This window comes from Haemaphysalis longicornis, unplaced genomic scaffold (genome assembly GCF_048455015.1).
Source record: "Haemaphysalis longicornis isolate Haplotype H1 unplaced genomic scaffold, Haemaphysalis longicornis Haplotype H1 scaffold_2, whole genome shotgun sequence".
In the NCBI taxonomy this organism is placed as follows: domain Eukaryota; kingdom Metazoa; phylum Arthropoda; class Arachnida; order Ixodida; family Ixodidae; genus Haemaphysalis; species Haemaphysalis longicornis.
Window position 1 is genome coordinate 51,737,337 of NW_027526295.1, and position 72,089 is coordinate 51,809,425.

The 72,089-nt window shown below is 49.1% G+C and overlaps 2 protein-coding genes across 5 annotated transcripts; one reads left to right on the forward strand and one right to left on the reverse strand.

Moving 5' to 3' along the window:
• Positions 1-5,250: 5,250 nt before the first annotated feature.
• LOC144170899 (uncharacterized) lies at positions 5,251-6,582 on the forward strand. The gene has a single exon (XM_077700913.1). The coding sequence runs from the start codon at positions 5,470-5,472 to the stop codon at positions 6,580-6,582; it is 1,113 nt and encodes a 370-aa protein (XP_077557039.1). The 5' UTR covers positions 5,251-5,469.
• A 12,782-nt stretch (positions 6,583-19,364) lies between these two features.
• LOC144168882 (uncharacterized) lies at positions 19,365-49,742 on the reverse strand. Of its 4 annotated transcripts, XM_077697875.1 has the most exons (10): positions 49,507-49,742; positions 49,269-49,445; positions 45,878-45,932; positions 44,766-44,896; positions 41,707-41,806; positions 40,545-40,618; positions 32,080-32,181; positions 28,163-31,460; positions 25,844-25,960; positions 19,365-20,179 (listed from the first exon to the last, which is right to left on the reverse strand). In XM_077697875.1, exon 8 carries the CDS (start codon positions 30,740-30,742, stop codon positions 29,801-29,803), a length of 942 nt encoding a protein of 313 aa, XP_077554001.1. In that variant the 5' UTR covers positions 30,743-31,460; positions 32,080-32,181; positions 40,545-40,618; positions 41,707-41,806; positions 44,766-44,896; positions 45,878-45,932; positions 49,269-49,445; positions 49,507-49,742; the 3' UTR covers positions 19,365-20,179; positions 25,844-25,960; positions 28,163-29,800. The 4 variants fall into 4 exon arrangements, 3 of the variants coding, with proteins under 3 accessions (XP_077554001.1, XP_077554003.1, XP_077554002.1); XM_077697876.1 differs by lacking the exon at positions 28,163-31,460 and having other exon boundaries at positions 19,370-20,179; XR_013322277.1 differs by lacking the exon at positions 28,163-31,460 and having other exon boundaries at positions 19,372-20,179; positions 44,766-44,873; positions 49,507-49,740.
• Between the last annotated feature and the right edge of the window lie 22,347 nt (positions 49,743-72,089).

The following is a 72,089-nucleotide window of genomic DNA, read 5'->3' on the forward strand; positions in this document are numbered from 1 at the left end:
GGTGAGTATCGGTAAGATGCAGCTGTCATACACTTTCTTCTTCAGCGACAATGGTAGGCTGCTATTCATTATCTGAGAATGCCTGCCATATGCACCCCACCCCATTCTTATCTTTTTAATTATCTCTGCCTCATGGTTGGGATCTGCGGTCACAACTTGGCCTAAGTGGATATATTCACTTACCACTTCCACGGCCTTGCCGCCTATCTCAAACTGCTGTGCTGTCTCGGGGTTATTGATCATTACTGTAGTTTTCTGCATATTAATTTTCAGGCCCACAGTTCTACTCTATTCGTCCAGTGCGGAAAGCATGCTTTGCAATTCGTCCCCCGAGTTACTTAGCAAGGCAATGTCATCAGCAAATCTGAGGTTACTGAGGTATTCTCCATTAACCCTTACTCCCACCTGTTCCCAATCTAACGTTCTGAATACTTCTTGTAAACATGCTGTGAATAACATTGGAGAGATTGTCTCCTTGTCTGACACCCTTCCCGATAGGTATTTTACTGCTCTCCTTATGGAGGATGATGGTAGCTGTGGACCCATTGTAGATATCCTCTAGTATTCTTACATAATGCTCATCTACCCCCTGGTTCCGTAATGCCTGAATGACTGCTAGGGTTTCGACTGAGTCAAATGCTTTCTCATAATCTATGAAGCCTATATATAGGAGTTCAGTATACTCAGCGCACTTCTCTATCACCTGATTGATCGTGTGAATATGGTTCATTGTTGAATAACCTTTGCAGAACCCTGCTTGTTCTTTAGGTTGACTGAAATCTAAGGTTGCAGAAATTCTGTTAGCGATTACCTTGGTAAGTACCTTGTAGACGACTGACAGTAAGCTGATCGGCCTGTAATTTTTCAAGTGCTTCATGTCGCCTTTCTTATGGATTAGGATGATGTTCGTGTTCTTCTAAGATTCCGGTACCATTGCGGTCATTAGGCATTGCGTATACAGGTTTGCCAGTTTTTCAAGTACAATTTCTCCGCCATCCTTCAAGAGGTCTGCTGTTATCTGATCCTCACCAGGTGCTTTGCCCCCTTTCATTTCTTTCAAAGCCTTCCTTACTTCTTCGGTCATTACTGGTGGGATGTCTATCTCCTCTGAGCTACTGTCTCGTTCGGCATTATCCTGGATGTCCCGGCTACTGTACAGATCCCTGTAGAACTCCTCGGCCACTGTGACTATTTTGTTCCTATTTGTGATGACATTGCCTTGCTTATCTTTAAGTGCATACATCTGATTTTTCCCCACGCCAAGAGGCGTATTCGATCCTATCCACATTATACTTCCGTATGTCAGCTGTCTTACGCTTATTGATTAACTTCGAAAGCTCCGCTAGTTTTATTCTGTCAGCTGGGGTGGAGATTATAATGCTTTGCCTTTTCCTAATTGGATCTTTCGTCTCCTGTGAAGGTTTACCAGTATCCTGTCTAGCCATAGTGCCCCCGACTTCTACTGCACACTCCGTGATAATGAGTGTAAGGTTGTCGCTGGCTTCCTGTGTCGTAGGCTCGGCTTCATCGTTTGGAGCTGAATATCGGTTCTGCAGCGCGATCCTGAATTCTTCTGCTTTATGTCTTACTGTTAGCTCATTTATCAGCTTCTTTCGTACTAGCTTGTTGCGGTCCCTCCTCAAATCTGGCCTAATTCGAGATCTTATCATACGGTGGTCACTGCACCTTGCCCTTCCGAGCACTTCCACATCCTGCACAACGCCAGGGTTATCGCATAATATCAAGTCTATTTCATTTTTCTGTTTCCCATTCGGGCTCCTCCAGGTCCACTTCCGACTCTCCCGTTTACAGAAGAAAGTATTCATTATGCGTAGGTTATTCCGTTCTGCAAGCTCAGCCAGTAGGTCCCCCCTGCTATTTCTACAGCTCAGACCATAGTTCCCAACTGCCTTGTCTCCAGCCTGATTCTTGCCTACTTTAGCATTGAAGTCCCCAATAACTACGGTATACGGTGTTTTTACTTTAGCCATTGCCGATTCCACATCTTCATAGAGGCGTTCCACTACTTGGTCGTCGTGGCTGGATGTGGGCGCGTAGCCCTGCACCACCTTGAGCTTGTACCTCTTATTGAGCCTAATTACAACACCTGCTGCCCTTTCGTTAATGCTATAGTATTCTTCTATGTTGCCAGCTATGCTTTTATTGATTAGAAATCCCACTCCCAGTTCTCTTCTGTCCTCTAGACCCCGGTAACATAGGACGTGCCCATTTTTCAGCACCGTAAATGCTTCGCCTGCCCTCCTAACCTCGCTAAGCCCTATTACATCCCATTTAATGTCCTCTAATTCCTCGAACAACACCTCTAGACTCGCTTCGCTAGATAAGGTTCGCGCGTTAAACATTCCCAGGTTCAGATTCCATTGGCGGCCTGTCCGGATCCAGGGATTCTTAGCACTCTCTGCTGCGTCACAGGTCTGACCGCCGCCGTGGTCAGTTGCTTCGCAGCCGCTGGGGACTGCGGGCCGAGGGTTAATTGGCGTATTCATGGGAGGTTGTGGCCGTTACTACACCAGGGTGGCCAATCCTGCTCTGGTGAGGGAGTGCATTACTGGCAATGGTCGCCGGGGTCAGGCCGCACCCCAAGCCCCTTTGTGCAATTCAATCAATACGCGGATTTTTTTTTAATCCGGTTGGAATTGTCCGGCTCCGGGATTCGAACCACGGTCCTTCTGCACGCGAGGCAGATGCTCTACCTCTACGCCATCGCTGCACCAGTCTTCCTCAGTCTTCGCCAAATGCCTACTTTTCTTCCAGGACAACTCGGGCAGCACCCGGTCAACGGTACGCTGTCGGTGCGGGTTGGAGAGTGAGTATGGCAATTTAACGAAGCCTGATTTCGTTGTCGAGCTTTCCGAGTACAGCACGCATACGGCGACGCCCGTCTTCGGGTCGCGAGACGGGCGGTAGCGACAGTGACAGCCGGTGTCGTGAGCAGAGTAGCTGCGAGGCGCACTGCACGGAATTAACGGAGTCTCGGTAGGGGGGCCGATTTCACGACGCCTGCGCGGCACCAGCCGAATATGATAATACGGACATTGAGCTGCGCTTAAGCTCAATCTATTTGTTCACGTTTTGCTACAGCGCGACACGAAACGTACACTTGAAAGCAACAAAACAAGTAGAACCGACCACAGAGATAAATTTGCAATTACCTGCCAGCAGCAGCACCTGCGCCGGGTATAGCCCCGTGTTTTCTGGCACTTCTTCGTCTTTCCAGAAAGTAGAATATACTTTGCCTCCGTCAAAATCGTTTTCGTCGGCAGGGTAGAAGTCCTTGATATCATCGACCGGAACTTCATACGGCTATTTTGCGTATTCGTTAAGAAAACGAACGAGCGCAAACATCATTGTCGTCGTGAAGCACGTCTTCAAATGAGTCACCACGCTCTGCGCTATGGCTGCAGCGCCAACTTGGATTGGATTGAACATGCCAGTTGGAATTAAAAATTACCAAAAAACAGTGGTACTAAATAAATTATTTTAATTTGCCGTAATTTCAGTCGAGCGCTGAAACGTTAAAGTTACATTTATAAAGTTTAGGCATGATTACGTACTATCAAAATTTATTATCATCAACGTTTGCGACGTCAGCATTGTCATAATGGCGCGTGCAAGTGTACTATTGTGTGGCCGCAGTTGACAACAGGGATATTGGTAGACTTCAGTCTGCTTCAGTGTTCAATTGCTGCAAGTTGGAAATGAAAAGATTGTTTTTACTTTTGTCGTGGTAGCTACCGTTGTGTCTTTGCAAGTGAAACAAGCCATTGGTTACAAGCGCGGCGCACAATGAACACAGACAGACACAAAACGCGTAAGCGCTATCTGGAACCCGACGCTTGTGATGAGCCCCTGCCAAGGTCAGCGTTATTTGAACTAAAGAAGACAGTAGCGGCTCATGCAAGCATAACCCATCAAGCTTCAAATGCCATTGCCAGCCCGGTGGCTAAAAGTCGCGGTGCGTCAGCGCCCGAAGATGGGAGCGACGAAGGTGCCGTACCGGCCGGCCATTCAGAATCAGCACCTCACTGCAATTTGCCTTCCTTACTAGAGGATGATGAATGGCCTGGCGATGATCTCAATGCCGAAAATGGTTCTGAGACCGCCGTGGGTGATCACAATGGGCAGCAATCCTCGACGGCCACTGACACATTCAACTGCTCTCCCTTTCAGTTAGAATTTGTGAAGCCTGTTGGAAATGGAACCTCCTTGTCGGTGGGAGACGTGCTTGTTCTTGCAATGGACCTCGCTATAAAGCATGGCTTGACCTGGGAAGCTATTGAAGACCTTTTAAAGTTCAGTAATGTGCTTTTGGGAAAACGTGTGCTACCGGAGAGCAAATATCTGTTCAGAAAGTTTTGTGGTGCTTCACCAGATGAGATGGAGTTCTATTTCTATTGCCCAGTCTGTGAAAGGCTGCTCGCAAAGAGTGGAGGAAGCTTGTCTTAGCATAACAAGGTGTCAGGCACATGTGGCCAGCAGCACAATGGCCGCCGGTTGATGGCAAATGGGAATTTTTTTGTTAGTCTCCCTCTGAAAAAGCAGCTGGCCAATCTCCTTGAAGACAGTACTGTGAGTGAGCAGCTCTTCAGGTCACTGAATGCTTCACAGCCACCCAGCAACACTGGCGTATCTGACATCATGGGTGGTGCATTTTACAAGCACCAACGTGAAAAGCTGAACTGCGAGAAACAGGACTTCACACTGACTGTGAATACAGACGGAAGCCCTATGTTCAAGTCGTCTAGCTACTCGATCTGGCCTGTACATTTGATGCTGAACGAGTTGCCACCGCACTTGCGCTGGAGCAACATTGTTTGTGCCCTACTTTGGTATGGCAGCAAGCACCCAAATATGACCCTACTGCTTCAGGCCTTTGCTGACAAAATGAAGGAGCTGTCAACCGAAGGAATATCGTGGTCTGCCAGTGGAAAACTGCTACATTCAGAAGTACGTCTGCACTGAACTATTACTTACGAGAATTCATTTATAGTAAGGAATTGCAGGAAAATAATTGCATTTGTTACTTCAAATTCGACTGTTAAAACTTTATGAAGGCATGCATGTAGTTAGAGTTCATCGTGATTGTAATGCGCATGAGGAAAGAAATCAAACCGAGCTGTTTGCAATTTTGCGGTAACAGTTTTTGTATCTGCTGCCAATTTACCATGACCTTTAATACATTATTTCAAGTTGATATGCTATATTCTTTTTGTAGGTCTACTGCATAACCAGTGTGGCAGATGCTCCAGCGAGGGCCTTCATGCAAATTGTCATGCAATATAATGGATATTATGGCTGTTCGTGGTGTCTGCACCCCAGAAAATACGTTGAAGGTACAGTCAGCACTGTCTTAAAATCATTGCAATGGATTGCTAAAGAAAGCACTTTTGTGCAGCTTGTGTCAAGTATCCAGTGGGAGAAGTGTTCGACGACAAAACAGAGGATGGTATGCTGGATGACATGAGGACTGCAGCAACTCTAAATCGCACTATCAGTGGTGTAAAAGGACCATCACCCCTGATTAACGTTGCTGGCTTCGACATAGTGTGGAGTTTCCGACCAGATTACATGCATAGCGTGCTTCTGGGTGTGTCTCGTCAGCTCACCGACATGTGGTTTTCGGATACTGGGACTGACTATTATATCGGGACCGCACTAGCAGAAGTGGACAGTCGCCTCCTCGGACAAAGGCCACAAGCAAGCTTCACCCGAACTCCAAGATCGCTGAAGCTTCTTAAATTCTGGAAGGCATCGGAGTGGGAGTCATGGTTGCTCTATTACTGCCTTCCATGCTTGGAAGACATCTTGCCCGTGCAGTTTTTCAGTCACTTTGCACTTTTGGTGTCAGCTGTATACTGCCTGCTGAAGAGCCACGTTTCTATGGAGGACAGCGACCAAAGCACAAAGGACATCGCAGAATTTGTCAATATGATGCAATATCATTATGGGGAGCCAGAAATGACATCAAATGTGCACACATTGCTGCACATGCCAAAGAGTGTGCTCTTGCATGGGCCACTATGGGCAATTTCGTGCTATGAGTTTGAGAACAACATGGGGAACTTGCTAAAGCTAGTTTCTTCGTCAAATGGGGTCCCCTTTCAAATTATTTCGCGCATCCTCATGATGAACAACTTTCAGAAGTTGCTGAGTAGAGCTTCAGAAGAAGTGAGAGAGTTGTGCCTCAACAGGGAGCCCCAGCACGTGGGAACCAAACTTCCTGGAAATCCTCAGACACCTTCTCAGGACCTCGTGAACTATGTTGAGGAAAATGTTGCAGGTGTGGAGCTAGTTCAAGAGTATGATCGGTTGTGTGTGGAAGGGTGTGTTGTGCACAGTGAACAATACAAGCCTGGTTTAAAGCGCGACTCGACTGCAGTGAAGGTGGGAGACAGTTATGCAAAAGTTGAGCATATTGTCAATGTTCTAAAGGTTGATGGGAGTTCAGAGGTGTTCATAGTTGAACCCACTCGTTCATTTCCCCCAACAGAACCTATGACGTCATACCAGCCTGCTCTGAGATTGGCGGAGGCCGACAAAAGCAAACGCAAATTAGGCTGAGCTTTATAAGCTTGCAGAACGAGCTATTTGTGCTTTAATTCAGGGCTCACTTTTTTTAAAGCAGTAAGAATGGTGGGACAAACGGACAAACAGTGGAAGTTACGAAAGCACATGTACACATAGAAGTACTGATGCATACTGCCGTTGGTACTGAGCACACTATGCTTGATTTACTGCACAGCACTGCGGGGCTTTGGGGTTGTCTCAGATGACACTGGCCGATTGACACAAGCACCGGTGTCTTACATGACAATATTTGTGGAGCGAGCACGAGGTTTCACGCAACAAGCCAGCTTTAAATACGGTAAAAAAAACCAAAGGCAGAAAACAGCTTACCACGTTATGGTGGCGCCATCTAGGTTCAGTAACGTAAACAAAAGGGTGAATACCTCAATGCCAAAGCTGCCGTACAGGGTGGAGACACCCTTTGAACGGCCCCGTACCACTGCAATTGGGTCAACGTGCTCAACACGTTGTTCTTTTCGTTTTCCATGAGACCCAGCAACGCGAAACAGGTAAGATGATTCAAACTTTGCCACTAAACCGCGTTGCGGCGACAATTTCAGTGCGGTTTTGATACAATGGCTTGCTTCGGTAGCGAGCGAGCAAAAATGGCGGCGCCAGCGTATACATCCCCACTGTACGGCATACGCGTGAATTAAGGGACCTTAGGCTGCAGAGCGGTTGGTTCCTGTGATGACATTGCAGACCACGAAAACATGATTTAGTGGGAAAATCAAAATTTTAACTTAAATTGATTAATTTCTCAGCGAATAAAGCATCATTTGTATCTGGACAAGCGCTGGGGGCACTATAAAACATGAAATCTTGCGAGTAAAAGAAACGTATTTTGTTTTTATGGCTCCTTTAAGGCCACCCCATCTCTCGTTTGTACATAGTCCTAATAATGTTTTTCACCACCACCATGGTGACTTGCGCGAAATGATACGGGCGCTGATACGTGAAGAAATGCATGGACAAGTTTACTGAGATTTTCTGATAAGCAGCGCGAGACAGCCGTTCCCAGCCTCCCAGAAATGATTAGAGAAGAAATGGCATCTACCACGCCTGCCGTGTCACCTCAATGTGACCCTAATGTGGGACCCGCGGATGCAGATGTTTGCATGCTGCCTCGACAGGTTGTTGCTCTCGCTGTTCCACACGTGACAATGCGAACACCCTCCAGAAAGTGCACATCACACAGCAGGGGCGTAGCCAGGGGGGACACACCGGGCCCATGCCCCCCCGAAATTTTTCATGTCAGCTTGGTGTGCAGCTGGCTGAAGTCGCCCGCAGGCGCGAAACCAGTTTTAAAAACATGCTCGTTCATGCACAGACCAAAACAAAGCCAACATCTGATCCGCGTGGCCGCTCCTTATCCTGCATATGTAAACAAATAGGCGCGTCGCCCGGCTCCGAAAAGGTCCTATTGCATTTCGCCCCAAATGCGCCGAACCGGGCAACCACCACGCTCCGACCGAGGAGTGCTGTTTCATCGTTTCCCGACAGTGAACACAGCGCATTCTTCGCTCAGTGCGCATCGCATCTACAGTTTTTATTCAAATGACTCAGATATCTCAAGCACATGGTCACGTACAACTCGTATTTCGCGTTTCCGTCACAGAGGCGCATATAACTCTTTCAGCTTAAAGGGATTAAATTCTCTTTTGTTTTTGCCAGCCCTACGGATCAAGAGGAATTCTATTTGTGGAAAATTAGAGCTATTGTATTGCACACTCCACCACATCCAGAAATAGCGTCTACAAACACAGAGAAAATTGTGTCGCCACTGTTCTCTTCACTCCGTGGTCTCACATTTGGATCTAAAAATCAGTAAGTAAAAGAGAAGGTTGCCGGCGCCCGCAGTGCTGCCGTGTTGTCATGTTAGCTTCTTGAGAAGGGGGGAAGCGGGGGCGGCTCTCCGGGGGGTGGTTGGCACGTACCAGCAGCCTTACATTAATCTTTAGCACTGCGAGATGTTTCCCGCTACTGCAGTCCGACCAAGTCCCCAAGTCCTCCATCTGTTTGAGGAAGGCATCCCTCTGGCGCCGCAGAACTTCCATACGAAGTGGTCCCTCTGCATCGTCTCGAACAGCAGCGTCGAGTCGAGCTCGCACTGCACTCCCTGGTCAACGCGCTGCACAGGCGGTGGAGTTGGCTCGGGGCTCGCGCCGGCGATGATGTGGCGCACGACCGCGGTCGCATCGACGTTCTCGTTGACGCCACTACCGTCGCTGACTGGTTTGGCACTTTGCTGCGCCAACGGCTCTGCTGCGCGCACGGCGCGACTTGAAGGCGTGGCGACCGTCCAGCAGTTGGTCCAGCGTCGCGGTCACCTCCGAGCCTTCGGCAAGTACGTCCCAGAAGTTCTCGAGGTCCTTGGGGGAGATTTTCTTGCGTACTTCCGACAACAGTGCCCTGGCCATGGCCCGCCACATGAGCCAGTGTCCGCAGCTGCGGCCGCGTCCGCTTTGGTCGATCTTCTTCACGATGGGAACCTTAGCAATTTCGCAGACTCTGCACTAGTAGAGCGAACAAGCGTTCTCACACAACTGCGCACATTCCCTATTTCTCCTCGAAAGCGATTGGGTGACGGGTTTTCTTTTTTTTCCCATTTTATTCTACATGGGGACGATGTCGGTGGTAGTTTAAGCTAGTTGAAACCGCTGAGCAATGCTAGCATGTTTATACAGCGCGTAATCAGTCTTTGCACTTGTACAGAAGTGGTTTTGTGCTGGTAAATCGCTTGCCTGTCGCCCTAGCAAAATGTTTTGATTTCATTGAATCACCGCCTTTGTGTTCTTATAACGTTAGAACAACAGGATAGCGACCATTCTTTAGCACTTTGCAGTTTCTATTACGTTCCGACAATAGAACAGTGATGATTCCTTTTCTCAATCTGAATTCGTCCCAAGCCAAACGCGATGCCACGGGACCTCGTGGTGCTCGCGGGAAGGAACACCACGACAGAAGGGTAGCTTATTTTTTTACACGGCACTGAACACACCGCAGCAGTGGCGTAGCAACACAATATAGTTATTACTGTAAACACTGCTGCGTTTCAGGATCTGGTATTCATCGACCTGCAACGAGCAAATTTGACATCGGTCTGGACAACTGCACCAAGGTTAACGACGTGACAAGATACCAGCTGCTGACCTCTCCATGGCGCCCTTCGCCAGACTCTCCATTCGTACCTCCACGAGACTGAAAGAAGACGCGGAAATTTCATCTGACGTGGCTCAACCACTATCGGTGGCTTAGTTATTGCACTTTTAAAGAGGTGGCATATTGCCGTATTTGCGTGCTTTTCTGTGGAATGGAAATTGGTAAAGAGCAACATGTTCAGACTGCAGCTCTTGTGGCAAGACCGTTCTCGGACTGGAAACACGCGCTGGAGACGTTCAACGCCCACAAGAATACAAAATATCATCGTGACTGTCAAGTGGCAGCTGATGATTTTTTTAAGACATTTTCAGGCAGCATTCCTTCAGTCACTGATTAGCTAGACCAAGCAAGACAATCACAAATCAATGAAAACAGGAGGAGGCTAGTGCCCAATGTCGAAACCGTTTTGTTTTGCGGGCGCCAAGGTTTGCCGCTTCGTAGCCATAAGGAGTGGGCTGTTGGACTTTAGCACCGTTCCCTATATGAACGAGGGAAATTTCAGGGCACTTTTGCGCATGCAAGTCGACTGCAGTGACATAGCGCTTAAGAACCACCTTATGACGTGTCCCGCCAACGCCTCTTATATCAGCCCCACCATTCAAATTTCTGCAGATCCTATTTCTGCATTTCAATGCTTCAGGCTGTTTTGCGGTATTGGCGGATGAAACAACTGACATTTCTGGCATCGAACAATTGACTACTTGCGCTAGATATCTAAACAAGGAACGCCACTGTATTAAGGAGGCTTTCCTAAGTCTTGTTCCAGTGCAAGACCAAACTGGCAGAGGCCTCGCTGAAGAAATCATAAAATTCCTCACTGAAACCGGTATCGACATGAAAAACCTCCATGGACAAGGATGCGATGGTGCCAGTTCAATGGCTGGGAGAATGAATGATGTACAAGCTGCCATGCATGAGAAGTACCCATTATAGCCTGTATGCACGACCTGCATTGACAGCAGCATGCAGGCAAGCTTCGCTGTGCACTCTGGGTAATCCGCCATTTCGAAGCAATAACTTGCAAGGGAAGCAGCGTAGCAGCCTGTTCGGCAGGTCAATAGTTGCAACGGTTTACTGCGCAGTTGTAGGCTGCAAAAGCTGTACCTACACTAAAGCCGATAAGGAGAAGGCAAAACCGAACAACCAGCACCTCAGCAACGCGTGATTTCTTAAAATTCCTAAGGTGCGCATTCATGAATGCGGCAAGACGAAACAGCTGTCAGAACGCCGGCACCGCGAGTGGATCGCCCCCCTCAGCAGGAATGGTGTCTCCGAAAACCCGGACAAGTACAAAGTGTGTTGCCGACACTTTTTATCAGATATGCAAGTCTCGCACCTATGTTACTATTTTAAAACGGTGCCCGTTACAGACATTGTAAAAGTGTTTTGGGCATCTCGGATGCCGGCCTTGCTTTCGGCAGAGTTTGAATGTTGTACCCTGTCTCGCAGGGCCACAGTCCGTTTCAACGAAAGGAGCATGCGGTGAATTGTATGCTTTAAAACCTGTTTCAGGTCATCCGTCAAGCCTATTTGACTGCAATCCAGACCGGGCACCACCAAAGCATTTAGACTACGATGACACGCACACAAATGAAGAGCGCTACAGCTTCGCAACGTCCGCTTTTCACCGCTGGTAAGGGCCAAACCCCTAAACCATCCGCTATTTATTTGGATTGTTCAGCACGTCTGAAAATGCCTAGTCTGTGCCATGTTTCTTTAAAGCAGTGACCAGTGCTGCTCCTCTTGTAGCAGCGACTAGCCCTGCTACCCCCGTGGCTGCAACCAATGCTGCTCTTGTTGCAGTGACTAGTGCGGCACCATCAGTGGCAGCTAGTCCTTGTCCTGAGATTTAACGGTGCAATAATTAGTGTAAAAAATGTGCCCTTCCAGAGATATGGTTACATGTGCATTTAAAAGAGATTTAGTTTTCTTTTTAACAGTGAGTGTTTTTAGTGACATTTTAGGGAAACAACTCCCATCGCTTCCCTCCTCTAATCTGTTGTTCTCTTCTGTTATAGATGCTGTCTGCCAGACGAACATGTCCAAAGAGGACATAAATGAACTTGAGGAGACCATTGCACAACTCCGGTTGCAGCTCAGCACATGTCAGAGTGCTGTTCATTCAGCAACATTCACGAAAGACAGCCTGCAGGATGATGATAGAAAGGTAGCCTTTTATACTGGCCTTCCAACATATTCGACGTTACTTTCTCTGTTTGAACTGTTGAAAGGTCCCATTTCTCATTCAGCGAAGCATTCCCTCACGCAGTTCCGAGATGATTCTCTTTTTGACGAGATTAAGGCTGGGATGTCAATTAAAAGACCTTGCTTACCGTTCCTGTGTGTCGCAGCCAACAGCATCACGCATTTGTGAAAGGTGGCTGATGGTGTTTTTCAACCGCATTGGCCCATTAGTACGCTGGCCAGACAAAGAGCAAGTGATGAAGACAATGCCAGTAGCTTTTGTTGACAACTTTGGTTTGAAGGTTCGGGTGATTCCTGACTGTTTTGAGATAAGCATAGACAGGCCGAACTCCTACCTTCCTCGAGCAGAGACATGGTCTCAGTATAAACACCATAATACCGTGAAATTTTTGCTGGGGATTAGTCCCCAGGGGGCAGAGATACGAGCAAGAATTTTGCCTTTGTCGATGGCGAAAAAGCCCTCTCCTACTTCAGCACACTCCTCATAACCACAACCAATTCATCAGATCGCCGTCAACTTTGCAGATACGGGTCAAGCTTAAAAGGGGCCTTGTTTAAACAGGTCCGGCCATTGCCCGATAATGTTCCATAATCCTGTTTAATAGGACCTGTTCGAGTATTTTTTTTTATATAGAAGCACGTGAAAAAACAGCTACCTTGTGTCAAGAGGATATTACCAGGGATGCATGCATCATCAGGATTTTGACGTGGACGTCAGAGGGTGCATGGTTGCACTGAAGCTGCTCCTCAGCAGTGCCTCAAAATTCAAGGCAACAATGAAACAATGCCAGACAATGTAAAAAAACACCCCAAGACCAACGGCGAAAGTATAAAGAACCAATAACCAAAAGCCAATGTTCTAGAGACCCTGTGACGGAGAACCCATGATCGCTGTGAAACCCAAAATGTACTGTGGAGTGCCTGTGAGGGTTGGGCCCAGACAGGTGAGCTGTTCACTCTCAGCCATGAAAGGAAGCTTTCTGGTGGGGAACTCTGCATTGTGAACTCAAGCAAAGACACATTGTTTTTGTACGTGTGCGAATAATACAGTTTTCCATTACATTGTCCCTTACTCTCATCTTGACCTCATTGCTTTAGTTCAGTTTTGAAATAGATAACATAAAGGTGCGGAAACCTGGAAGCAAAGACTGAAGTTGATGTTTGTAAGGGTCAAGATTAGAGATCAAAAAAGCGGCGGAGAAACAAAGTAAAGCGACACACTCGACAACAACAGAATGCCGTCATCATCAACGAGGCGGTGTCTTTGCAATGTGGTGGTTCAGAACAGCTAAGTGCTCTTTTACAGCAAATGGAAATCAACAATGCCTTCCATTGAAACATCAACAAAGTGATCGAAGACGTCCAGCCGGAGGGCGCCTTCAAGCAAGAGTACGATGAAACCATCCAGGACGATGACAGGTCTAACCAATCCGCTGGCCTTTTCAAGGAGAAGACGGTGGCAGTTCAGACGAGTGCCATTACTTCAGTCAGGGTTAAGTCATCCCATCCTCAGCCACCCGCCAAGCCTTGAAGACAGCGAGTGAAGCTACCCAAGCTGCGCTTGGAACGCTGCAACGGGGCGCTTTAGGTATGGCAAGCTTTCAGGAATGCTACCGAAAAGCAGTGCAAGGCAACAAAGGGCTCTCCAAGACAGAAAAGTTCCAGTATTTAAGATCCCTGCTTACAAACCAGCTATAACAGCAATAAAAGGGCTGTAGTGCAGACACTGGAGGAATGTCATGAAGATGCTGCAAGCAAAGATTTGGCGATAAGGAAAGAATTCAACAAGAGCATATGGCCAAACCGAGAGCTGTTCCCAGCATATCTTCGCAGAAAGACATATGTGGGCAATGCCACTTGTACTATCATGTGCAGACCTACACTGGTACTATCGGCATCAAATGAAACGCGAACACGAAAATATAAACCAGAACAAGCAAAATTGAAAAATACTGTTCATAGAGTTCATATAATGGCATGCTATTCGTATATTTGGAAATCCACTTTTCTCATTTTTGTTTTTATAACTAAGAAACGCGTCATTTTGGCTTGCATGGAAAGAAATCGTGCTATTTGTGCATTCAGGTTCATATTTTCATGTTCGCGTTTCATTTGACGCCAATAGTACACTTGAAGGACTCAAAATTAGAAAGTCATCACATCTGACAATGCTAAGAGACGTAATACTTTCGGAGCTGCCAAAATAAATGGCCGTGGACTTCCACAAAGGACTAAGGCAGCTCGACAGATTAATAGAAGGAAATGCGTGTGGACGATTTGCTGAATGACAGATGAATTCAATGATTTACAACCCATGCCTCTGAGGTCAACCCAGTTTTTTTTTTTCCAGGTTGTGATCAGATACACCACCCCAGGATTGTGGCTGCTTTCGCGTGTCCAGGCAGCCAGACAGTATCTGATAGTAGAACCTCAGCATTCACTTGCGATTACGACATGCCTTGTTTCTCTAAACTGGTGGTGAGTGGTTCACCGTTCTTCACGGCGGTATGTGTCTCACAACTGTACACACCTGCCTAAAGATTTTGAAAAAAAAAAACACTTTAACAGCCTTTGCAGCTCAACAGAGCCACTAATCAACTGATGAAGACTTCAACAAACAATCCCAAGAATAGATAGTTTTGCACATTAGTTCCTGAAGAACGTTCACTCACGCTCCCAAGAGACCCCAAAGCAGAAACCACAGGAAAAAGTAAGTGCACTGACCTTACATGTGGCATCAACAGAATCACGTCACACTTCATGTCGACACCACATCAACAGCTTGTTGGGTTCTGTGGTGTGGCTACCAGCCATGGAAGTGCTGACGCTGTCTTCTATTATGTGGCTGTGCGTCCTTCCCAAAAGGTGGAACTTCTGCAGATGAAATGCAGATTGAAGCACAGGCACACATGGCAGGCTGCTCTTGAAGAGGATCTTGTGCAGACGAATCAACTGTCCACAATGCAGAACAGGTCAGATCTTCTGATTTGGAACACAGAAGTCCAAGAGGAATGGAATGCTGACCCAGCAGGAATGCTCGCTTCAGTGTGCTTGAGCATTGCACGAGCTCAGCAGGTGTTTCATCGATCTAAGTGCTCGGCTGACTGCTGTTTGCACAGAATATGGTGCCAAACATACATTAACGTCTTCCTCACCCCTGCAATATAAAACCCACCCTCTGTCCTATCTAACCATTACTAGCAGGACGGTTAAGTGCACTAAAAACAGCACAAATGCAACTGCACTGACAGAATTTTGGGGGCACAAAGACCTTTCTGTTGTCCCACACAACCCTTTTATAAAGCTCCCAAGGAGAAATTGGAGCTCCTTCTTAACTAAAACAGATGCAGTAGTGATTATCAAGAGCATGTGTCCTGGCAAATTGCCGATGTAGTGTTTTCACATTCTTCATAATGTGTCCTTCAAGTGTCCTGGCCAATTCACGGCGCAGTTTCAACGGGCGGAATGAGGTGTTCCAACTCCATGTCTAGAGCTCGGCCTTCCCTTACAAGATTCTAGATGAAATCGATGCCTTTTGGCTTCGCTGTCGCTGAGACACAATTCAACGCCAGGGCTAGCATGGCGGAAGCCCGCCATCTCAAGCACAAAGCTTCACCATGAGCTCCGTGGTGTGGCCTGGCAAATCCCAGCCGACGTTCTTGTCACAGGGGGGAGTGTGGGGCAGAATCGCGGGGCACTGCTCTTGACGATAATGCGGCCACACAGGAACCACGAGCGCATACTGCGGGCCCACTTGTGTGTGCTCTGCTCCGGCCCCAAGACCGGCACTACGGCGGAAAACACCGGGCCCCATAAACGCTGCCGTCTGCCGTGTTCACTGAAGGCAAAAAGGCTTCAGGAAACCCATGGCTGCAATGTTGAATTGGCTGGGACCATCCTGGCATGAGCAAGATGTAGCAGTTTGTAGTCCGCGATCTGTGAAAGCGGTTGGGTGAGCTGTGAAATAGTTCCGACTGCGTCCTTGGATGTTTTCGTTGATGCTCCTTGGCGTTTGTGCTACGAACGAAGTTCAACGCAGAGCTTTCGCGGCAAGGCTGTCAGCCCCTGCGGCACAGGAGCTTAGTAAGCCGCCAGCTTCTTCAAAGCCGCTACGAGAGCGACGACGGACTCGCCTGGGAGTTGAAAACGGCAGGGCTGTGGAGCGACATGTTTGCGGAGCAGGGAGATGCAGTCTTTCGAAAAAGCACCGCTGGGAGTTTTCGCTGCGGCAGGGGCATTGACGGCCTCGTATGCACACGTGGGTGTCAGTCTCCCTGTCGTTGTTCGTTTCCATGTGGGAGTGCTGCCGTTCTGATGCACAACGCCCAGCCGGTGATAAAAATCCAGAAATCTCGTCAAGCACGCCGCGATCGAGACGCCGTGGAGCTTGCAGTCGAGAGGAGTTAGACAACTTGGGGAAAAACTCGCTGTCACCGTTGAGACGCGTAGAGAAACGAGGGCTTTCGAAGGCAACTTTAACTGCAATGCATGAGATTCCGCACGCTGCTTTGTTTAGCGCACCACAACAACCACGAGGATAACGAAGCCTAGCCAGTCACATTACTAGCCCCATCTCCAGCCGTAGCCAAGTCGTAAAACCGAAACCCAACCGAGACGACACGGTACCGAGACGTAGCCTGCGCTCAAATCCGCACTGGCGGCAAAGTCAAAGTGCAATTTCACGTATGCTAGGCGCATTCTCCCTTTTTTTGTACCATAATCACTGTGCGCATGATCGAAATGGCACAAATATTGCAGCGAAGTTGCTAACAGCATCTCGGCCGAAATATTACACCATAATCACTGTGCGCATGATCGAAATGGCACAAATATTGCAGCGAATTTCTAATGGCATCTCGGCCGGAATATTTCGTGTACGCGCAGCCGGACGTGTGAGCGAAGAAATATATCGCGGCGATCATGTCGCCACGCGGGTCGAAATGCGGCACTCACGGAGGGCCATTCCTCGGGATACCCATTCTGCTGCTACGCCCCGCACCTTTGAAAACCGCTCGGCGTCGGCTTGGTGAGGCCCTCGTGAGGGCTAAGGCGAACTTTGCGCCGCCTATGGTGGGAAGTCCCTCGGTAATACGTGAACTGCGCTCGGCTCCCATAGTCAACCCCAAGCACAGGGCACTGCCCCGCATTTTCTCGTTCCCCTCTCCCCACCCCCCCACCCAACGTTTACGCCATAACTTACACATACCCAACAAGAACGTATTCAATTCATTTATACAACGAAAAGCGGCCTAGTACGAGCCATTTATCCGCGGCCTATGTCACAAACTGTGTCCGTATTTCACCTTTCTACAAGGGGCTTATCAAGCATTCCCACATTCAAGACCACACACGGACCGAACTTCCCTTGCCGACCACTACTGGCCTTTCTTCTCATTAAAGCTTGCCTCCACCACCACAACCATGAGCCTTTCAAAAGGTGCTATATTTCAAATGTGCAAAGTGTTGGTGAAGGAGGACCACTTTGTAATCGTTTCTACTGGTGCACACTGCTGGCTTTTCCCTTGCGAGGTGACATTCTTGCCAATGACGACCTCATAACGCGGCAGCTACAACCTAAAAATTGAAGTGCACACCACCTAATACAAATACGGGGCAGACAAGCGAAACAGCCCTGCCAATGCATCTACGAGTGGGGACTGTGACCCGCTCAAAAAGGAGAGGAGGGGTGCCGTTTGCGAGATGACCCATCACGGCCTTCCACAATTTGCAAGCCAGGGGCTGGTTACGTGGAATTGCCCCTAGAAGGGTTCTAATCCTCTGCCTAAAAGTAAAGACTGAACGGCACTCACGCGATGACCCCTTGCCGGCTCTAATTTGCAAGTGCGCTACCTACCAGTGGTGGAATGAGGTCAGCAAGGAGTAGGCAATGGTGGTCTCTGAATGTACAATTTTCCTACTGCATGAATACCTGCGACCCTGCAGTCCATCTGCACTTTACGGGTTTGGCAACAAGAAGGGTCGAGCTGGTGCTGATGTTGCTGCTGGTGCAGGTGGAGTGCCAGTTGTACTTCAGCACGGCAGATGCAGTGACAGCCTTGTCATCGTACTCTACCGTACAGTTCAACTCAATTTCCATTTCTGCATCTGACAAATTCACCTGTGCTCTATGTACGTTACAAGGAGCTCAATGAGAACCACTCATGAGAATACGAGTTTCGGCCTGCCAAAACGACAGTGTGCTTGTGTCCCAGAACCTGGCAGATAACAGCAAGCGGCCACAAAGAAGAAGAAAAAGACCTGCAACGTAGCTTCCATGTCCCTCATAAGCTTAGTGGCAAGCATTCAGCATTTATTTTGTACCTCGTAGAGAGCATGACGATGTACTAGCCCACAGGTGGAATGAGTGGCTGATGCGATGGTTTACTGGACAATGCCTGGACGTGCCCTTTGAAGCATCTGCTGTTATCAGCACATCACTATGGGGCCAGTGTTGCTGGTAAAGTAGGAGTGCTCCATTTCGATTGGTTCACCACAAGAACTGCCCTAGTCACCAGCGCCTCTCCTTAAAATTCTCTCTCCCCACTCTTGCACTGCCTCCAGGAAAAGTTCTGACAGCCGATTCGATCATTAGTAGTTCTGGCATTATTCAAAGCAGCAGCCTAACCATTGAAATAAAATAAAATCTTTTACACTATAAAGTTGAGAAAACCATTACTTGTTGTAATACAGTCCAGCCCACTAATAACGAACACATCGGGAAACAAAAATCAGTTTGTTGTGTTCGTTTTTCGCTATATCTGAACATAAAATATAAGAGTACAAACGGCATCGCGAAACGAAGATTTGTTCTTTACAGCGAAGATTTCATTAAAACCAGGTTCATTATAAGTGGGCAACACTGTATATCAAAAATATTTTGGTAGCACTCGTGAGTTAAAGGGACCCAGAAAAGCTTTGTGAAGGTGGCAATCAAATGCATTCAGGTGGTAGAACACATAACGGGGAATCTTTGAGCCAAGTGTGAGCCCCATACGTTGTACGGATAATTTGTAAATAATTTTTGAAGATAGCCTTTCTCAGCCGATGAGCCTTTTTCAGCCGATCATGGCTGACGCAACGGCGAGCCGCCCCCTGATTCGCCCAATCGCCGGCAACGTCACTGCCATTGGCTTCCGGCTGCTCTTCCTCCTTCCTGCACAATCCCGAGGCAAAGGTAACGACAGGCGGGTCCGCAGCGATTGACGCGTGCCTAGGGGCAGGAATGTAGCTACCGTAGAACGGAAGTCGAGCGTCGCGATGTCATATGACTATTCCCGGTGTTTCCAGCTGCTTTGAAAGCAGCAGAGAAAGAGGAGGAATCGATCGGCAAGGGGGGAGGGGTGCATTTAATTGCTTCTGGCGCAGCTAATACTGAATGTAGATCAATATTTCCAACGGCATTGCATCGCTATACTGGTGCAACGCGACAATACAGGCCTTTTGTTACTTTTACAAAAGGCTCTTCTGGGTCCCTTTAAGCTTCTACCTTAATTATACCTAGCCTGGGAACATCTAAGGAATTCATCGTACTAGCGAACATTAAGACAGGGACAAAGCTAAAGAAAAAACGAACCACACACTAGAACTTCAACTGAGTTTATGCCACATAAACAGAAAAACACCAATAAGTGCATGCTATTTGAAGGGGTTATCATAAAAACGCAGTGAAAACACAATCGCTCGTATCACAGGCCATTACAGCGCCGGCCCATATCACATGGCAGAAATTAAACACACACGTGCGGACAGCCTTCATCCATCGCCCGTGCTCAACCACCTTCTCCTCTCCAAAAAATTGAATTCCTTAGAGGATAGCGCCAAGGATGGAACTTTTAACCAGAACTGTACTCACTGAAATAACAGTAAAACTTGTCACACAGCTGTGTTGCCCCACAGTAAAGGACTAAGGATATTCAAGCCCTTTCATAATGCCACCAATTCTTAAAAATATAAGAAAATAAGAATGAAAAAAAAGAGAAAGAGGGTGAATTGGATGCAGGAGCAGTACAGAGCGAATTTATTGTACATCTCTCAGAATCACAGCACTCCACAACAATTGAGCCGACTGCACAGTGCGCAGCACAGCCGTCGTCCTCTACTGCCCAAACAGCAGCAGCAGTTCACAGTGCCGAGTCCGTGGGAACATGTCCACTGTTGGACAGGCAAAGAGGAGGCGGAACGGCCCTCCCACTTTCCCTGCCTGAGGAAAGGATGGCTGCACGACCTGCATGACACACACGAACGCATTGTATAACAAGCTGTCAAAAAATTCCTGCGGCATTGAAGTCTGCTTACGCATTTCGAAGGTGAGAGCCTGGTGATACTTACTAACAACTCTTCCTTTACTGCTAGTACATCGTATTTGGGTCTCTTTGTTTGCTTTCATTTCCTTGTCTTTTGGCGAAAATCGCAACTTTAACCAGGTTCTTTTCTCCTACCCACAAAACTTCACACTCAGGTATCATGCGGCAAACACTGCTGTATATTCATGCATATAACCCGCCCCTGCATATAATCCACACCCCCACTTTCAGCTTGCCGGAAAAAAAAAACCTTCCCGTATTGCCAGCACATTTGATTGAGGAAACGCTGCACCAAGGCTACTGCTCAAGCAACACATGACATACTGTGTAGACAGCAAAAGCGTATACTATTTACCAAGTAGAATACACTGACCGCAAGGCGAAAGTCACAATTCACTCATTGTCACAGCGCTCGCTAGAGCTATCGCTCGAGCCGCAGCCCTCACTGCTGTACACAAGGTCATCTTCGGTTCCATTCATGTTGTTTGTGGTGCAGCATTCTTTGAAGCTATGGAGGGGCTTCATGCACAACGCACGTTGCCATGAAGCTGCACTAAAGGAAAAACCCCCTGTATTATCCACACCCCTACTTTGCCACTGAAATTTTTGCATTTTTGGTGCAGCTTATACACATGAAAATACGGCATTATGCAGCTTTGCAGTTTTGATTCAGAGTTTTATGGAACAGGCACGTGATCTCCCCAAAGCTCTCGATTCCTCACCAGTAGCCCAAGTGAGACGAAGAAAGGACATGGAAGAACGACGACAACTTTTGTTCTACGGCTGACAACACGTGGTGATAGCAAAGCGGTAACACATGGGGCAGCTACTGCAGGGGCCAGCATTTAAATACCATCACACAACGTAGGTGTTTCTTTTATTTATTTATTCTTTACAGCGGCGGCCATTTTCTGGACCGGACAACAACGACAGAACGGCACGATTAAAGGCCAACTGCACTCAAAACTTCAACCGCTTGAAAATGTTACTTCGTATAGCCTGCCTAAAAATATTGCACGGTACAAAATATGACAGCTGAAATACGCGTATCCACGGCGCAAATGACCATCGAAAATTGGAGATTTTGAAACCGAAATCGCGAAGAGTGCAGCCATTACAGCCAGGCCTCCAGCTGGTCCAGGCGGCGAGCAAGAAGCTGCACGCGGCCGGCCAGCCGGAGCGAACCTGTGTGCAATGCTTCACTCTCCCTGCAGTCCTAGGGGAAGCACGCCCAGCGGAGCTCAACCGGTACTCTTGGCTGGCCGGAGGAAAAAGCACCCGGCCGGCCGCAATGTCCCTTCTTCTTCACGGCTGTTTGCACGATCTGCCGGCAGGTGCAACGTCGCCTGCGACGGAGCTGTTCTAAATGCTTCGAATTAATTAACCACACATTTAACGCGGCTACCAGTCATGTCCCAGTTGGTTTGGTGGTACGTACTGTGCGTTCAAAGTAAATTTGGCCCAGATGAAATTTGAGTGCAGTTGGCCTTTAAAACTCTTTCGTTACCGCGAAAAATTGACCGATTTTTAGGGGTCTAAGATGACATTTTTTCTGCGCTAAACATATTGGGTAGGCACATATTGCAGTGACATAAAATGCAGATGATTCAAGGTCCTTTCTAACGACACAAGTTTTAATAATTGTTTCATAAATGATGATTGCAAAAAAAATTATCAAATTCGAAATTTTCGTCCAGCCGTCGAAGAAAATACGCAAAAGGAAGTTGCATGTAGCAAACCACCAGTACTAGGAAAAATTTAGAATATAAATTTTGTAGGGAAACATTCGAAAAACCCATCCTAGAAAAAAAATTGATTTGCTCGCAACAATTTGCCGGATACCAAAGAAAATACTAGCACACGTGGTGCCCGTGCCGTGCGGTGACGCCCAACCTCTGTTTCAAATTTCACAATTTCGGATGCTTTTCTGCAAGAAATCTGGTGGTTTGACATTATTAAAGAGACCATTTAGTCCCCACATGACGTAAAAACACCTCGTCAATGATTGTGGCCAGAAGAAGATTCAAGGCAAGCAAGCGATGCGAGAAAATCCACTTGGAGTCGAAAGCGAAACACGGTGGCGGATGCTTGTTGACGCTCTGATCGTCACTTGTCTGTCAGAACTTTAATCTGCAGTTTAATATCACCTACTGACTCACCATGGTAGCCCTGCTTGCAGGAATAAGGTGCGATGCGCTAGAATCATGCCCAGCAAGCTTCTACCAAGTAGCTGTTGCGCTATGAAGACTTCAGCACTATGAGCCTCCTGATTGCAGCACCACCTAACATTTTTTAAAAGAAACAAGACCAAGCCTGTTGGAGACTTTGTGGAAATAGGCAGTTCTACTAAGCAGCAAAACTAGACCCCCGGAAATACCCTCGTATAGAAAGGAAACTGGGCGGTGAACAGCTGGCGGTGTTCAAGGCCGATTGGAAGCGCTCTCCTCGTCTGAACTGATATCCGACGTTTTAGTGTTATCTTTTGGCTTTCAGCTGAAGGGAAGGCGTGGGTGAAATGCAACCACAAGCGGCGTGCATTTTTCAAGGAACAGTAGCAGGCGACGGAGGCGTCATGGCAAATCGGCAGGAAGTTGTGTGAATATGAATTTTGCAATGCAAAAACAAAACCGAAACTGCTGGAAACTGGCTAAAAATGCCAGATCTGCTTGTTAGACACGCGAGGGACCTTTAGAAATAAGCTGTGGCAGAATAAAAATACCCTTTCTCCGAGCCAAAGATCACTAGCGAATAGCTCATGACATTTTCAGGGAATGGGAGAGCCCTCTCCAAATCCCTGTTTTCGCCCCCAAACTACATAGCGTCACGCACTGATCACCAATACAAAGAAATAAAAATGTGCATGGCCTGAGTCCGCCTATACTGTCCATGCTAATATGTAGATTCAGAGAAGACCTGGGCCATCAAACCAAGACAATAGAAACAAAAGCACAGTGGCTTTAGAAGAGAGAACAAAAAAAAAAGAAAAACCTCGGCTAGTTGGTGTAATGGCATAGCTCTTAAATTAAATACAGCTGGAAATGAGAGAGACGCAACTTTCACCCGTGTTCCATGCCGTTTGTTTAGTGCCACAGTTGTGAGCTATACAGTTTCGGTGGGATAGGACTGGATGAACAATTCGATGCCAGCAACATCACTACCCTTCAGGTAAAGGACTGACGGAACACAGTACTTTGCAATGATCTGATGGAGGGGACAGCTACCCAAGTACTACACCATGTTAGTACCAGTGCAAGGCTGGGATAGCCCTGGAAAGAATAAATTTTAGCGAATGCTGCACGTGCAGGTAAGCCTCAGAGTGCTCCCATAAAGTCTAGTATTCCAAGCTGATTCTTCAATAGGTGGTGGCTTCTTCTGACTAACTGCCCAAAATTAGTGCAACTTTACACTCATCTCTAGGACTTCATCACCTGTACTGAACAACTGCTTGCCAGTTCCTCTCGCAACACAACCACTTTGGATTTCACGACGTTTCTGCTACTAAGCTTCCCCCTGATGCTTCATGAAAAAACACTGCTGGGGTATTTGCAGGATATTTCCTATGTGTACACGAGTTCCTGTGCGCCTACAACTGCATCTTGAAAGGAGCAGGATACATATAGAACAGTCCATAAGATAAGTAAGATTGTGATCTAATGTCTTATTTTGCTATTGATGCTAGTGAGGAGTGGGAACATGATTCTGTGTCGCAAGTATAGCAATATGCTCTACATGGGGCTCCTTGTACCTTTCCCACGTGCACTGACCTTGCCTCTGCTTCCTTGCTTCTTGTCAAGAATCAGCGAGATGAACTGCACTCCCTTTTTTCTGTTCTTTTTTTGCAGGCTATCTGCAGATTCTCTCGGCAAGAGACTGTCACCAGCGAACGCATGTTTACTCTTGGAGAGTGGGAAAAAAAAGTGTGAACAAAACTTAAACAGGACACAGTGCAGTGCCCTGCTTATGTCTTGTCAAATTTTTTTTGTGCTGTTCGGAGGATTATTGACTTTAATTATTTATTATTCTTTAATTATTTACACCTTTCTTCTTTTTTGCAACACCCACACTCCTGGGCCCATTAAAAAAAAGAAGCAGGCCAAGGGCCGACAACATCAGGAGCCGCCACAGCATTGCTTGCAATTCTGCCACTGAGAAGGCTTTGTGGTGAAGCGTGCCTGAACGTGGAAATAGAAGATACTATGGCACAGCTAGAGCCACCAAATAAGGTTTATTCCGTCGCTATAGGCACAGCTGTTTGCCAGCTGAGAAGCTGCACAACACGCGGTGCAAACTGGAGGCAGATGTCAACACTGGGCACTTAATATAGACACCGGTGAGCCACGCCTGGCTGCAAAGCCTCCCACGTCTAGCTCAACAAGTCAGCAATGCCTGCCCATAAACTTCTGAAGGTTGGAGCCACCCTGAGGTGCCATAAAACACGCAGCAATAAAGTGATGACGGTGGCGAGAACATTTGATATTCCCGAAGTATGCTCCACCAAGCCGTCCCCCCCACTGTCCATAAGTAACAAACATGGTTCTCATTCACCATGACAGCTTAGCACCCCTACTCAAATCTTGGGGCCATCACAGGTTCCTCGGTCCTTTCTTCGTTTCAGCCACAATGACCCCCATCCCCATCCACTCTCTAATCCACGATCACGAAGCAACAACATTTCAGGGGAACCAGCCCAGCATTTTCAAGCAACTCGATAACGTGAGCCGTGTTTGAAGTGGTAGCACCCTGGCAACCCCCCGTGGCTGTATTGTGATGGAGGTGAACAACCTGCATCACACACCCTACTTTGTCAGCCACCGTCGGGGCATAGTGGGGCATGCTGTATCTGTGCAATGCTTCCTGATCACACACACATGCCCACACCAATGGCACTTCCCCCTCCCAAGTGTGTTCTTGCTCTGTCACCATGACAGGTGCCCTCTTTCCCTGAGTGTGGCACTTCACATGTTTCTGAACTCATTCAAGTCTGCTTCCTAGGTGCCTTCTGAGGCACCTAGACGCTTTTTTGCTCCATCAGCACACATTGGCAGCACGCATTCATTGTAGGCCTTGCTTGTCAGCGACAAGGACGGGCTCCACCCCACTCACAATCATCAGCACAAAAGGAAGAAGGGAAGGCACTATCAGTGGCCCTTGCCCAGCACTAAAAACACAAATGTCATGCAGTTTTCATCTCTCATTCACAAAGTGAGCCAGGAAGATCATATAACTCCCTAATCCGCGCTGCAGCGGCAGGCTTTTTGAAAGCATCCAACTCTGACGAATGGTGTGCAAGGAAACGTCAGGGCTTGTGGATTCCTGTCAAGCACAAGTAAGAAAAGAAGGGTGTGCATCTCCACATGACTGCAGCACCCACCTTCGCTGGCAAGCCGCAACGATGCAACGCTGTTACAGCTAATGCTCACAAGACCAGCCATGAAACACCTAATGTCAAGTTCTGAGGAAATTCTTACACCTGCTTATAAGGAGCTATCTAATTATTCAAGAGCTGTTTTCCAAAGGCTTTGCACAAGGCTTTGCGGAAGGCTCTGTCAGATATTGAAATACGAGCCATGTGGGGATACACTCACTCAGGCCCGCCTGGCCCGGGTTCACGATGACGCAGAGGTCGTTGGCAAGGAACTAGCCGCGCAACTTGGGAAGCAGCATCTCTGTCCGGCCAACCTGGTAGCGTGCGTTGCTGATGCCTGCGAAATACAGATGACACACATCAACACAAAACTGCAGAAACCACTGTTCTCCTCCAAGTGCAGGCACACATAAAAATTGAGTGCTTCTTGCGGTGCTCTTGACTGGCAGCATTTCTAACCTCCCTCATGGAAATGTCCGCCCAACAAGGGCACAAACTGCTATCAAGGTGGTGAGGAGTGGAGCTTTGTTGGTACTTGGTGTCAGTTAGGCGGGACAGGCACACCAGGCCAAACGCATCTTTCTTCCACGCACAAACAGCACTGAGTGCGACATTACACACTCAGTTGCAGGCTTGGCTGATTTGCATAAATCAGCAGTGCGCAAGCACAGCAGTGACCCACAACCAAATAAATCACTTGAAAAGAACAGGAAAAGATGCACTCCTCCAAGCACTGTCCACGTCTTCCTTTAGGTTCCCAAAATAGCCTGCCTTTTGTTTTCCTTAGAGACACCATGCTTTGCAGCAATCTTGGCAGCCTCCCTCAGTGATGGCTGCTCATGTCATGCACGTCGACATGATACCCGACAAGATGTGGACATGATTTTCAGAAGCTGTTGGACACAACTTTCGCATGTGGGAGCTTTGAAAATTTTGTTTGACAGCCCAGGAAATGACAAATGCAAGTAAGGATAAGGCCGGATTGGCCTGTGATTCCTTTTACACCTCAAGCATCGATCCCCGACAGACAGTGCGAACAGATGTTCCTGTGAACATAATCCCAGAGGGATAACATATCTGACCTGCCCATGGATATGCAATTCTGCTGCACACAAAGCAGGGCCACACTGATGCACCATGGCGCAATCCTCACTGCCATTTGTCAGAATCACAATAATGGCCACATAAACTGCAATAAGGACATCGCTGTAGGTGTGACTGGCGCCTTGGGCTTTTGTGTGCTTAAGCCTAACAGAAAAGACAACAACCCGTTGAGGGTTGGCCTGCTTGTGCGCTGGTAGCATGCGCTGGAAACCTTCTGCCCACCCCAGAAGGGGCAGAACACACACGCCCAGTAGAGCAAAGGCAGTCACTTGTGGGCCCGATTACCAAAAAAAAGTGTTGTACCAGGTCTGACTCCCTCGTAATCGAGGCCTGGCACTAAAATGTGCAGCGAAAGTCTATGCGCACGCTTGAAGGCACCGATTATGACAATAAAAATTAACTCCAAACATGACCCGAAAAGAATTTGGGCAATTTCACAATTTACAACATAAATGCAGCGCAAATCTAAGATTGTCGCATGGCTGGGGACGCAGGAGCGTGCGGGAGCACGAGTGGCCCAAGCCCGCAGGAAGAGACGATGTGCACGCCTGCTTGCCGAGCCGAGAAAGAACCCCATCCTTTATTGGGTGCAGAATGTACACACAAAGATTCAAGATAACAAGCGGCAGCCTAACAAATGGGCTGGAAGGTGGCGACCTCTTGATTAGAAAAGCTGGGAAAAAGCTGCACCACAGCTATTTCACTTGCTTAATTACAGACAGCCGCTCCTCATGCAAAAAGCTCTCCCATAGCTTCTGTTATATGAACCCCTTTAACACGGCCCAATGCCGATAACTCCACACACAGTACGTGTACTTCGCTGCAAATTTTCAGCACATTCTGATGCATGGCAGAGCTCATGATATATGTAGTAAGTCCTTTTGGTTCTGACATGCTCACAGTGTGTAACTGACTGTTCACTGCCAAGCACCGTAGTGGCTTCTGCAAAGGCTCATTTAGTGGAAACAATGCGATGTGTGCACAGCCATGATGCTGATCAAGTCCTGGTGTGTGCAAGGCCAGGCGAAAAGTGGACATGAATGGGAGGAAGGGCTGGCTTACTACACACAATGAACACAACAATGTGCAACTTCTCCTGAAAAAGAGGGAAGTTCTTAATCATGAAAGCAAACACCGTTGTGAGGAAGTAGCCGGAACTTTGCGTCTTTGAAGAACATTTTGTGCAAGTAGACGGCCAATCCCTATGGTGGGGCTATGTGCCACGAGGAGAAAGAGGAGGTGTGCTAGAGTATTCCGGCGAAGGGGGACGGTGTGTTCCGGATTGCTCGGCGGTGATCGTGAGCAAGAGGGCAGCCTTCGGACCGGACGCCGCTGTTCCAGTACCGGGTGCGCGACCGTGGTTCCCCTGCGACGGCCTAGAAGGCGACGGCCAGGGAACGACAGCAGGGAAGTTGGTCAACTGCAACAGTCTCACGTGTTGGATGAGCTGTTCGGGAGTGTGCAGATTGGCTGGAGCGTCTTCGGCGCGCCGGCGGAACTTCCTCGAACGTGGGCAGGTCGTGGGGCGCTGGTCCGTGCTGTCGTTCCCTGGCCGTCGCCTTCTAGGCCGTCGCAGGGGAACCACGGTCGCGCACCCGGTACTGGAACAGCGGCGTCCGGTCCGAAGGCTGCCCTCTTGCTCACGATCACCGCCGAGCAATCCGGAACACACCGTCCCCCTTCGCCGGAATACTCTAGCACACCTCCTCTTTCTCCTCGTGGCACATAGCCCCACCATAGGGATTGGCCGTCTACTTGCACAAAATGTTCTTCAAAGACGCAAAGTTCCGGCTACTTCCTCACATGTCTCCCCACTTTAGAAAGTTGTCGGCGAAGACGCACACTTTCACCCCCTCACTACTCCACCAAGAAGAAAAACGCACTGGTGGGAAAATAACACGCGCGGATGTTCACACTCTAGTGAGGAAATCGGCATTAACGTTGTCACTATGCCTAATGCTAGTGGATCAGTGTCCTAACAATAGTAGTAGGCACTCTCGCCGAAGCTCGGCTCCTACATTTTTGTCGAATGCGTCAGTCCGTAAGACAACGTTGTCGCACAAATAGGCGTCTTCCAAAAAGGCACTACACCAACTTCGTGATTTGGAGTTTTGCGCCGACAAACATTGAAAGATCTGACCAATGTCTTAATGTCGGCGTAGATATTCGGCCAGTAGAATTCGTGAAGAATTGTTTCCGTTGTCTTCCGAATGTCTTTGTTGCAGGGTCCGATATTGTTGTGAGCTATCTGGAGCACAGAGTCTCGGAATTGTTTTGGAATTACCAGTTGTTTGTACTGTTGACCCGATGTGAGCTGGCATCGTCGGTACAGCAAGCCGTCCTCTTTGACAAATAGGTAGGTGTTGCCCCTTCGAGATGTGATTTCCTTACCTTGCCCCTTAAAGCACCTTCGCAGAGTTCTATCTTCACATTGCTTTGCCATCATCTCCTCTCTTGTCACCTCAGCAAATGTGAAGTTCTTTGTTGTCAAGTTATCTTCCTTGACAACGGAGACTACTTCGGGTGGCTTGTTGTCACTGGTATCGCTGTGCTTACGGCGGTGCGCACGTTGCTTCTTCATCTCATCTGCTTGCTGTGCTTGTTGGGTGAAGTTCGGGTCAGGATCGCATGGATCTCTCGCACCTGGGATGTTACCCAGGACCAAGTCGTAAAGTGGTTCAGTCATGCACTTTGCCAGGACGTGGCCTGAAAAGTAGGGCGTATGGATTTTGATATACGCCTCTGGGAGGCGCTGTGTAGTCTTGTCCAGGAACAACACGGTGGTGGCTTGACCTGTCATGCACGTATCTGGCACGAGCTCTTTCCGTACAATTACGGCGTTGCTTCCTGAATCCCGCAGCACCGATATGGATTTCCCGTACATCTGACCGGTAACAACAGGTAAGTTGTCGGCGGAGCATCCTGGTTCAGTTGCGTCTCCTCCAAACATCTTCCGCGGGTTGGGATCAGAAATATGCATGTAATGACGAGTACCTCGTCTCCTTTTCCGGGATGTCACTACTACACAAGCAGAAACTTGCTTGGGATGGGGCTCTCTCGATTTGCAGTTCTCTCACTGGTGGCCTGGTTTGCCGCAATCGGAGCATATTGGAGCTTGTCCCGCCATACGACAATCAGGAGCACGATGTCCAACTCTGCCACAAATAAAGCATGTCGGTCCTTTCTTTGCAGCGCCATCAGTATGACTCGAGCCTGCGTGTGTCGGAGTGTCTTCCTTGAACTTCCCCAAGTTCTTTAGAGACTGGGCTTCCAGAAACCGATCGGAAACTTCGGCCATTTGGTTAATGGTCTGGAAGTCTCTTTCTTTAATGAAGACCACAAGTTCCTGGCTGCAGCACTTCAGGAACTGCTCGGCGATCATTTTGTCGCGTAGGCTCTCAAATGTCTTTGGTACACCCGAAGTCTCGATCCACCGATCAAAATATCCTGACAGGCGGGAAGCAAACTGTGCTCCAGTTTCTCCATCTTCGGCCATGGCATAGCGGAACTTGTCATTGTAGCCCTGAGCAGTGAATCGAAATCGCTGAAGAAGAGCCAACTTGACCTTCTGGTAATTCAGAGAGTCCTCCGGCGTCATTCTCCCGATGACTGTGAGAGCGTCTCCAGTCAGACACATGCTCAGGCCAACAGCCCATTTATCTTCCGGCCACTGTTGCGCGAGCGCTATCCTCTCAAACCTCATGAGGTAGGCGTCTAGATCATCCCGACGATCGTCAAACGGGGGAATGAAATTGTGTGGGCTTATGGACATAGGCGCCGGTGCTGCCGCTGATGCGCTCGCTTCGTTGCCCTGCGGATTGTTCCTGGCACCTTCCTGCAGTCTTAACTTTAGCTGAAGGTTCGCATGCTCCAGCTCTGCAGCTGCCTTGTTAGCCTCGCGTTCTGCTGCCCTCTCAGCTCTCATGCGATCTTGCTCTGCCCTCACCCATTCCCGGAGCTCAGAGTCCCTCAGACCCAGTTGGGTACCAAGCGTGACTAGTTTGTCCAGTTCCATGTCACGTCTCGAACTCTCCAATCCTCCTGCTGGTGACGTTAGCTCTTCGGGTTAAGTTAATGAAGAGTCCTGTCGCGGACGCCAGATGTGATGGAATACAGGCTCTTCTAACGATCCCCAGCGTTACGGACGGGAGAATAACGAGACAGGGCACCGGAACATGTAGAAGAACTGTAGATGGCACGCTTTATAGGGTTGGGTAATCGCAAGAACACGCGGAGTAAAAAAGCGACGGGGAAAAAACTAAACAGGGCTGCTAACTAAAAAGAAACACGAGTCCGTTTGAACGGAAGTCAAGTTGGTCAACTGCAACAGTCTCACGTGTTGGATGAGCTGTTCGGGAGTGTGCAGATTGGCTGGAGCGTCTTCGGCGCGCCGGCGGAACTTCCTCGAACGTGGGCAGGTCGTGGGGCGCTGGTCCGTGCTGTCGTTCCCTGGCCGTCGCCTTCTAGGCCGTCGCAGGGGAACCACGGTCACGCACCCGGTACTGGAACAGCGGCGTCCGGTCCGAAGGCTGCCCTCTTGCTCACGATCACCGCCGAGCAATCCGGAACACACCGTCCCCCTTCGCCGGAATACTCTAGCACACCTCCTCTTTCTCCTCGTGGCACATAGCCCCACCATAGGGATTGGCCGTCTACTTGCACAAAATGTTCTTCAAAGACGCAAAGTTCCGGCTACTTCCTCACAACCGTGCTAACACTGCTTGCTCTCCAGACTGCAGGGTAGAAAGAAGTAGGTGCAGTAAGCAGAAAGTGCAAGCAAACTACGATGTTGCAGCCACCATACATTAAAATGGAAAGCCTCACATGAGAATTTGCAGGCTGCTAATCTGAAGAGAGAAAAAAAAAAAGAACTCGTTTTATAGAGGAAAAAAATGGTGTTGTCACAAACTGAATTTTTTTCTGACCTGTGGTCTCTAGAAGTTGGTGTGATAACCTGGACTGACTCCTTTGATAAACGTAGCACCCATCTCTTCACGAAACCTACGAACTATATCTTCACGGAACCATTGACTTCAAAATGCCACCCACCATTCCAGGTGGTTGAACCATGAACAGTGCTATCTTTTCGACTATCCCCTCCCTCCCTCCCCACCAGGGCATTCACACCCCCTCTGACAGTAAGGCTATTCCTCCTCCTCCTCTACCCCTAACTAAATTGCAGCGCTCATTTTGAGAAAAGGGTCAACTGCAGTGGCGTTAACTAAACTAGACCTCAGGTCTGTGCTGTCAAATATCTTCAAAAACGCTGCCTGCAACTGAATGTTGTCGTTAATGTTGCGCACTATATCAGCCCTCGATGTTGGCTAGTCCTGGCCAATAACTACTACTCACCACTGAGCTGTGCATTGTGTGTGGCGGCCTCAATGGCCTGGGCAGACACGTCCACGCCCAGTACCGTGTGCAGCTACCGTGCCAGCATCAGCCCAATGGTGCCTGCAACAATGCAGGGCAGCACCTTTACCCACACAGACACAACAGATCGGCACCAGGGGGAGAGGGGGGGGGCAAGAACGCTCCTTGTAAGCAGCCACAGCAGTCAAGTGGATGCCACTGCATGGATCCCCCAAGCATGCCACATCTCCGCACTGCTGTGGATGACCACCGACTTGGCAGAACTCACCAAGAGGTGCTTGAAATGGGCATTCAAAATGGTTCATTGCCACTGGTGCCACCACAAATTAATGAGCTGTATGGTTAGTTCCAAGTGGTGTATCAAAAAACCGATTGCCTCACTGCATTCACCAGGGTTCCTAGCATTGGAAAATATAAAGATTACAGCTTTATGACTGGCACATTGACTGGCTCAAGAAATAACGGCATATTCCTGTTCCACACGTTTCCTCCACTTTTGTTCTCTTTGCGCAGTCAGCCACTTTAGGAGCTGCTTAGCTGCCACAGACACCAACTTGGCCAGATGCCAGCTTTTCCGCTCACTTAGCCGTTCAATGCATTTGCGATAAATGCCTCCCTGCACTGGCATTCCACGGGCTTGAATCACGACCCACTTTATGGACAATGACCTGCCCATGCTCGGGGATCCCTCTGCTCCACATCTGCCCTCACTTATTCACCTTTTTCAGTTGTCTAGGACGCTCCCACACCAGCTGGCCATGCATTTCATCCTCACTTGTCAAGCTGAGTGTCTTTTTGGCTTGCTATGCTTTAGCACCGTCTGCCTCCACTGTCATTTCATTCTGTTTCTTGAGTCCCTGCAGTCCGTCTACGCCAGTTCCTCGTACAGAGAATGCATGCACACTGTGGGCTGGACTGTGTGTTTACAGGGGCCATTCAGACAAAATACAAGTTTGTTTGATTCGAAAGATTTGGTGTTTTAGAGTGCCCCCAGCCCTTGTCCGGCAGCAAACGGTGCTGTATTCACCGAGAAATAAATCAATTTAGATTAAAATTGTGGCCATCCCGACAAATCGTGTGTTTTCGTGGCGTCTTCCCTGATGTCATGAGGGCAAGTATCCACACAAACTTCCAGTGGGTCATTACGCTCTGCAGCCTTGCTTGCTGTCAGTCCTCCCTCGTGGCGCTACATACTCGGCCACAGACCGTTGTCCGCCGTTGCTTTGTTTTTGACCGTGTTTGCACCTGGATTGTTTTTGTTACGGTAGAAAGTAATAGTTTCGTGAAACATGGGCTATGCCCGACAAACAGGGTCACGTAGGACAACGTCGCTTACGCCAATCGGCCAGTGTCGTGTAAGACAACTCCAAAGCGGCAGACTGCTGTGCAACTAAAACAAGCATAGTGCGCCCAGTACCAACAGCAGTGTGCATCGGAACTTCTTTGTTTACGTGTATTTTCGTACCTTTCATGCTTTACCCCACCATTCTTACTGCTGTAAAATGAATATGCATTGCATTTAGGCTCAAATAGCTCCTTCGTCAAGCTTATAAGTGCTGCCTAATTTGCATTTGCTTTTACCGGCCTCAGCCAATCGCATGGCTGGCCCATACGACATCATAGGTTCTGTTGCAGGAAATGAGTGATTGGGTCGCATGGCCATTCCCTTTTTTTCCTGATTATGTAGCTTACTTGAGCGAAGTGTCCGTTAAAAGTGGTGTCAGTATGATTCTAACGAGGCACTCTTTCGGATGAACCAAACTTTTGTTTTGGTTGCATGGCCCCTTTAAAGGGGACATGAAGACAAAAACAAGTTTGGGTAAATAAAGAGACTGCCTTGTCCCGATAACAATGACGCCAATTCTGTTCCAACCTTCAAAGAAATAACCGAGATACAATTAGAGAAGCGAGATGAACCAGATGAAGTGGCAGTTCCCGGCAATTTCCCTAAGATGTCACCAAATCTGGTTTGTGCGATTGCTGGGAACAACCTAAGCAACGCCAAGGAATGCCACTGGGGGATTGTAGTGGGGACTCTATACAGTCGTTTGATCACGTCACTTGAATGCTAGTGTGCACTTATTCACATAGCACTGATGAGCGCTTGCAGTGCTGGTCCATATGACGTCCCTGTAGAGCAAGATTTGATAGTTTCTCAATATTACTTGCGTCTACCATCAAAAAAGAAAAAAACATCTGTCATAGCTGGAGTGCAGCTGTGTGAGTTGCCAAAGGTTAGTTTTTTCAAGCTGAACGTACCGTATTTGCACGAATGTAACGCGATTTTTTTTTTTTTTTTCAAGCGATTTTTGCCTCCAAAACACCCCTCACGTTATATTCGGACTCGAACATAGCGCAAGCTTTTTTTCTCGGCATTCTTTCTTCAACTACCTTCATCCTTTGCACTTGCCTCTCACTATCATGTCTGGAAGGGCAGGTGCGAACCCCCTGCTCTACCCTCGAGTTGTTGCTGCCGAGAGCTCGCTGCTCTCGGCGTCAACTTTGGTGCTGGCTTTTCCCGATAATGTCGTTGGCTACGTTGCTAGTGATTACATGACCAGGCGGTCTGGTCCGGAGGCGAGAGCTGACACGCACACGGCGCAGCATTGGCTCCTCGGTGTTTTTTCGTGGTTGCTTCTGCTTTCTGAGCAGCTGCAATGAACTGGCGAAATCAGTACGCCGCTGAATTTAAGACACCGGCGATGCTGCCGTCCTGAGCAGGGAAATTCAAGCGCGGCGCAGCATCTCGGATTAAGAAAGTCCACATTCAACTCTGGAGGAAGTGTCATGATCGCATAATTCAAGCAGCACCGACTTGTAAAGCATTTCATAGACCCAAGAGTCGTAAACTCGAGAATGACCGTAAACTTGAGAATGACCTGGCAGAATTCGTCCGCCAGTATTGCCTGTAAACGCTGAGCTTGTGCAACTCAAAGACAGAGAGCTTGCACTTTATGCCGGGGGCCCTCGTAGCAACTTCTCATCAGTTTGCGTTATAGTAATTTTAATATACATTTTTCTCGTTTTTGGACAAACCAAAAGTGCTCCCCTCGCGTTATACACGAGGTCGTGTTATTTACGTGCAAATATGGTAGTTTTATCTTGCTTCATGGCCCCCTTAATGGACAAAGTTGTATTTTTTTGCGACACAGTATCCATGAGCACATTACTGTACGCAATGGGTATGGCTGTGTACCACTGTGCGAGACCAGCAGTTGGCTGGCAAAGGGAAATTCTTTTCACACGTTACCCATCACTTCAGTACGTGGGCAGCGCTGTGACACCCCACTTTGCTATTTGTGCAGCTTGCAGCCGCCTAAAAAAGCTATTACTATTGTGGCCCACCTACCTCTGAAAGTGTCACATCTGATGCCACCTTCGCTGCAGAAAAACCCTCTGCTTTCATGCAAAGATGACGGGGCTCTGTGCCCACAAAATGGCCCAGTTGGAGCTGCTTGAAAACAAATTCCCAAGGCCCTTCTTGACAAACTTCACAGGTGGACCGACGGAGTTTCACGCAAAACGAAAATTTGTAAACATGAAGCCAAAGATGAGAAAGATTCCGAAAGATTCAACGAACGGAAATTCTCAGAAATAAAATATGCCAGTTAAGCAGACGGATATACTACCGGCGCAGTTTATTTGCAAGCATTTGGGTTTGTATGGCTATGCGCCGGAACTGAACTGACCAGCACGTTTTAGGTGCCGCACCAATCGGTGCTGAATGGCACGATTTCTACGTTTCGTGCTAACAGTCATAGCTTGCACTTTGGGCAAAGCACAGCTGGTAATTGCTAGGTTTAAATTCCCCGCCCCTTCATGGCACAAGTGTACCCAACCACCGACTTCTCGGCATGCTGACTCCTGCAGGAGCTGGCTGCGTGAGCAGGTCGTTATCCACAAGGGTGATCGTTGCTTCAATGGGGAAACAAAGGGTGCGTTCCAATTTCCCCTTTAGACCATTCGTTGCCGTCTTTGCGGACAGCCCGCCATGTTAATCACCAGTTCAATTCGAGCGAAGCAGTCAACGAAAACTGCTTCGAGGAGACGGCATCAAAGTCAGCAACGATGCAGGCTACCTTTCTGTCTAAACTGACAAGTGCCGCCAGAGCCACCTTTTTGCGTAATAATGTTGGAACATAAGCACTTGTTCCTTTGTTTAAATATCTGGTATAATTTACTAGGGGTGAAGATGACTTTGTCTATTTTTTAAATTGTAGAACGTTTGTAATAATAACGGTAATATTATTTACAAAACTTGAGGCTTGCGGAGCTCAATATGTCTGCTACGAGGCTGCCGTCTGCGTTGGCGTTGCATTTGGGTCCGCGGCGCCGTTCCAATTTTATTCCTTCAGACGTTTAGGTAGACTGCTTCGTAGGCTGTCTACCAAGCTGTCCACGAATTGGAACACAGCCAAAGCTTGATAAGAGGCATTGTTGCCAACTATGCAAACAAAATGCAAAGATATGGTCAAGCAACGGGTGAAAAGCTGTGTTGCTGTTCGGTGTAAGGCTGGGGAAAAATATTGGTCATGTGGTATAGTTTCCGTATAATCGGCTATTTCGAATAATTGACTGAGCGCATTTCTATTTCTTCAAGTGTAAGAACTTGAAACAGTGTTGGCCATGTATTATGGATAACCGTATAACCAGTTATGTCAGGTATTTGAATGAGCACCCCTCCACTTAGCATTTGCTTCAATTCATGTATTCAAACATCAGATATTTCACACTAGCTCATCCAGTTCATACTTCTTGTGTTTCTCGAACTGTAAAATTAGAACTTTTACAGTTCAAAGTCACTGATTTGTGCAAATAGGATTACAAAATTAAAAATAATATTATACAGCTTTACTTTGCTTCATTCCCGTCATGGTAGCGACGTCGTGGTGGCTTTGTTGCACAACATCGCAGCTATGCAGAGAAGCCAAATATGGGGAAAAAAAAAAATTTTGCCTCTTACGTGGCGTGCGCCTGCGAAGCCCACTGAACTGACAGGAAAAGGAGCTGCGGAGTGTGTACAATTGCTCCCGAGGAGGCCAGAATAATGCTCTGCCGTCGGAGCGAGATGTCGCAATGTCGGAACCTCATCGTGCTCTTCATCTCGCCGTGAAGTAGACAGTTGCACATTGGCTGCGGGTTCATTGTCATAGAGTCAGTTGCAATGAGCACCCCAGCCACTGGCTGCCAGCTACGTTACAACGTGGTCACAAGAACCCTCTATTTCTAACGTACCGGCAGAAGTACTACACTACGAATTCCATCGACTGCACCAGTGCAGCCACGACATGCATAAAGCATGGATCAGCATACAGTTCCCACTGCCAGGTCGGCAGCTGTTGATATCACGCATGCTTGTATGAGCCCAACACCCTCACTGCCCAAGCCAAATGCACACCTACAGCGCAAATGCAAACAGCCAAGTGACGTAACCGCCACCCTTGAAAATAGTGAAGGAAAGCCGGGAAAGCTGCTTCCTCATTGAAAATGCGGTTTTATTTAACGCTCACGGGCAGAGCGATTGCAGACTGTTAACTTCTTGCTGTTATGCACACTTCGTTATCCCAATGAGCTTTATTCTGAATGCATAATTGTTGTTCCTGAGTTAATGAGCGGCATTTTATGATACACTTTCGTGAGGTCCTTTCTGTGCCACCTTTTTGTAGCCACTGTAGCGACGGCTGATGCAGCAGACAATCTCCCACTCCCTCCAGCCCTTTTGGAAAGGAGTGGAGGGCCAACTCTCCCATGCTGCAGGCAGCGGTGAAAGAGGCCCCAACTTTCGATGAAATGGCTGATGAAGTTATCATAAGCATGGATCGTCGGTCTGCGAACCAGACTGCTGGGGGCCTGTTAGTTTGAAGCCTTAGCGCATTCTTATTCAGAGTCTCATCCACTGTCTTTAGTGTTTTTGGAAAGCATTTAGTAGCAGCCTGAGTAAGCTTTGACCCCAAAATAGTCTGCCCACAAGATCAGACTGCACCCGTTGGTCTTATTGGGCTTTAAGCAAGCAAACCCTGGTCTTTGATATTGGCAGCCTCTGTGCACTGGCCAAAATCTCGTGCGATGCGACAAATTTTTCCAACACTAGTGCAGCAGTGTGGAATGTCAAAGCAACAGTGTTGGAATGTTGTTGTTATTTTATTATTTTGTTTCATTTTGTTTTTTCATCTAGTCCTTTCAAACAAAAGAATTATCACTGACAAATGGTTCGTTGTGGCGAGGACTTTGTTGCATTGACTTCTATGGCTAGCTGATGGGGAACAGGAAATATTTCGTTCAAGCGGAAATTTTGTTAAAGCTGAGTTCGTTGTAGCGGGGTTCGACTGTTCCAGTTTCAGTATCAGTTTATTGTTTCAGTAGAAATGGTACCGTGCATAAATAACTCTAGGAGGTCCCATAGTCATAGACTGGGGAAGGACCTCCTACCAACAAGTACGAACGAAAAGTACACCTAATGCGGGTAACAGCAGCAACAATCCTAAAAAATCACGAAGAACATGATTACACAATCAATCCAAATATTGTTACTAAAAATCAGAAGTATTATACAAAAAGGTAATTAAAGGGGGGTATTTATCTACATACCACATATACAAGTACATAATAACAATCGTTTGACCAAAATGATCCGACGAAGCTGCCTCTTAAAAGAATGAATTGAAGGAGATGATTTGATGGTTGGGGGTATTGAATTCCAGAATGAGGTCGCCAAAAAGTTCGCAGTTAGTTTGCCGTAGTTAGTCCTACATTTTGGTAAGAGATAATTGTTGTGGTGTGAGAATCAAGTGCCATCAAAATGCGGGTATCGATCTTTAGATATTAACGAAATGGGCAAGTTTCCTTGACAAAATTTATAAGTTAGGACGCAAAGAGAATATTTATTTAAATCACCAATTGACAAAATAATACATCTGCGGAGTAATGTTGACGCATCACATGAAAAATGGCTGTAAGTGATTATTCTTAAAGCTTGGTTTTGTGTGTGCTGTAAAGGTGCCAAGTGAGTTTGATATGTGTTCCCCCTGGAAGAAATGCAATATGAGATATGGCTGTGAAGGAATGCATAGTAAAGCGAGACTAATACGCGTTCATTGAAATAGGGACGGACTCTAATTACTATTCGCAGGCCATAGGCCGTTTTATGGGTTAATAAAGATATGTGACTGGTGATTTTCAAATGCCTGTCCAGTTCAACGCCGAGAAATGTGGCATGGTCCGTAGCATGAAGCAAATTTGGCCCAAGGCTTATGGAAGGCTTTCCCGGAACAGTTTTAAGCAAGGATGAAAAAATCACGAAGTGTGATTTAGTGCCATTAATATTTAGCACATTATCATTGCACCATTTAACGAATTCAGTGGCATCAGCATTGAGATGAGAAATTAGGGAATCCAAACTTGTGTTAGAAGAATAACTTGTCGTGTCATCAGCGTACAAAATACAACTAGACTGTAATAGCGATATCCCAAGCGGCACCCGCACCTGTCACTTCACCACATGTCGACCACACCGCGTTGAAAAAGCCGCCCTTCCACCCACTTCCACCTGCTACGACATAAAACCACGTGACTGCAGTGAGCACGTGTTTCCAGGCTCCGTGCCGCCCCATGTGCCACAATCAGGCTCCATTGCCCGCGGAGGGCCACCCGCCGTCGGGCGAACGCATGCGGAGGCATCATCTTTCTCCGAGCATCCACGGGTGGTCCCCACCGAGGGGCAGAGCCTAAAACCGGTCACGTGAGTAGCTCTCGCGGGCCAGAAGGACAGGGTTTCTCCATCGTGTGAATCCCGCTTAAGCGGCACGTATGACGTTTTAAGAGGGGAAATTTCACCTGCATTATCAGCTTTTTTTGCCGCATGAACAACTTTGTTTGCCCCTTCGTGTTGCGTTTCAGGTTATAAGTGGTCCCTGGAGTTACCCACACCGCACAGGTGGTCTCCGCAGCAGTGTCAGCGTGCCTGTGGCTTGCAAGGTGCGACTTCGCGTGCCGAAAACACTCCACGCGGTTCACGCTGATGCCCGCGTAAACGATTAAGCTCTGACAGAAACAGAAACAGTGTGTCAGCCATGTATGCGCACGACGTTTTCGTTTGTAGGAAGCGCTTCACGCAGTTAACACTTCATTTTAACTGCAAATTTTATTGTAGCGAAATTTCGATGTAACGTAGACAATTACGAATTTTACCGTTACATCAAGGTTTGACTGCATTAGATATTCGATTTGCGGAGGTACTATTGGACTTACATTCAAATATTCAAGTATTTGCACACCCCTACAGAGAAATCATGCTACCGGCATTTTTACGTCTGTGGATCCATGTTCCTGGGGTAATTCCAGTGGGAATGTGTGCGTGTGTACACACGTGTATTGTGCATGAGTGTGTGTTGCCACAAGCACACTAAAGCACTCGATGTTAAAAAGTAATAAAAGAAGCCACCCACCCTGGCGACTTGCTTGCGGCTCTCCTAGCAGACCACACCGTGCTCGGGGCTCACGCACACCACACGGTCCAAATCTGCAAGTGCACATTTTCATGCCTATAAGAAGCTGCACTACACTCCCTTCCTCGCAAAGCCAAGGCTGAGACAACTTTTTCGGCACACTGCTTTCTGTTATGTTTAGGCCTGCCTAAAGAGGACTCACCTGATCCCGTTCCTATGGGACTCACTAATTTGTGACCCACGGGCTTCAAAAGTTTTGTGTACTAATACGAAAAGTTCTAAGGATCCATGAAAATGTTCCTAGCAGCCTAGTTTGCTTATTCTACAAATAGAGCACATCTTTTCTGAAATAAAAAATAAACAAGAAATGCCTCTCAGTTGCTCTAGTTTTCATTAGATGGCACTCAGTGTCTACCATGCGAGAGTTCTATATCTTAACATCAGTACAGAAGTGATACACTTATAAAATAATTAAACTAGGCTGTTGTGCCCATTTATACGCATTTGTAAATTCTTTCATATTGGTGCACGATCGTTTTTCAGCCGATGGATCATGAAGCTGTACATCACATAGGAATGTTAACAGGTGGGTCCCCCTTAATTAAGGGGGCCATGAAGGCAAAATACACCTTTCTTCAATTTGAAAGAGCTAGCCTTTGGTAACTCACTCAGTGCAATTACAACCATGCAAGACGCTTTCTAAATAACTGAAAAAAGAAAAATATTGAAAAGCTTTGGAACTTTATGCGCAGCGATATAATATACGCAGGCGTGACGTAATATGGGCCCATGCTAAAAACGTAGTTATCATTCGGTGTGTACACTGCCTGCAAGCATCCAGGTTATACGGTCAGACGAACTGGAGACCCCACTGCAATCGCCCATTCACAAATCTTCCTGGTGGCTTTGCTGTGGGCGGCCCCCAGTCGCACAAACAGGATTCCGTGACATCGCAGGAAAATCACCCACAAGCTGCTAGGGAGTCGCCACTGCTTTGTGTGTATTCCTTAGCACGTAAATTACTTGTCTGAAGTTTGCAGTAAAAACTGGTACTGCTGTTATCGATGCGAGGCAGTCTTTTGAACAAGCCAAACTTGCATTTTTGTTTTCATGGCCCCTCTATATACATAGATGTGGCTCCATTGCAGAGGGCACCACTCACCAGCAGGGCTTCCCACCAGCAAGCCGACAGCCTTGGGCTCCCCATGCGGCCCCTGGCCGACAGAGAACTCGTCATTGTTGCGGTACCCTAACAACATGGGCTGCACAGAGCGGTCATCATCATTTGTGAGAGTGTAGACAACCAACCGTTACTGCTAGGAAAAAAAGCATGCCAGACACTTCTCAAAGCACATTTAGTTCAGGCCTCGCAATTTGAAGCCTTGACGCATGCGTACAGACGCGGCTCAAGGTGGTGACAGAAGCAAACCACGGGAGTTCCTTGCTATCAGTCGACACTACTGACTGTCCTCGGCATCTTGAAAGGAGATGTCTTGGGAAAATGGTCCAAAAAATATCACACTTTCCCGTCAGGTAAAGCTGTGTCTAGAAAGGCAGCACACAAGACTCAGCCACAAGCACCTAAGCTTCCAAGGCGAATAAAAATGTGACCAAAATGTCGGCATGCACGATGCGTGCCTGCAGTTTGAGGCGACTGCAAAGCACAGAGAGAAGAAATGGGCGCTGGCCTAGTTCCCAGCACCTTGGTCAGCCCTTCTTGTGGAATGAGGAAAGAGTGCAGCTACACGAGGGATGCTGGACACTTCATTAACAGACACTGCATCCAAGGCAATTGCAGAGGCAAATACACCAACCAAGGGCGCTTATTCAAAGCGGTCCCAACGTTTCGGAGCCAACTCGGCTCCTTCAACAGGGGTGACTGTGTACGACAAAAGCACCAGGTGTATAAGGTGTCTTCTTCTTTTTCTTTTTTTCTTACTGGTCCTTCATCAGGGGAAGGAACCTGATCTTTCATCAGGTTCTCTCCCCTCTCGTCGGCAAAACGTCCCCCCACGTCAAGAACGCCGGCCACTTCGTCGAACTTGTCTCCGAAGTGTGGACAAACCGTGGGGACAAACTCGTCGCTTTTGACGTCGTGTCGCTTTTCACAAGCAACCCTGCTTCCCTGGCCGTCGCAACCGCCACAAGTGCCCTCGAGAACGACGACAGCCTGCGCTCCAGGACCTGCCTCAGCATTGGCGAGATAACGCAACTTCTGCAGTTCTGCCTGCAAAGCATATATTTCTGCTACAAGCAGGAATATTTCAGGAAAGTAAGTGGAACTGCGATGGCGGCTGCTATTTCCGTGACCACAGCGAATTTTGTAATGGAAAAAATTGAAAGGACCGCTCTGGAAAATTTCCCCGAAAAGCCCAAGGTGTTTCTCCGGTACGTGGACGACTGCTTTTGTGTCATCAAAGAAACAACAGCGGACAACTTCCTGTCGCAGCTAAATTCGATTGAACCAGCCATCCAATTCACCATGGAAAAAGAAACGAACAGCACCTTACCATTCCTTGACGTTTCGATAAAAAGACAGCCAGACGGACTAAATTTCACAGTGTACAGGAAACCCACCCACACCGGCCGCTACCTGCAATTCGATTCCTGCCACCCAAATTCCCACAAATCATCTGTGGTCTCAGCTGTCTTACTTAGAGCCCAGAACTATATGCTCAACAGAAGGGGACCGGAAGAAGAAAAAGCCGTAATCGCTGACCTAAAGAAAAATGGATACACGAGCAACTTCATACGACGCGTCAAACGCCGTCTCCCTCAGCCGGGCTGCAACCAAGGAAATTCCTCTGTACTGACGTCGCCAGTCAACAACCCCTCTCCTGTCTCCGCCGCCTGCCCCCCCACCCTCTCCGCACGCCGACCCACTTATATTTCCCTCCCCTATGTTAAAGGAAAGAGTGAAACATTATCCCACATTCTTTGCAAGGAAGGCATTGTCATCTCGCACAAACCAGTGTCAACTCTTGGAGGGCTCATACCTCGACCTGAAGAGCAGCCACCAAAAGAAAAAGCCCAAAGGGTCGTCTACAAAATTGCTTGCGCACAATGCTCCGTTAGTTACGTTGGGAAGACCAGGAACTACCCGGAATGCCTCTTTTGTCTTCTGTGCTTTTGTCGTACACAGTCACCCCTGTTGAAAGAGCCAAGTTGGCTCCGAAACGTTGGGACCGCTTTGAATAAGCGCCCTTGGTTGGTGTATTTGCCTCTTCAAGTTTAACCCAACCAGACAGTGTTCTGTCGAAGATGTTCACATCCAAGGCAATTTTAAGGAGCTTCCAGGGATGCCTGCCTTTGCCCCTATCGCACACACTGGACTGACTCGAAATGACCGGTAGACTTTCCCGCGGAATAACAATGAAACACACTGAGGAATAACACCAATGAATCCCACTGAAACACGTGATCGATCGATCAATCAATCATTTTTGTTTGACAACTGCAATTCATACAGGTGATGCACTCGAATGCAGCAGAAACACACCTGCATACCAGGATTCTATTCATGCTCATGTTAGACTGCAGTGACTGTTTAAGCACGACGAAGAAAACACAGCGACATACACAAGACAAGCGAAACACTATCGACTGATTTATTCGCACAAAACACTAATGACCATAAGAAGGTGGAGGTGGGAGTGAGGAAACAACATCTAAATAAATTTTTGTTCCCACGTATCATTTGTTATGCCATGTTGTTTTCAACATGGTTTGTCTCTCCCTGGAACAATCCAATAGCGGGTGCACTGATGTAGTTATCAGCTTCACTGCAAACGTGCTAAGCTTTGGTAATCCCTCTCTTTATGTTCCCTGTACACTCTGCCAACATGTACCCATTGTCGAACCAAACGACCCACTTGCACTATCTGCAGTGCTCCACAAGCACTCCATGGGCTTGTGATTGCTTGCACGCATTGCAGTGATCTCTTAGTCTTCCATTTTACCACACGTGCTAGCCCTGATCTTAGCACTGCTGAACAGGTTTCCGTGCCAGAGCAGTGGTGAAGCTACTGGCCCAAGTGCACAAATCCGCACCCCTAAGTACTCTACTGACTTCAGGGAGCACCTCAAGCGCATACGCGCTCACAGTAAAGGAATTCTGGGGAGCTGACACCCTGTCTTCTAAACAACTGAGGCCAAAGGATTGGCTGTTCCCCCGAACACTTTCCAGCTGGAGTCACCCGGGGGATCGAGGGGAGCACTCACCGAGGGCAGCACCGGTCACAGGGGCAGGGCAGCGCCTGGGGGTCAAAGGGTGAAGGTCGCATTGGGCAGTGGGCTGGTGCAGCCGCTTGCCAGGGCCTCTGCAGGCACCTGTGCAGGTCCTCGTATTTGAACTGCACACACATTCATGGCTTCACATTCACGATGACTTCACGAGGACTTCACATTCTGGACATTCGTGAGAAGTCCTCGCCAACATCCCCATTCCCCGGCAATAACGAGCGGGAACTTGGTGGGCAATTTCGCTGCGTGCCGTCACAACAAAATGGCAGTAAATAAACCCTTCCTCACGGGCTGCTACGAAAGTGAAAACCAATGAGAACAGGCCTTCAGGAAAACACCACAGATCGAGTAATTACCAGACTCGGCCGACTCTGGCCGCTTTGTGACGGGCTCGGAAATGTCCCGGAAAAATAGAAGGGAATGGCAGAGAGAAATGCCAGCTCTGATTACTTCTTTCTCAGCAAACAAGGCATCGTGATCTTTCACAGTTGAAGCCAAAACTGTTAATCTGCCTTTAGTGACTCCTTAAGGTTTGCCGTACGCACGACACCCTTCAGTTGACTTTGTCCACACGGCAGCACAGCTGTGCAGGAAGGCTACCACTCATGAGCCTCACACAGACCACGCACGTGCTCAACTCTGGTATGCATTATTACCTAAGGTACACAACGTGGAATTTGTGACAAAAAATAAACTAAAGAAGAAAGTGTATTTTAATGTGTAGCACGAGTGAGGTACCATGAGTCAGTGCCTGTGCACTGTGCCTGCAATAAGATGCCAGCTGCCCCAATGCTCAGCAAGTGCCCTCCTTTTTTACAACATCCGCACAGTTTTTTATTCCGCCGCTTTGCAATCTTGTCACAAAGTTCTTTTCCTGAATCACAATTCCCACTTTGGTGAAACCAGAATGGCCAAATTCGACGCCCAGTACTGACATCTTTAAAAAGCCTTTTATTTTTCGATCCTGTCTTAGAATGCATCCACACGTGACCGCAATCAGGGCACTGCCAAAGTCATCCACATCTAAAAGGAAAAAATTGTCCCTGAGACCTCACAACCGCAACATATGACACCCAAGAAGGGCCACTCACCAAAAGCTGCTCATTGCAGGGGTACTTCCAGAGTGGTGTCACCACCACGGCCAACCTGCAACAACGTGGACGCAACAATGTCAGGGCACACAACACACTGATCGGCGCAACTTCCCAGGCCATCCGCACAATGGCTGGGCAGCATGACGGTGTCGCCCCAACCGAGTTGTCACTCATTGTTTAAGATGGACATTTGGATAAGATAGGCAAGCCAGTGTCTTATTGAAGGACTGTCAAGGCATACTCGGGGCTGCACAGGAATCCCCGCATGCCTCCCGTCACTGCACCACACAGCATGCACTAAAAGTGACACACTCAATTGTTTGCACGTCAGAGTTGTGCTGTGATAGTACGTACAATCCTGATCATTCGGAGGCATAAGCAGGAGTGCCCCAAGGGTCACCTTTCTGGTTTATATCAGTGATACCCCGTGCCGAACCCAATCACCATTTGGATGTGCCACATGACTGTGTCGCGTCTATAATCTTGAATGAGCGCTGCAATGCTATAAGTTATTATTCATGTGCAGTACCATGCATGGTGTGAGAGACTCAAAGCATCTAAAACCAAGTGCATCATATCTACTCGAAAGAAACACGTGCTGAGTTTTACACAAACTTCAGTAAAGATAAACTTGCAGAACACTACCATCCAGCTAAAGTACCGTGCTGCCAAACCTTCACCTAACCCAAATTTCACTTAGTTAGATGGAAAGCCCTCTAGAAATTATAGCAAAGTTCTTTTTGAGACAGCACTGATATCAGCCTTCTGTTTACAGCCATTTCTTATTGAAATAAATTGCTGGGCAATGTTGTCCATTCAAAAAACTTGCTTCTCTGTAAACTGTTCCCAAAAACTGTTTTCTTAGAAAATGCACTCATGTCAAGAAGTTTGCTGCAGGGTACGTGCATGTATTCTTGTTTGTTTGCTTATTAGTCAGAAGGTTCATTTTTACTCACCATGCACTTGACTCCTTTCTCAGGAACATGCCAACTGAACCTTTTTCAAATTGTGTTAAGTATGCTGCCCACGTTTATTCATGTAAGCACACCTGTAGGCACCCATGAAGGGCCCCAGTATGCACAAATAAAATAAAATAAAATTTATAACTGAATGCAAGCCTCACAGAAGCAAACTTGACTCCCTGAATTTCTACAGAAAAAAAGAAAAGAACTGGCCTTTTTCTGGGGCACGAACCCATGGCCAAAAGTGAGCTGCCAGGAGGGCTGGTCAGTGGCAGTGGAAGAGTTTAGCACATTATGCAGCAACTGTGTTTTTCCTGTTCTGTACTTTGCAAACTTCAAGCTGCAGCTTGATCCACCATGCAAGGTTACCAAGCCCGCTTCCAATCTCTACTCGTGAGCAGTGAAGGTTGTGGTTGCACCCTAGACCGAGACCATTGGTATGGTAACTTTCAATGATGCCGGCTTCAACCACTGTGCAGGATGACAGACGAGCAGCTCTTACAGTCCCATAAAACATTTCATAGGGCCAGAGTTCTCAACCATATTAGCACCAAGGAACCACTGACGCCACCCATAAGCTGCCAAGGAATCTGCAAGGGGCTGCAAAGTCGCTCAATAACAATATCACTCAATAAACTTGCTCACCCACGAGTACATTGAAAGGCTTGCATAAAAGAAGGAAAAGAATCCTTTGCTTGCAGCAGTGCACTACGGAGGGCTTTACTCAGTCATAGGAACGTTACCAGTAAAAAGTAACAGTGTTACAGTTACACTTACCGAAGCCAAAAAAATAACTCTGATACAGTCGCTGTTACAGAATTTTTAAAAGCAACATGGTACGGTTACAGTTACTATGAAAAAGTAACTTCATTACTTTTCTGTTACTGTATAAAAATAAATAAATATATCACAAACAAAATGGTAGAGTTTATTTGGTTAAATGTACGAAGGCACGCGCATAGTCAAAATTGCACTTGATAAAACCCTAGAAAAGGAAACCTAAGTTGGGTACACCCAAGCAGAGCACAAACAATCATTGTGTACGCCTCATTTTGTTGATGCACCCTTGGTGTCGGGGAATTTATTTGCAAAACTCATTGTAACTTAGGGTCCATTCGTTTCACCTGCACCACGAGTTGAGGAGGTCCAGCACTTCGCCACTCATCTCAGCGGTGCACTTTGCGGCCCCTGAACTGCACCAGTCGATTCACCAGTGGTGCCGACGGGTGCCGGACGAGTTCATGGCTTTGCCTGCACTCCCTGCAGAGGAGGTGCAGAAGCAAACGAGAAAAGTGCAGGTCTGGTTCCGCCGATTATGCACGATGGCCGAACCGGCCTTGCACTGCTGTGAACTGGTTCAGGAGGTGCAGGGTGAATCGGACGGACCGTTGGGGTGAGTTGTTGCTCAAAGTTGGCTTACCCGAGAGATTCCCTCTTCTCGGAGTTCTAATTTCTAGTTTCTTTTTGTTAGTTTTTTTTTTCTTGTCTCTGTCCGCTCAAGATGACAGAATAGTTTAAGACACCATCTCCAAGAACAACCTCCGACCTCATCCTCTAAGCGACCTCCTCTCCTAAACTGCGAGGGGAAGCCATGTTGTGGAAAGGTAAATGGTGTAGAGAAAGAAGTCTGGAACAGCAGAAAGCACAAACTGTATACAGGCCTTCACGATTGTTGCCATTAGATAGTTTTTTATAAGAAAGGAAGTAACTGTAACGGTATTTCCTGTTACAGTCACTCTGTAAAAAAGTAACAGTGTTACAGTTACAAGTGCCTCTAATTTAAAAGTGCCCAGTTACAGCTACATTCTACTAAAGAAGTAACTAGTTGCCGGTAACACGTTACTAGTAACTAGTTACTACCCAAGACTGGCTTTGCTTTGCTTTAGGCCACTGTCACATATGTTACTGCATCCAACGCAATGAGTTCTCCCTGTTAGAAGCACAGCACTCTCCTCTAACGTGATGAGAAACCTGCTCAAGAACAGTGCAACTGGAGAGCGGGGTGCATTGACAAAGGTGTCCAGGGATACAGGAGTGGCCTGAGGAGCCCCTGTTCCTAGAAACCCTTGAAAACAGCCCCTGTGGTAGGCCAAGTGGGAACAGAGAAGCGATCTGGCTCACTTTTCATGCGTTCATCATTTTTAAGTTATTAGAGATGGCCTGGAAGCATCACAGCAGCATGTCAAAACCCTCCGGTATGTGGCCGACACCCAGAGCAGTATTCTGCCTGTCACGAGCTTCTCCCGAAAACATTTTATGGTTTCGACTCTGCTGTTGACGGTACTTAACGTTTGTCCCCCAGAAATGAGGTTGCACTGAAATTTGATCACACCCCTGATAAAACCAATCTTTGGAGTGTTAAAGAGCGCACCTGGGCCTCGGCGATCAGGGATGGGGGGCGCCACACACTAGTCACAGTGTCTCACTTGTCGTATTTGCTGTCGTCATCGGCGCGGTACTTCTCGCGCAGCTTCAGACGGCGGGCCTCGGCCTCCTCTCGCTCGTCGTCGGCTGTTCGGGGCGGCTGGCCCTGCTTAGCCGGCGGTTCGCGGGGAGGCACCGACGCGGCAGGGACGGCGGCGTCCTCGGTCACAGGAACTACCCTGCAGCAACAAGGAAAAAGCCCCTCAGCGCGTGCGAGCGCATCGTAGCACTCGCGCTCACCTTCGAGGTGCTGCGCGTAGCAAGCGCGCGAGTCGTCCGCGCGTGCGTCCTTACGAACGAACAGTGCGCAGATTTGAACATGGCCAGCTCGTGCAAGGCGCTCATCTCACGAAGTGGTGTTCCACGGACGACAACAGCAACGCTGTACCAAGCACAGAACAGGGAGATTTTGTATCAAGCACAGCTGCAGAACATCCGAAAACCCGCGGAAAGAAAAACACAGGCAACACAGGCACTGCTGGTTGATGATGATAATTAAATAAACTGTGGTCGGCTATACCTCTGCCGCCTGTGCAATAGCACGTTTAAACCAAAAAAAAAAAAAGAGAGAAATGTGAAACTCTATGTTGCACAAGCGATAAAGTAGTAGTCTCTACAGTTTGCCACCTGGAGAGTTCGCGGCATAGAGACAATTGATCTGGCAACCATGGAAATTGTATCATGTCAGCGCCCACGATTCGTACCATGGAGCATAGAGTTTCATACAAATAACTAGAGGGGAAACTGGCGCTAGTGTCAACGCGAACATGGCAGCGGCGCTTACGCTTCAATGGGAATGATGGGTAGTTTTGGAACCGGATTGCGTGGGATCGAAACGGGCTTCTGGCTGCGCAAATTGTGTTTTTTGACAAAAAAACTCTTATGGCCCGGTTCTCCGTTTACAAATTACATAACGAACAAGAAAGTTAGTGACAAAAACCGGCTTAGTGCGAAATAAAACGGCGCGTTTAAATAAAAAGCAGACGCGGAGTCGAGAGGGTTTGGGGAGCAGGTTTGCCATTTTCTGCCAACTACAGCAGGACGCGGACTTCTTTAAAAACTACTTGTAAAAGTTTCGGCACTGGTGGTTTGTAATAGTAAGAGAAGTTTTGTGCTCATAAGAAAAAAGAAACCGATTACCTTTGGAGAAGTTATTCTTGCGTGAATTAGTGACATCCATCAAGCTGCGTTCCTATCAGCCGCCGGTGCTGTTGGTCTACGCCGTAGGAGCCGGCGTTCGCACGAAAGGTGTGGCTGTTCCAAGCGATTCGCAACCGTCGTCAGCTTTGACAATACATTTGCTCTGCACAATACATTGCTCTGCCGAATGAGTAGCGCCGCAACTCCTAATTAGCAGACAACTTCGCCGCACAGAGCGCCGTCATTTGTATTTTCATGCTGGCTGTGCGGCAATGCATTGATAACCCACCCAATTCGCAACTCCGGTTGTAAAACATTCCACTCAGGGCGGCGTCAGTGCACGCGAGGCATGCAGTTCAAGGAGAAACGTATTTTGATCACTCCTCCCAGCACCCCGCGTAAGCAAATGCGTTCATGCAAATCCAAAACGAAAACGAAACTGCCTGCAATCCATAGTAAGTTCCACGAGCCATCAAGCGCCAATCCGAATCCACAATTACCCATCACGCCCATTGAGGCGTACGATCGCAGCGCCAGTTTCCCCTCTAGTTATATTGTATGAAACTCTATGCCATGGAGGAAAAAAAAGTTAGGAGACGGCATGACGTCACGCAGCTAGCCTTCGCAAGCCCAGGTCCGTTGAAGCCGCTCCCTCCGCCGTTTCCCTTTCTCAAGCCGCCGCAGTCGGCCCTCCAAGGTCGGGTGGGCCGGCGGCGGCGGCGGTCTCCGACTCCGGGGCATCTCTCGTGTTTCGTTGGCGGTAGCTGTTCCCCGTCCTTCCTGCATTTGTCTGCTCGGCGATCTCATGTCCGTGTGCGGGCAGGAGTGCCGCGTACGTGCGGAAGACAAAAGCCGTGGGAAAAAAAACCAACATATAGCAGGCTTCGCGACAACGGGCCGCAGAGCAGTTTCGAGCAGACGAAATTGAAGAGCGCGGCGGCCCATACAGAGGCGGTGCGGTGGGGTCACGTGGTGCAGTGACGCCTGGGCCGACTTCGATTTTACTTTTTATGTATAGGCTTCACGTTTCTCCGGCGGCGCCGTCTCCTGACTTTTTCTTCCTCCATGATTCGTACGGTCTCGGAGCTCGCTTTACCCCCCTGGTTCGCGGACGCCCGAAGGATTCTAACCAGCGCTAAAATGCTTCTAGTAAATGTTTGTAGAAATAACATTCCTTCACCGCACGTAAGTAAAGTTTTTTTTTTTGTCCACTAACGTTAACCTATAGAATTTTTTTTTTTTGAACCACCTCGACCATCTGCTATGAAATCGCTGAGGCGCTGCAAGTCGGCGCGTGTGTCGTCTGCTCAAGAGCTGCAGCGGAGCAGACGACGAGCGTTCAAAACACCTACTTGACAAGAAGCCGTTGTGAGAAGGAGATGCCTTGCATTGCGTTTCGTTTGTTCACGATACTTCCGTTTAAAAGTACCTATGATATCCTGCTGCTCGTAGATGCGCTTTAATACTTCCTCACGATTAAAGAAAAAAATAAAAGAAACAATAACAGAGACATTCCATCCTGCGTTCGTTCCATGCAGCTTACTCTTAACGTGATGTAGAGCTCTTTGATGTAAGTAACCGTGAGCGTGATGGGTAAAATAGATCATCGCCAGTTTGCAAAAAGGGTCACTGAACTGAACATAACTGTCGTGCTTGCCGATCGAGTGCTCTATTCATATTGCTTCCTCTTAATTTTCCCTCTGTATCCCTTTCTCAACAAGATATTTCCAAAGGCCACACCTTACGGCGTATACTAGTAATCGCCCTGTCCCGGCTGCGAACGTATAAAGGCGTCTAGATTTTTTTTAATATTAAAGGTTTTGTCGAATGGCGACAATAACTCCCTGCAAACTAACACAAAAGTAGTCCTGGAAAATCACTACAACTTAAAAGTTACGCTAAATACCAAAGCCACACTACGCAGTGGAGACCTGTTATTGGAAGAACCGCCGACATCGTCGCACGGTGGAGGGCACGGCACATTCACTTTGAGCCCCCGGGCACCGAATCTCAACAAGGCAAGAACATACCGCCGGCAGGTTCTCCGGTGTCAACCTCGGCGGTAAACTCCCCGTCTGTAGACCTCGCAGGACTTCAACAGGCCGGATCCGCTCCCAGTTCCTCACCTTCTCTCTTGGACCACCATGTGCTCTGCTATGCATGCCATGGCACGTCGAAACCTCCCCTTCCGCACCTCGTCTGGTCTTGCCCGGGCCTTGCCATGCTTCGCGCCCAACACCGCCCGGCGTGGGTTAACTCATACGAAGAGGGGATTCGGCCCTCTTGGCGCGTCAAGGACACCTTGACAGCACTCTGGAGCTTCGTCTGTGCGGCCTCGATGGCTGGGCTAGCGTCCTTCCTGTCCTCCCCATTCCCCAACGGCTTCGGGCCATCCTTTCTTAATAGTTTTCTTCCTACCTGTTATTTATTTATTTATTTATTTATTTATTTATTTATTTATTTATTTATTTATTTATCAACATATCTGCTCTATGAAACATCTGCGAGGCGACCGGTGGTCTCCCAGATCCGCCAGAGGCGGTAGTCGGGAAGTTCGTAGTAGCTGCAGGTTCCCAGCGCAAAACGATCGAGACCAGGGAAGCGTACGGCAGAACTTCAAGGGTTTATCATGTAGAACATATTTACATGGTTTCATTACGATATTGCCACGCAGTAAAGAAAGGTAAATGGACGTTAATTGTAGCGAACTTGTGCCCCGCAATGAACTTCAGCAAGACACAAGCGGCGAAGAACGCAGTCAACAAAGTAACGTGCACAGTCGAACGTCGACGACATCGACATCGACATGCACGGCGTTTGCTTTTTACGCATTGATCTGTTGGGCTCTCCTTTCTGAAAACATGGGATTAATTTGAGCACACTGCCGATGAAACAGAAACAGTCTATGAAAGGGACCGAAAGCCATCCCCCTTTCCCTGTCAGTCTTGCCGATACAGCATATGAAAGAACAGGGATTGCAGCGCTTCGCATGGAACACAAGATAATTAAGTTGGCGGAGCGCGGCCACGTGCTAGTCACATATATCAATAAACAAATAAAAGGGCATGGATTGCGGCAATATGTGCGTAAAATGTGGTATTTCGTTACAAAACTGTTCGGCTTGGCTGAATGTGCATATAGTACCTAATTTAACGAGAATGAAGCCAATCACAATTCCTATATATATTCAACAGGGTCGTCGGTGCTAGCACCCGAGAAAGGACAAGAATATACGACACCCGGCATTGAGGGTTCTCGTTTTACAAGGAATCCACATCACATGATATGATGTCAGAGTGGTGTCATGTCCGGAAGGTGTGACTGGCTGAATGTTTCCCCGTAAGCTTATTGCGCTCAAAAACACCATTTTCGCAAGCAAATAACCTCGAAAGGACGAGTTGCACACCATCTTCTGACCGATGCTGGGAAGAAAGTTGTTCTCTTTCTTCTCCTGTGTTTAAATTTGTGGGAGATATAGCTTGAAATTATTCAGATGTTTCAGAAGCTGGCAAAAATAACTGTACTACTAGAAATACGCTTTTTAATGCACTAAAGCATCGAAGCTTCCGATTTCTAGCACAGGCGCTGCTGTCCCTCACATGCGGAATCGAGCAGACGGCAGCGGCGCGAGCCCCTAAGCCGACGTCAGAGACAGGGGCGTCACTCAAACAAGCGCATCTGGAAACCTATATCGCGTAGGCCGAACAAGTGCGGCGGAGCATGCCAGTCAGCCTGCCTTACTTTCGCTGGAGCAGCGCGTGCTCCTGTCTATAAGTTCAACAAGGTGCATAAAAAACATCTTCACCCTTCTTTATCCTGCTCTTCTTTGCAACATTAATAAGTCGCGAGTGCAAGCACTCGAAAATACAGTGCTCGTGAGTATTGTACTCATGAGGACTATCTACTCATGCGTACTGTATACTCACGAGTACTCATACTCATGAGTACATTACTCATCAGTATGAGTACTCATACTGATGAGTACTACTCATACTCATGAGTGGTGTACTCATGAGTACTGTACTCACGAGTAGTGGACTTACCCCTGTACTCAATCGTCATCGTACTCACTTTTTTAATCTGAGTGTGTACTCACTCATCGTCGTACTCACTGGTGAGTTTGAGTACAGATGAGTACAAATCAGTGTGCTCGCGAGTGAGTGCGCCGACCTATGGCCATTATTGGCCTTCCATGCAATACCCCCACGGCGCCCTTAATCGGTTTGATTGATTGATTGTAGGATTTTAACACGCCGACGCAGCGCAGGCGATGAGGCGCGCCGTAGTGGAAGGCCCCGGACTAATTTCGACCACCTTGGGATCTTTAACGTGCGCCGAAATCTCGTACACAGGGACGTTTTTGCTTTTCGCCTCCATCAGAAAAGCAGCCGCCGCGGCCGGGAATCGAACCCGCGACCTCGTGCTCAGCAGCGCAACGCCTTAGCCACTGAGCTACCGCGGTGGGTACGGCGCCCTTAATCACCCGCGGTACGCACACTCCAACTGCTCCTCGAGGAAACTCAACTGCTTGAAGATCGCCGTTCCTCGAGATTGCAGGCAGTGGCTCTTGGAACCTGGAACTCTCCCCTGAACTGCCACAACTTTCCTTCCCCCTCCCCATGGGAACTCTGCTTAGGGATTGTAATTTAGATCGCAAAGGAGCGGCTTGCCTGTATTCTCCGGCTACTCGTTGTTTTCGTCTTATCGGGCTCAATCCTCTTGTTGCATCATCTCTGCTTGTTCTAACGACTCTACCACCCTCCTGGCACCGATACGACACGGCGGCAAGCTCAAGGATCACACCACGGGGGTTGTCTCCAAGCTCGGAGCCCCACCCTCGGCCGCTAGGCCTAGCACAGCTGCCACTGAGCTGCCTGCGAGCAAGACAAGGCCCTGCCATGTCTGACGCCCTGGAACAGGAACGACTGACACAAAACATGCAGCTGCCAGGTGCATCTGCTGCCGCTGACGCTACTGCTGGTGCAAGTGACGACTTTCCACCACTGATGGAGGTGACGTCTTCGCTCCCGTTACCATCCACCGACACGTCACCGAAGCGAACGGCAGACAAGACTACTGGTGTGCCAGAGGCAGCTACCCTACCGCCTGCTGCGAAGCGGGCTTGGGCACCGGGCAACACTCAGCAGCCTGCATCCTTAGTGGAGATAGGTTCGTCACTACCTCCCGCAAAAACATGTGCGACGACTTCTACCCCACGGAACTCTTTGCCCCAAGCCCAGCACTCATCCAGATACAAAGTTGCCATCAAGCCACGACAGCATTTCAATATTCTGAATCTTTCCACCAAGACCTTGCAGACGTTGCTAGATAGCTGTCTCGGCACCAGTGGATTCACCGGATATGCTTATCATCGGCCAACAAACACGGTATCCGTGTGGGTGCCGACTCTGGACGCCGTGGCAAAGGTTTGCTCACTGCAGCACATAGCTCTCACTGCCGACACGATTCTACAAGTGCAAGCGTACCTGGTTTCAGGCACCGACATCCGCCGCTATGTCGTCGCGGGTGTAATAAAGCAGGGGTAGTGCACTGCTACCGTTGTTTTAGACAAGGTCACATGAGCAAGTCTTGCCCATTCCCAGCCCCGGATGCCCGTGAGGACGCAACGGCATCGCCTCAAGAGCCAAAATTCAAGTGCGGTCTCTGCCGCTCTGATGATCATGAGATCACCGATAAAGGCTGTCCCACCAAGAGTAAGGCAACACGTGCTAAGGGTCGTACATGGCGTGCTCGTTATCAGCGAAACCCAACCTCGACATTCAACCGATTCGATTGCTTGGTGGAGGAGGATGAGGATGCAATGGAGGAGGAAGCCGCAGAGCCTCCCTCGCAGCCAACATATCGAGACGTTGTTCGCCGTTCGCGCCATCGTCGGCAACCTGTTTCTGAGGTTCCTTCGTCCCCTATGGAAGACGAACTTGTTGCCCTGGACCAAAAGGTGGCTATGCTGCATGGTGAAATTACCAAAATCACCAAGCACAAGTCTCAATTAACTCGCCGCCAGCAACGCTTACCTCAATCGTCCCAAGACTCTACAAGTCCGCCTCGTCTTTTCTGCAAGCATCATCAAAGCGCCCCGCCCACGAACTCCATTCCCTCACCGCCAGCCTCCTGTGCATTAACTAACCAAGAACTGCACCAGTTTGTGGTGCACCAGCTACAGTCATTGGTATCTGTACTTGCTGCACAACTTCGCTAAACACTCCGTCAATATGCCCGACTCGCAACACTACATTGTACAGTGGAACTGTCGGGGCCTCTCTACGAAAATTGGAGAGCTCCGTGAAAGGCTCCGTCTGGGCAAGCTCCATGCTTGGGCCTTCTTACTTCAGGAGACGAACTCTCTCCCACGCCTGCCGCAATTTACGGCGTACGCGGAGCCATCAATTCCTGATCGCCGGTGCAGCTCCAGTTCTACTACTCCGCGCAAGGCGGCCATTTATGTCCAATCTCGGTTTCGTCAGAACCCCATCCCTCTGGACACATGGTGTACAGCCTGGCAGGAGGTGGTAGCGGTAAAGGTGCAACTTCCTCGTTGTGCGGTAATCCTGGTTTCTTGTTATGTGCGCCCTTACAGTAGTCGTGCGCCCCGCCTACGATTGGGTTGGCTTACCGCACTTCGGCGAAACAACCCTGGGTGCCCCATACTTGTGGCAGGAGACTTCAATGCTCCGCACTGTGATTGGGGATATCCGTCCTGGAGTGAGCGTGGTCGTGTGGTACTGGAGCACTTCAGTGATGCCCGCTTCACGCTTCTGAACGACATCTCTTGCCCGACACGCCGGTGTACGCACGCACGGATGCAACCGTACTCACCTGACTTGTCGTGGTGGCTGGGTGCACAACCCGTATCCTGGCAACGTGAAGCTGACTGCTGGGGCAGCGACCATCACCCCATTCGCCTGGGCCTCATGCCAGAGTCGACGGGTCGCCTTCGTCGCCGTTGCACCGTGGTGAACTGGGACACCTTCCGTTCCACACTGAATGCATCCTTCTCGGCGCCCATCCCGGACAATACCGCTCTTTTTCGGCGTGTCCTCATGGAGGCCTCTCAACATACGTGGGTGGAGGAGTCCCGCCCAAAGCCCGATCTTCGGCTCCTGCAGCTTTGGGCTCAGCGCAAGCAAGCTGAAGTAATTTCCGCCCGGGATCCTTCGTCCATACCGGCCAGGCTTCAGTATCAGCGCCTTACCGCTGCTGCCAGACGGCACCAAAAAAGACTGTCGAGGCAGCGCTGGCATGACTGGTGCGCCTCTCTAGGCCCATCTTCCTCAACGGCGTCTGTCTGGCGCAAGTTTCGCGCCATGGAATCAGGCAGTCGCCCTCCGGATGCAGCTGCCAGCGCTTATATTGCGTCAAACAAGGATCCGGCACAATTCGCCCCCGGACGTTGCTCGGGCCTTGGTTCCTGCATTTGATGTTGTCCCAGTGGCCATGCCGCCTCCGTTCCCCCTGCCGAACGATGTTGGATTACGGCCTACTCATGAAGCCGTTTTGGGAATTCAGGCACCGTTCACAGTGGCTGAATTCCTGGCAGCGATCGATCACGCTAAACAGCGGACTGCTCCGGGTCCCGACGGCATAACTTACGAGGTGTACAAGAACATCGACGGCCCAGCCCTCGCGCCGCTTTTGGACTCGGTTAATCAGGTGTGGCTCTCCGGTCAACTACCTGACTCTTGGCTTCAGGCGGATATTGTTCCCATTCCAAAGCCCGGGAAACCACCACATGTATTTCAGAACTTGCGCCCCATCGCCCTGACATCGACGCTGTGCAAGTTGTTAGAGCGAATGCTTGCAACACGGCTTCAGTGGTGGCTTGATACCTTCCAATGGTATCACCCGGCGCAAATTGGATTCAGGCCCTATCTCGGTACTGAGGATGGGTTGGAATACCTCTCATCTATGGTTTTAGTTGGAGGCCGATGCCGCCGTGTGAGATCTGTGCTCGCCATGGACATATGCAAGGCGTATGACAACGTTAGTCACGCTGCCATCCTACAAGTTCTCAATGGCCTCCACCTTCCAGACAAAGTCTGCGATTTCGTCCGATACTTCCTTCAACACCGTCTTTTTCCATCCGCATCAACGGAGCAAGTTTCGGTCACTTTACACCAGTCCGAGGCGTACCACAAGGGTCTGTTCTGTCTCCGCTTCTTTTCAACATCGCCATGTTGCCGCTAGCTTGGCACCTTGCTTCAATCCGAGATCTATATTTTCTCATGTACGCGGATGACATTACGGTGTGGTCAGTGCATCCAGACCTGTCACGACAAGCCGAGTGCCTCCAGCAAGCACTAACAGACTGCCAGAGGTGGTGCGAGTATGCGGGCCTCACTTTCTCGCAAGAGAAGACTGCTTTACTTCCCGTGGCCAACGCTTGGGGCCGCCGCCTCCTTGCTGTGTCTCCCATTTCACTGCAACTGAATGGGAACGACATCCCCACGGTCGACCATCTTCGGGTCCTAGGACTAGAAATATCGTCATCAGGGTCCGCAGCTCAGTGGCTACGATCTGCTCGACAAAAAAGCCGGACAGATGCTCCACCTCGTTTGCCGCATCTCGCAGAAGTCTGGCGGGCCTGCTGGACGATTGCCCGTCTCCTCGTGAGCGCCGTACTACAGCCACGGCTTGTGTATCAGGCACAGTTCCAGCACATGACGCAAGCGGACTGGGCTCGGCCTGAGGCCATCAACAGGGCCGCCATGCGCACCATTACTGGCCTCCCTCGCATAACACCAATTCCACCGCTACAAACCGAAGCCCAGCTAAACACGCTTGATGAACTCATTCATCAGCGTCGTTCCGCACGCCTGCTGAAACGTGGGCTGGTTCCAGAGGCGGCAGCTCTGGCCGCGTACATGGGCCTGCCGCCGAATACGATGCCAGCCTTTTACGTCGCAAGGCCGCCCTGGCTCTACCATCAGGTGACGGACAACAAGCCTCTGGCAAGGCTACATGTCCGAACCTCTGGCCTTCATCAACCTCCGGATGCAGCCCTACTTCATGTCGGTCACTGGGCGCCTGCGACGCGGCCACGAGTCATGCAGGCTTTTGTGGACGCTGGGGCACACGACTTCCTCGTAACCACAGCCTTGGCTTGTCCTTCTCACCCAATCTTAAACCAGAGCTGCGCCTACGAGACCCTCCGACCTCTACCAAGCCTGTTGGCAGAACTTACTGCTATTCGGGATGGTCTCCAAGCACTTGCATGGACAGTAACTACGGGCGTGAAACTGGAAATTTACACGGACTCAACGACAGCGATACGTGATTTACGTCGTGTTGCGCGGAGCACCAGCATATCGGCACGTATTCACGCGATCCTGGACACATACCCATGCCCTGTGCGTGCTTTGTGGGTTCGCCGGGACATGCTTCCTGCCCACATAGCGGCGGATCGCGCCTGTCGCCGTATAGACCTTTCACGGCCGCTACCACTTCTTCCAGTGTCCACCAAGAACTGCTGGTGGAGAAGGAGAGCCTCCGCCGCGCCACGCGTGCTTTACTTCCACCGCGTGGAACTGACCTCCCCAGTGGGCTCGCTCGCTGGGAGGAGGTGCTGCTGCGGAGGCTTCGAGTTGGGGGTGGCCTTATCCCCAGCAGTGACCCACGCTTGGCCTGCCACCCGCCGTGGTGGCTCAGTGGCTAAGGCGTTGCGCTGCTGAGCACGAGGTCGCGGGTTCGATTCCTGGCCGCGGCGGCCGCTTTTCTGATGGAGGCGAAAAGCAAAAACGCCCGTGTGTACGAGATTTCGGCGCACGATAAAGATCCCCAGGTGGTCAAAATTAATCCGGAGCCCTCCACTACGGCGCGCCTCATCGCCTGCGTTGTGTCGGCGAGTTAAACCCTACAATCAATCAATCGCTTGGCCTGCCCGCTATCATTCACCGTTTGCGGACACCTGTCCCTTTTGTACGGTCCCTGCGTCCGAAGCCCACACGAGCCACCTTCTATGGACCTGCCCTACCCTGCAAACCTCTCGCCTGCAACACCTCCGAGGCACAGGGCTCCATTCTGGGAGACCCCCTGATCTACAGCGGTGGATCTGGGGCCCGCAGTACCGGTCTCTGCTTACGTTTCTGCGTGACAGAAATGTCATGTTGTATGTATAACTATTATCCCGTAAGGCAAACTCTCGCAAAAAAAAGGGCGCCCCAAATCCCGATCCAGAGATCGCCGATGATGATGATGATGATGATGATGATTGCTATTGGTTTCCCCTTTGTAGCAGGGTGATGACATGTCATCTTACCAAAAAGGACTAATATACGTATGTTCTATACTCTTAGTTTAATACTAGCGCTGCTTAGGGCAGGCGCACAAAGCTTATTAGGCACAAAATACTTTTTTTGTTACAGGTGGTAACTTTCCTAGGCAATATTTCCCTCTCTGCTTTTCGTCCACCAGCATTCTAACCTTCTTTTCGTCCCCCCCTACATACAGCCTTGAAGTTAACTTCCTCTGTGCTACCCTTAAATCCTAGTGCTTCTGGAAGCCGAATATTCCCCTCATGTAGATTTGGATGGATACCCTCACATTCTAACACAAGTGCCGCATAGTTTCTGTTTCTTTTCTGCAGACCACGTATACCCCCTCATTTTGTGAATACTTCCCCACAAAGCTCTTAGTTCGCAAGCAACCTGCTCTAGCCTGCAAAAGCAAAGCACTGCCCTGGGAATTATCATAGAAATTTTCCTTTCTGATGTTCGATTTCTCAGCCCTGTACATCTCTAACGACGTTTTAGCTTCCATTTTTTCTCTCCATTTATTCGTTTCAATCTGCCTTGCCTCTTTTTTGATTACCTTGGCTGCTTTGGCTTCTCCACTGTTCTTTCCGTATTTCATCGTTAACCTTTTAGTCTTCCTTAACCACTGGGTGTCCATGCTTTTCAAGTATAGGTACCTAAAAACCTTAGCGGCCCACCTTCGTTGGTTCATTACTCTCAACCTCATCTCAAAACATATTTTACTCTTTGCTTCTCTAACTTGAAACGACGTCCAGCCCATATCTCCCTGTACTGCTCCGTAAGTTGTTTTTCCATGCGCGCCTAAGGCCAAACGTCCTACCGTTCTCTGGTTCACTTCAAGGCCTGATAGAACGTCTGATTTTAAGCAGAGTACAGCACTCGCAAATGTGAGACCAGGAACCATTGCTTCTTTCCATCATGCCATCATGCTGTTTCTGGCCCCCTGGCGGCTAAACTCCGTGATGAACGAGATATCTATGCAGATTCGAGTCTGTCTGCTGGCCGAATTGGACTGACTTGACAATGTACAATTTATTACTCGCCAAACTTCCGCTACATCTATAATGGACGCTGGGCTATACGCCTTGAGCTTCGCGATGGCTGCGCTTCTGCCGGCACTTCTCCGTGGCGTCTAAGGGAGCAGCACTGCACGGCTGATAGGGGCTCATGCAGTGTTTTGGTTCTTCTTCGCTTCTTTTCAACAACATGTAATGGTAATGCTTGCAAGCAAACAATACGGTTAGGGCACTTAAAAAAATAAAAAAAAACAGCTCTATCTTGGTAGAGTGCTCGAACGCCAACAAAAGCTATCCGGGGACGCGGTTCTGCGTGCTTTTTGTTTGGTCGCTCTTACGGACGTCGGCGACGAACACGTCAGGGACAAGTGAATTCTTTTGACGCTCCGTTTAGACCTCCTACTGGTACAGTGAGAGGTGTGTTTCGTCTTGCAGCACAGGCAACAAGTGCATGTCGGAAAATGCACGAAGATGCACGTCGGAGAAACGTACGTTTTGAGGATGTGATTACTCAATTCCTGCTTGGGCCATTTATGGGAATATAAGCCACGCGAAAATGCTGGGCGTCGTTAAATATGTACCCACTCACGTGTTACAGCCAAAACCAAGGTAAGTTAATGAAACCACGCAAAAATAAAAGGTCTTCAAGTCCGGAAAATATGGAATACATCGTACGGGAACGGAAAAAACGTAGTGTAGCTTCGGGAATGCTAAGGACGTTCAAATAAACTTATATCCAGGTAGGACTAACTAGATGCGGAATGCACTGCTATTTAGCAAGACATAAGGAGGGGTAAGTGGCGAGGGGCCGCTTAATTATTGTGTGTGTTCAAATGCGGAGCGAAATCAAGGAATGGACGTTTTAGTAATCACACACACAAGCTGCGCGTTCACTTTCCTTTGGTTTTCGACTTCAACGAACGGCTGATCACTCGGCGGACGCATTTTTTGAAGAATACCGGGTACGCGGTTAGGCAGTTTACAAGCGATAAAAGGTTCCTTTGGAAGAATGTGGTATCTGATAAGGCCCTAGTGGGGTTTATTGGCAGGGCGTTATAGCAAGGCCTTACTATCGCGGAGTCCAAACGCGTCCAAACGAGTTTGGGTTTGGGCGCCAGTCCCGCGGGTTTGGGCGCCAGTCTCGCGGGTTTGGGCGCCAGTCCTGCGCACAGCGCTCTCGATGGGGCTGCCTAGCCCATATTCAAGCATATACCCACTCGTGGTAGATTGTCGCATATCCATATCCAAGCACATACATCGTCTGACGCGAGATGCAAAGGGCACACCCATTTAAGGAAGTGACCGTGATATCTTCAGCACATATATATATATATATATATATATATATATATATATATATATATATATATATATATATATATATATATATATATATATATATATATAGTAAGGGAATGAGGGGCTCGTTGAGGAAATACAGAAAGATAGGTCGGCAGTCTACAATGCCAAAGGAGGCATAGGGGTGTGGTTAGGCTCTTTTCTTTTTCACTACGGTTACTTAAGTAAACATCATTTTTTTTTTAAATATACAGAAGAAAGAAAGAAAAACACGCGCCCAGAGTGGGGACCGAACCCACGCCTTTCCCACGAACCGAACCCACGAAAGGCGTGGGTTCGGTCCCCACTCTGGGCGCGTGTTTTTCTTTCTTTCTTCTGTATATTTAAAAAAAAAAAAAAAATGATGTTTACTTAAGTAACCGTAGTGAAAAAGAAAAGAGCCTAACCACACCCCTATGCCTCCTTTGGCATTGTAGACTGCCGACCTATCTTTCTATATATATATATATATATATATATATATATATATATATATAAGGTTAGTGAGACAGAGACACACGAGAAAGACGTAGAAAATAAAAATAAGTTCACTGACGTTTCAGCACGAGGACTTCCTTTCTTCAGAGAGGAAGTCCTCTGAAGAAAGGAAGTCCTCTTCCTGAAACGTCAGTCAACTTATTTCTATTTTCTACGTCTTTCTCGTGTGTCTCTGTCTCTACTAACATTATTTTTTCGCGCTCTTTGTGAGTTTTTATCTTTCCAGACTATATATATATATTTATATATATATATATATATATATATTGTGAGCATTCGCGGCGTTACATTAATGGGATACGCAGTGCAAGCGATACCGCCACTATCATGGCCAGTGTGAGCACTGAGGGATACGCTTCCCAATCTCTTGAACTGACGCCCCATCGCCATTACCATCTGTAAATAATCATCAGCATCATCGTCGGTCTCGCGCTGCCCGGTTCGTTCGCTCCGAGGAAGACAATAAACGTCGTCTCCGAGACCTCGTCCCTCACTCTCTCAAGTGGTGGAGTGTGCGCTTGATCCCGACGTCTACCTCTCTTGGTCGCACCGCTGGAGCTACGATCGGGTCGGCGTTTGGCGCTAGCAACCAGCACCATGCAGCACGAGAGCAGCCGTAGTGCTACCAGCGCAGCAGCTCCTGTCCAGCCCGCCATTACTATCACCGCTCACCAGCGCGATCCTCCGTTTTTCTATGGCCTCCGTGGTGAAGACGTGGACGAATGGCTCGATCAGTTCAACAGGGTAAGCTCCTTCAACCGCTGGGACGACACGTTCAAGCTACAGAACGTTGGTTTTTCCTTGAAGAAGGTGGCTGAGACCTGGTACCACAATAATGCGGGAGGATTCTCTGATTGGAGTGACCTCACTCAGCAACTGCGTCAGATTTTCGGCACGTCCTCTGCTAGCGCGGCTGGAGCCAAAAAGAAACTGGACGCCCGCATACAGCACCCAGAGGAAACCTACGCTTCGTACATAGAAGACGTCGTCGGACTGTGTCGTCGAGTTGACAAAGACATGCCAGAGGCGGATAAAGTACGACACATCATGAAAGGAATCTCCTCTTTCGCTTTCAATGCCCTGGCGATACAAAATCTCACCATCATTGCAGAAGTGCGGGCGATATGCCAGCGCCTTGACAATCTGCAAGATATTCGCCTCCAACAGGATTCCTGGCCTACCATCCCCTCTGGGAATGTGGAGCTCCGTGCTTTAATACGCGCTATCATACGCGAGGAGCTGCAGCAGCGTGACGCTCCCTGCCCCCAGAATGCTCCTGTCTGCGCACATGGACTGCGGGACGTGATCAAGGAAGAGCTGGCGTGTATGACCAACATTCCCCAACCATGTCAGACTGCGCCACTACACATTCCCACGTATTCAGAAGCTGCGTCCCGACCACCCATTCCCGTGGAGCACATCGTGCACCCGACTGCGTCCGCCCACTTGACCGCCCTCTCTGCGCCATCGATGCCGGCACCTTACTCGTCAACGTGGCGATCGATGCGTGCTCCAGGCGACCAGCCTGTGTGCTTCTACTGCGGCATCAGAGGACACATTTCCCGTTTTTGCCGCAGACGCCAGCTAGATGAGCGACGAGGCTATGCCCCCTTCGAACGAGACAACCGCTTCAGCTACGCCCCCCGTCAGCGTGGGTACTCGCCCCCTCCAGCCCGCTCGTCTCCCTCTGCTGACGCCATGGACTATCGTTCACCTTCGCCATTCCGTCGGGCCTTGTCACCACTTCGACCTGTTACCAATGCCCCCAACCGACAACAGGAAAACTAGGTGCTGCAGTTTTTGGAGGGAAAACTGCATCACTTGGACCGACCACAATTCCTCCTGAACTACCGGCTAATATGCTGTCTGTTGTTGTCGAAGGTATTCAAGTGGAAGCATTAGTTGACACTGGGGCTACAATTTCCGTGATTTGTGCTAATCTGTGTTTGCGTCTCAGAAAAGTCAAGACTCCTTATTCCGGTCCTTGTTTACGTGGTGCCAATGACAATGACATCCAGCCCAGTGCTTATTGTACTGTGCGTGTCTCGATAGGGGGAATTCGCCATTCTATTCAGTGTGCAGTTATTTCCCCGTGTGCACATGACCTCATTCTCGGATGGGACTTTATTGCCTCTGCCTCTGCCTCTGCCGTTATCTCCTGTCGTCGCCCGGCCATCCGTATTGCTGACACACAATATCTCAGTTGTCCAGACGTGCCATTACCCCACCCTGAAGTTGAATTCCGATCACGTTTTGGAAGCAGGTTGTGAAGGCATTCTATCCGTTTCTTCGGACGCATTTGCCGACGGTGATGTTTTGGCGGTACCGTCCACTCGATTTCTGCCACAAGGAATTGCCATCGCACCATGCCTCCTTCGGTTTGTGAGTGGGTCTACAGTCCTGGCTGCTTTCAACACCACAAATGAACCCATTCTGTTGTCTGAAAGAACTACCATAGCTTCGGTAGCTGATAGCAGTCCTGCTTCAGTGGTTTCCAGTGGCACGTCCCCTTCAATTAGCACACTGATGGCTGTGCCAGCGGATATGTCAGCTCTTACTGCCACGCCTAGTCCCGACCTTACACCTACTCAGGCCAAGCTACTAATCGATGTTTTGGCCAAGCACCGCGATTCATTTGATGTTCATTCATCATTTGATGTTCATTCACCTGGTCTCACACAGACTACTGCAACAGAGCACCGAATTGAAACGGACGGGTCAGCCGTGATTCGACGCAGACCATACCGCGTCTCCTCGTCTGAGCGCAAGATAATTCAAGATAATGTTGCCGATATGCTCAAACGGAAGGTTATTCGGCCATCCACGAGCTCATGGTCTTCTCCCGTTGTTCTGGTTGAGAAAAAGGATGGATCTGTACGGTTCTGCGTAGATTACCGGGCGCTCAATAAAATCACTCGAAAGGACGTCTATCCTATGCCCCGCATAGACGATGCCTTAGACTGCTTGCAAGGGGCCGAATACTTCTCAAGCCTCGACCTTCGCTCCGGGTACTGGCAGATACCCATGCACGAAGCCGACAAGGAGAAGACGGCATTTGCCACCCCAGACGGCTTGTACGAATTTAACGTCATGCCGTTTGGCTTGTGCAGCGCTCCGGCTACCTTCGAACGACTCATGGACACGGTCCCTCGTGGCCTCAAATGGCAGACGTGTCTATGTTATTTGGACGATGTTGTGATATTTTCGACCACATTTTCGCAGCATCTGCAGCGCCTTGACGAAGTCCTGACCTGCCTGTCTAACGCCGGACTGCAACTGAATACGAAGAAGTGCCGTTTTGCAAGCAAGAGCATTAAAGTTTTGGGGCATGTCGTTTCCAAAGAGGGAATACGTCCGGACCCAGACAAGACAGCCGCGGTTGTAAACTTTCCTCGGCCCCTCCAACTCAAAGATCTGCGGAGCTTCCTTGGCCTAGCGTCAAACTTTCGCCGTTTTATTCGCAACTTTGCGACCCTCGCTTCCCCTTTGATCCAGCTGTTACGTGCCAACGTGCCCTTCATCTGGTCAGACGATTGCCAGAAAGCATTTCAAGCCCTTAAGGACGCCCTTACAGATGATCCCGTCCTGTGTCATTTTGACGATACAGCGCCTACCATCCTGCATACTGTTGCCAGCGGGTGCGGCATTGGCTCCGTTCTTCAGCGTGACACTCGATCCAGAGAAAGGGTGGTAGCATATGCTAGTCGCTCACTGACACCCGCTGAGCAAAACTACACTATCACTGAACAAGAATGCCTAGCTGTTGTATGGTCCATTCAGAAGTTTCGCCCATACTTATACGGCCGTCATTTCACCATCGTCACAGATCATCATGCCCTCTGTTGGCTCTCAACTATGAAAAATTTATCTGGGCGCCTAGGCCGTTGGGTCTTACGTTTACAGCAGTTCGACTTTACGGTCGTGTTCAAGTCCGGTAAAAAGCATTTAGATGCTGACGCCCTGTCGCGATGCCCACTATCTACTTCGCCGTCTGCTACCATCACCGAACCACGCCAACCACGTTTACCTCTGGCGCCTATCAACCATACTTCGGTGGATGCGTTAACTGACCTGCCATCGACTCAGCGGGCAGATACGTATTGTCGGACTCTCATCGACCGCCTGAATGGATCTGCCCGACCACCGAATAGCCGGCTGCGACGCCAGCTTAACAACTTCCGGCTGATTGATGGAGTACTTTGCCACATGAATCGCCATGCTACAGGCCACAAATGGGTGCCAGTAATTCCTCGTGAGCGTCTTGGCGTGCTTAAAGCACTTCATGCTGATGCGACGGCTGGACATCTTGGCTTTGAAAAGACATACGACCGCGTCCGGAGTCGGTTTTTTTGGCCAGGCTTATCCACAAGTGTTGCAAAGTATGTCGCATCGTGCGCCCCGTGCCAACACCGCAAGCGATCTACGTCCCCTCCCGCTGGATTGTTGCACCCGGTTCCCTGCCCATATGTTCCTTTTGAAACCGTGGGCATAGACCTGTATGGGCCCTTACCTCCTACATCTAAAGGCTGCCGCTGGATCGTAACTGCGGTGGACCACTTGACTCGATACGCGGAGACTGCTCCCCTCCCGTCTGCCTGTGCTCACGAAGTTGCCGACTTCACCTTACGCAATATCATCTTGCGACATGGAGCCCCTCGGGTCCTGCTGAGTGACCGCGGCAAGACATTTCTTTCTCAGGTCCTTGCCGAAGTCCTTCGTGCTGCGGACACGATCGATGCCGGGGCTCTTAGCTCTGACACACTACGTGATACAATCCGCGCTATCGTCAGGGAAGAACTGCGGAAACTCTTCCCAACAACGCCGCAACCCCAAGTCACCTCTATGAGCGACGTGATTCGGGAAGAAATTCAACTCGCTTTGGGAACTTCTACGCCTCCCGAAGTACCACGTGAGCCTCAAGCAATGACCTACTCCGCGGCTGTTCGACGACCCCGCCCTGCTCCAACCCGTCTTCAAGAAGACCCGCCGTACCGCCGTCCACTGTCGCCCGCCCGACCCCCTGCACGCCAAAACCAGGCGCCGAGGAAGACGGACGTATGGCGAACCGCCGATAATCGTCCGCTGTGCTACGACTGCGGAGAGGCCGATCACACCTACCGTCGCTGCCCGTACAGGAGACTCGGACTGCGTGGTTTCTCCGTCGACGCCCCACGCCCCCGACCCGGCCAGCGCCCTAGTGAGATCGACGAATACCTGTCCAACACTAACCGAGGCCCAGCCCGCTTCAACCGATCGCCGTCGCCCTACCCATACCAGTCGCCCAACCGCCGTAGCAGTGCTGATTTCGCACGTGGAAGGTCCCCCAGCCCATGCGGGGGAAACTAAAAGCAGCAACTTCTGGAGGTAAAGTTGCACGATCGCGGAAAAATGAAAACCCTCCAACGACGCAACGACTCACGGAAGACAGTGATTCACGACATGCCAACATCCTGACGACCCGACCTAACCCTGACGAGACTCCCGAACACGAGGACAGCTACACAGCGCGACGCATACCCGACCTGACCGAGACGTCCGCTGAGAAGACGACGACAACGACGACGCACAGTGCCCGACCGTCAACACAGACAAGCCGAGATGCGACGCCCCGACGAACACGGAACTCGAGGAAGGCGGCATCCGACGTCAAGGTGTCCACCGACGGCTTTGACGTAGTCGCCCTCGTAGACACCGGAGCCGACTACTCAGTAATGAGCGGACCATTCGCGTCTAAACTGAAGAAAGTTACGACCAGATGGGACGGTCCGCACATACGCACAGCGGGAGAACACCTCGTGACGCCAAGTGGAACGTGCACATCCCGCGTCACCATATACAGCACGACGTACCCTGCCGCGTTCGTCATCTTGCCTAACTGCTCCCGCGACATAATTCTCGGAATGGACTTTTTGACGGACAACGGCGCAATAATTGATCTGCAGACCAAGTCGATAACTTTTTTCCTCCCATCACTCCATGACGCCGGAACCGAACCCCGAACACCGTGTAGCTGTAAGGATCGCCGATGATCATGTCACCCTGCCACCCCGAGCAAGTTTGATGATCCCCGTCTACTGTGAAGGTGCTGCTCCTGACGTTGACGCTATCGTGGAGAGTGACCAAAGGTTGCTTCTCGACCGCGGTGTGTCTATCCAAGAGGCATTGCGCGTTTTAAGCAGCGCAAATCCCACGTTTTGGTCACCAATTTCCCTGAGGAGTACCAGCATTTAAACAAGGGCACTTCAATTGCGTTCCTCGAAGAAACGCAACAAGGAAGTGACGTGATCGCGGTTGCCGAATTTGAACGCGCACCCGAAGATACCTTCACACTCCCAAATCCCTTCGACGTGAATCCGACGTTAACGCAAGCAGAACGAAACAAATTATTGGCTTCGCTGCGTCGCTACAGAGAGTGTTTTTCGTCGAACTCAAAACTACGTCAGACACCTCTAGCGAAGCACCGAATAATAACCGAAGATGGAGCCCGACCTACCCGACAGTCACCGTACCGCGTCTCTTCCCACGAGCGGGAAGCCATCCGGACTCAAGTCGACGACATGCTCAGCGACGACATTATACAGCCATCGAAAAGCCCCTGGGCTGCGCCGGTTGTACTGGTGGAGAAAAAAGACGACACATTGAGGTTTTGCGTTGAATACCGGTGACTGAACAAAGTCACCAAAAAGGACGTATACCCCCTGCCACGAATCGACGACGCCCTCGACCACCTCTGCCATGCGAAGTACTTCTCATCGATGGATCTGAAGACCGGCTACTGGCAAATTGAGGTGGACGAGAGAGACCTAAAGAAGACCGCATTTATAACCCCGGACGGCCTATACGAGTTCAAGGTGATGCCGTTTGGGCTGTGCACGGCGCCAGCAACGTTTCAAAGAGTCATGGGCACTGTGTTAGCTGGCCTGAAGTGGCACACCCGCCTCGTATACCTCGACGACGTTGTGGTATTCGCCCGGACTTTCGACGAACACCTTACAAGGTTGGAATCTGTACTCGAGGCCATCCGTACGTCGGGGTTAACGCTGAAGCCCGAAAAGTGCCGCCTCGCTTACGAGGAACTCAAGTTTTTGGGACACGTCGTCAACGCCGCGGGAGCCCTGCCTGACCCGGCGAAAACATCAGCCATAGCGAACTTCCCAAGACCGAAAGACAAAAAAAAGCGTGCAAAGATTTCGCGGACTGCGCGCATACTACCGGCGCTTCGTCGCAAGCTTCGCACGCATCGCAGAGCCACTCACGCGCATGACAAAAGATAGCACCCCTTTCGCCTGGGAAAACGCACAAGAAAAAGAATTCTGCGAGCTGAAACAACGCCTGCAAAACCCGCCCGTGCTCGCTCATTTCGACGAACACGCCGAAACAGAAATGCACACCAGGCCTCGCAAGCTTGGACGTTCCCTGGTTTCCCTATAGGCGGCGTAAAAATCGACGCCCCACGTGACCAACCTACAGCGCAAATTTCGACCATCAAATCCACCAGACGGCGCAAGCGAAAGGTTACTTTTGGTATAGAATACAAAACATTCATTCCGTGACTCAAAGAGCCCACACAGTTCTCTTACAATGTGTTATTTAAAATATTATTAACAAGGTCCACATCAAACATCCCTTGAGCAAAAATGTACGCAACTTTTTACGAACAGCCGACTGGTGCACCACCTCGTTTCTGAATTCGCAATCACAAAGCCGCCAATTCAAACTGAAACCGCTGCAACGGCCCACCATTTCTATGTGCGCGGAGCACTGGTTTCGTGACTGTTATGTCTTTTGCGTCCATCAGTTGTTGAGAGGACTGCCAAAACACGGGAATTGAGTGCTTGTTGAGTGACAAATGTGGGAAATTCCGCATCGGAAGACAGCTGTCGAGGCCAGAATATTTGATTCTTCCAACAGAAGGTGAGTGTTATGCACTCCGCTAGAAAGACTGTGCAAACGAAACCGTTGTCGCCGTAAATACCTCATTCGTGCCCTTCGTTCGAAATCTTTGTGCAAGTGAACGAGTTGTTATGGCAAAAACAAAAGGTTGTCATGAAAGCGATCGAAATGAAATGATGTCCTGGCCTCTGTAAACTTGCGGATGTCAATAAACGATTTGTTCTCACTTGCTGCTCACTGTGGTCTGTGCCAGTCGAGGCCATTTGGTCACCTGGCGTAACATCACTTCACTAGCGCGGCGCAAGTAAACACGCGACCAGCGTTCCAGCCAGGAACCAGCAGGAGCAGCCACGGCCGGACTCGACACTCCTTTCGCGCGCGGGAGGAGGAGAGTCGAGTCCGGCCGTGGAGCAGCGAGCCGGCGGCCGCCGTGCGAGGGCAGCCATGTTATTAAGGAGCTCAAGCGGCCTGTGCAAAAAGCAGGGGGGTAAAGCGAGCTCCGAGACCGTACGAATCGGGGGCGCTGACATGATACAATTCCCATGGTTGCCAGATCAATTGTATTCAGTTTTGTAAAGAGTTGTTCTTTAATTATTTAACTAAAACAAAGAACTGAAGCAAAACAATTGCAAATAATTGCCTCCGTAATTAAAACTAGCTCTACAAA

Bases quoted from the DNA above. Each gene is read 5' to 3' on its own strand.
- LOC144170899 (XM_077700913.1), top strand. From the start codon at position 5,470: ATGCTGGATGACATGAGGACTGCAGCAACTCTAAATCGCACTATCAGT.
- LOC144168882 (XM_077697875.1), bottom strand. From the start codon at position 30,742: ATGGAACTGGACAAACTAGTCACGCTTGGTACCCAACTGGGTCTGAGG.